The sequence below is a fragment of the Phascolarctos cinereus genome, unplaced genomic scaffold (assembly GCF_003287225.1).
Source record: "Phascolarctos cinereus isolate Bilbo 61053 unplaced genomic scaffold, phaCin_HiC Scaffold_4;HRSCAF=312, whole genome shotgun sequence".
Taxonomy (NCBI): Eukaryota; Metazoa; Chordata; class Mammalia; order Diprotodontia; family Phascolarctidae; genus Phascolarctos; species Phascolarctos cinereus.
Window position 1 is genome coordinate 298,019,244 of NW_027555847.1, and position 61,104 is coordinate 298,080,347.

The 61,104-nt window shown below is 38.4% G+C and overlaps 1 long non-coding RNA gene across 3 annotated transcripts; it reads left to right on the forward strand.

The window, feature by feature from the left end:
• The first annotated feature begins 4,344 nt into the window (after positions 1-4,344).
• On the forward strand, positions 4,345-23,005 carry LOC110223059 (uncharacterized). Of its 3 annotated transcripts, none has more exons than XR_002328572.2 (6): positions 13,078-13,196; positions 18,555-18,786; positions 20,642-20,764; positions 21,550-21,645; positions 22,196-22,256; positions 22,750-23,005. It is a non-coding gene; the product is annotated as an uncharacterized LOC110223059 (long non-coding RNA). The 3 variants fall into 3 exon arrangements; XR_013486106.1 differs by lacking the exon at positions 13,078-13,196 and adding an exon at positions 13,663-17,330; XR_013486107.1 differs by lacking the exons at positions 13,078-13,196; positions 18,555-18,786; positions 20,642-20,764; positions 21,550-21,645 and adding an exon at positions 4,345-4,500.
• The last annotated feature ends 38,099 nt before the right edge of the window (positions 23,006-61,104 follow it).

The window sequence follows — 61,104 nt, forward strand, 5'->3', positions numbered from 1 at the left end:
CTTCTAGAAACTGATAGGGACCAGAGGGATTCTACTTTGAGATGACAAAACAACCCCTTACTGGCCAATGAGCTGATGACTTAGTGGATTTTTTTTAATGTTAATTTACTAATTTTTAACATTCATTTTTAAAATTATTGAGTTCCAAATTCTCTCCCTCCAGTCCCTCTCACATCCATTAAAAAGACAAGTAATATGATACCCATTATACATATGAGGTCATGCAAAACATATTTCCATATTAGTTGCCCCCACACACACACACAAAGCAAGAAAAATAAAGTGAAAAAGTATGCTTCAATTTGCATTCAGAGTTCATCAGTTCTCTCTCTGGAGATAGATAGCATTTTTCATCATTAGTCCTTTGTAGTTATTGAGGATCATTGTATTCATCAGAGTAGTTAAGTCTTTCACAGTTGATGATCATTACAATATTGCCATTGCTATGTATAGTATTCTCTTGGTTCTGCACACTTCACTTTGCATTAGTTCATATGTCTTCCTAGATTTTTCTGAAACCATCCTTTTTTGTCATTTCTTACAGCACAATAGTATTCCATCACAATCATATATACTTAAATGAATATTTTTGAAAAAGGAAATGACTCTATTCCTCTCTGCAGATTGTGTCCAGTCTATTTGAATCTGTCCTATGAGGAGTGGGAGAAAGAGCAGCCCTTTCCCATTTTCCAACTCTAGTAGAAATATTTTACTGCTGCCCAAGGAACAGCTTAAGCAAAAACACAGCTGCCATATTCTGGTTGCCTTTTCCACTTTGTGTTTCCTTTCCTGAATATAGGTGATTAAACAGCGTTCTTTAGATAAATGTATCTACTCCTGGAGACAACCAAACTTCAAGTTCAAGAGGTTGGAGAACTTGGTTCTCTTACTGGTGGCAGGGGAAGTTGCTGCATTTGAGAGGACAAGAGAGTGTACTGAATTCTTAACCTGGCTTGCCAGAAGACATATACCTTGAGAGGAACAGTTCAGAATGAGGGGAAATTAAAATGTCTACTTAGCAGTCCCCCAGATTTGATTTTTTAAGCCTCAACCTCTCAGGAGAATATAATAGTACTTATTACTGTTGCTTGTTTTAAGGCTTTCTGACAATCCCTACTTATAGATCTTGTGTGTGGTATTTCTTTTGTGTGTAGGAAATAAATAGCTGTCCCATACTTGACTCATATTATACATTTAATACCTTTCTATTTCTCCCTTTGAAGGGACCTTAGATAAAAGCAAAACCTAAGATTTGCTTTAAGCAATTTTTACCGCTGGGAGTGATAAGGGTGTGTGTGTGTGTGTGTGTGTGTGTGTGTGTGTGTGTGTGTGAGAGAGAGAGAGAGAGAGAGAGAGAGAGAGACAGACAGACAGACAGACAGACAGACAGACAGAGAGAATGTTTTGTAAGATGATATAATGAATCATGCATAAAGGAACCTAATCCTTCTTATCCTTCTTATTAGAGATTCACTTCCCTAGGAAATGAACATAACAACTGATATGTACAGCCAGAGAACAGTGTAGAGGAAAACTGTATTTAGAATTGTTATACACACTTAAAATCATTTCACTCCCATCAAAAAATCTTCAGTAGCTACCTATTGCCTATGTAGTTCAGATTCCTTTGCTTACGATTTAAGGCCCTCCACAATTTGGTGCTAGCCTACATTTCCAGACATCTTTTATGTTGCTTTCCTGCACAAAGTCTATACTCCAGCCAAACTGAACACATACCCCCTGCTATGCCCTTTGCTTTCCTACCTTCGAGCCCTTTCTTATTTTGTTTTCAATGCCTGTAATGTCTTGCCTCTTCCCCCTTCACTTATTGCATTCCTACATGTCCTTTACTATCAAAAAGTCTAACTCAAATGCCATCTTACCTTCTGTCAGTAATGACACAGGCAGTTGGGTGGTAAAATGGATAGAATGTTGATCCTACTTCTCTAGTCAGGAAGTTGACTTTGAGTTCAAATTGTGCCTCAGACACTAGCTTTGTGACCCTGGACAAGTCACAACCCTCTATCTGCCTCAGTTTCTTCATCTGTTAAACTGGGGGTAAAATAACACCTAGCTATCAGGATTTGGGGAGGGTAAAATAGCATCATATTTGTAAAGCACTTTGTGAACCTTAAAGTGCTATATACATGCCAGCTATAGTTATCATTATGAGTTTTCTTGAGGCCTCAGAAATTGCAGTTTCATATTACATATGAATTTGTCATGTATTATTTTGTGTAGATATAATATTTTTACTAGATAATTAGCTAAATGAAATCAGGGACCTGATATCTCAACTTTGCATTTCTCTAAGGCTAAGAACAATGTTACACACAGTATTTGCTTAATATGGTATCATTAATTTGAATGAAATAGAATTTAATGGCTTCTTACAACTAACTCCCTCTTGTATTGGCATCTCAATATTTTTTGGACATATTAACCCCAGAATAATAGAATCTCAAAGTTGAAAGAAACAAGAAACCATCTCATTCCGAGTAAGAATTACCTCTACACAATATACAACAAGTGGTATCCAACTCTTACTGGGAACCACTATGTTCATAGGAAATACCAAATGGATGAAGTATGCCTATTGTCCAGACTATGGTATACAATTAGATTAATGGCCTATAGACCTTGTCCAACATTATATACATCTTGGACAGACACTGTTGGTGAGTAATGAGTTAAGGCTAGAATTGAATAGAACAGAAAAAGAGAAATGGGATAGATTGCATTTGGGAAATCAAAAATTTCTTTTAATGGCCTTAATTTTAATATAATATTTATTTGTTGTTATTACATAGTTGCAAATCATGGAACATTATAGTCTCTTAAGGATTAAGTTGAGTATCACCATCACATCAAAGTATGATCAAAAGGAGCATGGTGAATACAAGCAGTCTGTAAAACCTTGCTGATAAGGAGGTAGAAAGAAACAATAATGGATGACATCTTCAAAGAAATGTACGACACTGGAAAAAGCTGAGTTGATCACTTGCCAAGAACAAGGGATAACTGATTGCCCAAGGGTGTCACTGGTATCCTTGTAATATTGGGTAAAACAGAAAAAGAATCCCAGTAAGTTGAATGGACCCTGTGTGCTTAGCTTATGAGAAGACATGGATGAAAATCACGCAGGATGGAATGGTATGGAAAGGCTGTGATCTTCACTCGTAAAGGAAATACCCACATCACAGAACCATTTGAGTTTTTTATCAGGAGTACCTGCAATGTGTTCTAGCATTTAATGCCATTTGATTTAATATATTTAATATCATCCAAGTTAAGGTAAGAAGATCACCAAAGGATCCATTGTACATTTTACATTCAAATGAGGTGTGTGTGTGTGTGTGTGTGTGTGTGTGTATGAGAGAGAGAGAGAGAGAGAGAGAGAGAGAGAGAGAGAGAGAGAGAGAGAGAAACCCAAAATAAGTTTTTTCTGCTATGAGAAAATTTAGAGAAAGTGGCCAAATTATTAGCATCTGGGCTTTCTGTTCAGAAAAGGGAAAAGAAAAAGATAAAAAGTCCAGTGTGTCATAAAAGTACCAACAACATCATTTTGGGTGGCAATTTGTGGATTTTCTCTATCAGTACTTTGTTGGCTATATTTAGAAATTGTTGACAATTTTCTTATATTATTTTCTACATTATGGTATTTTATTTGTCATGTTCTTCTGAGTGCCAACATACTGAAATTCCTTTTATGCAGCCTGTCATCAAAATAGCTTGATGTGCATAGAATTCATGTATCCTTTTAGCATTGTTGCCTTTTGTTTCTCTTCTAGCAAATTTTCCTCCATTTCAGTATTCTTGTGTTCCAAATCTGTTCAAGTCTCTTTTATTTCTTTAGATTTTCCTTGAATTTGTTTTTTCCTTATTCAGTTTTTTCAAAAATCATTTCTCTATCTTTTGTATTGAGAGCTATAATTTCTGACCTAAATTTGTCCCTAGTTTATTATTTTTGAGTTTTATTTCTCTCTTAGGCTATTCTGATGTTTTTTTTGTTGCTGTTCCATGATTTTTAGGGGAGGTTGTCAACAGGATTCTGTATTGCATCAGGAATTATTGTTTCATTTTCCTTCATGTTGTAATATTTGGTGATTGTATTTCATTTTCTCTTTGGAAGTTTTGTTCATTTTTTCCTTCTGAATTTTATGATCCTCTTTATTGGTGTGTCTGGGATTTAACTGAGATTTTTTTCTTGGTGTCTTTGGTGTTTTAGTCTTCTCACCCAAACATCTTGCCCCTCCCCACCTCACATGCTCACTTTGTGCTCCTTCTGTCTTAAACAGTTCAGCTGATCTGCAAAGCCAGAATGGCTATTGTGCTATGTCAGCATCTATGGATGCAGAACTTAAGTTGCTCTGACCTGACACAAGACTGAGATATAGGAGTGGCTCCAAATGGTTTTCCAGGCCCATCTTAAAGACACTGAATTTTTCTTTCTGCTCTGTTTTTGACTGGGCAGAGTCAACATCTGCTGCTTCTTGAAAGGTAGGGAGAGGGAGAAGATTGTTTAGGCCTGGGGTGGGGAAGGCCACATGTAGCCCTTTGACTGAATCCAAACTTCACTGAACATTAAGGGGATTCCCTTAATAAAAAGATTTGCTCTGTAAAACTCTGACTCAGTCAAAAAGCCACACCCAAGGACCTAGAAGGCCACATGTGGCCTCCAGGCTGCAGGTTCTCCACCCCTGATTTAGGCAATGTCACTGAAGACAAGTCATAATAACCTCCAGGGTGGTGGACTAGTTCTTGCTGCTTCCAGTTGCCTTTCCCTCAGGCCCAGAGTAGCCACAAGTAATGGCATTTTTTATTTTTCTCCTAGGTCCCCTTCTTTCCTTCATGTGGGTTTGGGGAAGAGTGGGAATTTTGGGTCAGGGTCACTGCAAGAGGTGGAGGAATTCCTTCCCTAGAGCTAGGTACCACAAAATCCTGAGGGAAAGGGTGATTTGCTGAGAGAGTTCTCTAAGTATTTTACATTTCTCTGGAGGGCAATTAATAAGATTTCTACCTGTTTTCTTTTGTTATCTAAAGAAGTTAGCCTCAAATTTCCAATTGCATAATTCCTTTCTTTGGACTTTGGAAGGTTGAGGAATTTTGCAGTGTGACTAATTTAACATTTTGCAGGGCATATATCCTGGGAGCTTCAATTTCAAATGGACCAAAGCTACCAAAACTCCCTGACTTCATTTTATTTTCTTCAAACACCTCCTCCTGCTGCTGTTGCTGCTGCTGCTGCTACTGCTGCTGCTGCTGCTGCTGCTACTGCTGCTGCTGCTGCTACTACCACTACTACTACTACTACTACTACTACTACTACTACTACTACTACTACTACTACTACTACTATTACTACTACTACTACTGGTTGTTATCCTTCATTCTCAAAGAGAACCAAAATTACATCACTATGTTAGAGTCAGGTTACATACACTGTGGCTAATCAGACCAATATGAGCTCGGAATGCTCTACTACGGGTCGGGTACAAATAATCCATGTGAATATTTGTGCATCTAGGAAATTTACTACTACTGCTGCTGCTGCTGCTGCTGCTACTACTTCTAATAATAATAATCAGTGCTAAAACAACTCCAAAAGACTCGTGTTGTCCACATCCAGAGAAAGAACTATGGCGTCTAAATGCGATGGAAGCATGCTATTTTGATCTTTTTTTTCTTTTGTTGTTTTGTTTTGCTTCTTTTTTCTCATGGGTCCTCCCATTGGTTCTATTACTTCTTTACAACATGTGACTAATGTGAAAATAAAAAAAATAAATAATAACTGCTAGCATTTATTTAGTACTTATTATGTGTCAGATTCTATGCTAACCACTTTATAAATGTTGTTTCATTTGATCCTCACAGCTCTGCAAGGTAGGTGCTATTATTATTCCCATTTTACAGTCGATGAAACTGAGACTCGGAGTGGTTAAGTGACTTGCCCAGGGTTACATAGCAACTCAGCTGTTCCTGGCTGCAGGTTCAGCTTGCTATTCACTGTGCCACCTAACTGCCTAATGTACTTACTATGCCAGATATTTAGGACTACAATTTGTCACCTTAATATTTTTTTCAAGATGATCTCAGTGCTTAAAACATTCAACCCTAGTCAGGCTTAAAATAATACTGTCTTAGATTTATATGATGTTTTTATATTTTACCTAACACTTTTCTCAAGACAGTCCTGTGAGATCAATATTCAATTCAACTCAACAAATATATATTAAGTTCCTATTATATGGAAGGCACTGTGGGAGATATTATACAAAAACAAAAGACAAAAACTTGACTCCTTCCTATCCTTCTCTCCACCTACTCAGATATCTGATAACACTGGCCTCCTGGCTGTTCCTTCCACCTCCAGGCTACAGGCATTTTCAATAACTGTGAATTTCAGTGCCTGGAATGCCCTGCCTTCTCATCTCCACCTCCTGACATTCTGGCTGCCTTCTAGTTGCAGCTAAAAATCCTCTCTTATGCAAGAAGACTTTCTTAGTCCCCCTCAATGCTGATGTCATTCCTATAATATTTTCCCTTATTTATCCCATGTATATTTCATTCATACATAGTTGTTTTAATATTGTCTCCCTCATTAGATTGTAAGCAGGGCTTTGCACATTGCCCAGCACATAGTAGGTTCTTAACAAAAATGTTTGTTGACTTGACAAAAACAGTCCCTATCTTTAAAGAGCTTATATTTTATTGTATTCCATGGAATACAACCCACACATACATATGTGCATGTATATATGTGTATATACATATACACATACATACATGTACATATACGTACGTGTGTGTGTGTGTGTGTGTGTGTGTGTGAAACTTTCCCGGGGAGAACACAGGTTCAATTTGAAGGACAGTTTGTTAGCAACAGAACACAGATTCTAGCAGACAAGATGGAAGGGTAGTTCAGATATTATTTCTATTTTATAAATGAGGAAATTGAGGTTCAGAGAAGATAAGGGAATTGCCCAGGAATACACAATTAGTAAGTAGCATAGCTAGAACCTAAATTCAGTTTTCAGACGAAGTCCAAAGATCGGGAAGCTCATTTTCTCATTCCCATTCAATCAACTTTCCATCTGCCATATCTTAAACCATTAAGTAAAGCCTCTCATAATTTTGAACTTGAATGATTGTTCATGTGAATAAATTTATAATGTGTACAGGCCCTACAGTAAGAAGCGAGAGAGATCTCAGAATGACTTCCTGTATTATGATTTTTGATGCATTTACTTCCTCTTAAGAGAAAAAAAAGTTTGCAGTTTCTGTAAATAAGTAACACATCACAGTCTTTCTGGGAGACTGCGTCAAACAGTCAAAAGACGGAAGCTTGAGAAGGGCCTTCTTCCTTTGAAGGTTTAACTAAAGGGTTTTTCTTCTGGTAACAGAACTGCAAAAACATCACTCAACGAGGATGTAGTTTTGTGCACGTAAAATGTACAACATGCCAGGTTGCCCAACAAGGGGAGAGCAGGCCCAGACAGGAAATGTAGCAGGTCAAAGCTACCATGCTGATCAGTAGTCAGACCAGGCCACTGCTAATTGCTGGACTTCCAGTCTGGAAAAGATAAGGAGATCGAGTGTTTAAATTTTATATGTGTGTGTGTGTATTTGAACTATAAGATTTAGATTTAGAGCTACAAGAGACCTTCAAGATCAGCTAATTTAAAATTATATGCGTTCTACAGGTGAGGAAACTGAGGCCTAGAGTTTAAGGAGCTTATCAAAAGGCACACAAGTTGAGAATAAAAGAGCTGGGATTTAAACATAGGGATTCTGAACTTGGATCCAGAATGTTCTGATGCTATTTTATCATTTCTGTAACCAGTGGTGAGCTAGTCTCATATCTATCTATCTCTATGTATGTGTGTATGTATATATATATGTATATAAATCACCTTTAAATTTAATCTGAATTATTAACATATTTTCTCCACCATCTTCTTAAGTCTAGATTAAAAAAATACAATAAATCAAGCTTTGATTTGAAGAGATTGTCAGTTTCCTAGGTGTGAATGCTCACAATGAAATTTAACTATTGGTTCTGAGAGTTCTTCTAAGCAGGGCTCTGGCACACCCCTGCCTTTAACACTCTCCTGGTGAAGAGGAAAATCAGCAAATGGAAAAATATTTTCTCTAATGCTGAAGATTCCCAAAAAGCTGTTATAGAACTGACACCAAGTGCCCCAAGCGAATAATTAAAGGGGAAAGAAGAAAGAAAAACTAACCCTGGTAGAATATGGAAATGGATGTGACAGCCTTTTCATATACACAAACATGCACACACTCATACACTCACTCTAGTTTTGTTTTGGGTGCAGGAAAAGAGGAGATTAACAATCTGCTAGAAATGACCATGCTTTTTCAATTATACTTTCAGAATCCTCTTTCTCTTCCCCCCACCATCTTCCCCCAGAAAGAAAAGACTAAGAAGGAGGTGGGTATATCCCTGTGCAAAATTGTGAAATATATCAGATTAGTGTAGTGTGGGCTTAAAGGCTTTACTGGTACAAATTTAAGTGAAAGGCCAAGAACCCGACAGAGTAGAAGATAAATAAAGACCCTGCCCCTCCCCTGAGGACTTAGTTTTTGTTTTAGTTTAGATTCATTTACATGATGAAGTTTCAAGTCTCATAGAAACCATAAGAAGCACACTAAGCTCTAGAGGGTTTCTGTGGCAGAGCTTCTGAAATGATGTGGAAAGGACCTCAGAGGTCATGCAGTCCAACCCCCTCATTTTCTTTCTTTCTTTCTTTCTTTCTTTCTTTCTTTCTTTCTTTCTTTCTTTCTTTCTTTCTTTCTTTCTTTCTTTCTTTCTTTCTTTCTTTCTTTCTTTCTTTCTTTCTTTCTTTCTTTCTTTTTTTCCTTTTGGTGAGGCAATCAGGGTTAAAAGTGACTTGCCCAGGGTCACACAGCTAGTGCCAGAAGTTGGATTTGAACTCAAGTCCTCCTGACTCCAAGGCCAGAGCCCTATCTACTGCACCACCTAGCTGCCCCCAATACCCTCATTTTCTAGATGAGGAACCAGATCTAGAGAATTTGTGAGTTGCTCAAAGCTCGTACACACAGGTTGTTGTTGTTCAGTCATGACAGCTATGTCAGACTCTGACTCTATTTGGGGATTTTCTTTTTTACAGATGAGGACACTGAGGCAAACAGGGTTAAGTGACTTGCCCAGGTCACACAACTAGTAAGTGTCTGAGGCTGGATTTGAACTAAGATCTCCCTGATTCCAGGCCCGATAAGCACTATCCACTTCACTACTCCACTGCCCCACATACACACAGGTTTAAGTGTCAAAAGAGAGTTTGAATCCAGCTCCTCTGACTCCAGGGGCAATGTCCTTTCCACTGCACCACGCTGAATCTTGATTTAGGAGTTAAATAAATTTCCTCAAAGTCCCAAGGGCCAGGAAATAGAATCCAAAAATTAGAATGAAGACTAAGGGCTCTTTAGGAGATTGGACCCCTTTTTAGCCACTGTTTTGAAAGAAATCCCACCAGATCCCACTAGAAAAAAAAAAGAAAGTAAGGATTCCTCTTCTCTTCCTCCTCCCATAATCAATTTTCTGGAAGTGTTAGGATTTTTGCCATTTTCTAAAAGAATTGTAGTTTGAAAATGTGTGAACTTTAAGCTAGGAGAATGAGGTGGGGATGGGGGGGGAGGGGTAAAATCTATTAGGAAAAGTCAGTAGTTCAACTGAGGACTCCAGATAAATCTGGAAGCTAGGAGTAAGTCAACAGAGCCACACCTGGTAATGACCAGGCAGACTATGGGAACAGTGGAGTCCTACTGAGATGCGACGGTGCCTGAGATCATCATTCTCAGCTGCAGATGGCTAGTGAGGCAACTGCCAGGGAAGACTTTGCTCCTGGAGTATACTACAAAATTATATTACAGGAACTTGAATAAAACCATGGCTTTACACGGGCTTGTACAGGAAGGAGGTGAAAAGGCAGCACCCAATGAGCAAAGTTCATGTACCTAAGAGACTATATATCTGAGAAAAAGACCTAGTAATGGTATTGCTGGGTCAAAAGGTATAGGCAATTTAATACGTCTTTGGACGTAGGAAAGATCGTATATGCTCTAAAATTTTTATAGCAGCTCTCTTTCTGGTGGCAAAGAACTGGAAATTTCAGGAACGTCCATCAGTCGGGGAATGGCTGAACAAGCTGTGGTCTATGATTGTGATGGAATGGTATTGTGCTATAAGAAATGATGGGCTTGATGATCTTAGAAAAACATAGAAATCTTGCATGAAAATGAAGAGCGAAATGAACAGAACCAAGAGAACGTTGTATACGGTAACAGCAATATTGTTTTAAAAATGACTGAGTGAATAAGTCATTTTGACTGTTGTGTAAATACCCAAATTAACTATAAAGGGCATATGAAGAAAGACACTATCTGCATCCAGAGAAAGAACTGATAAATAGAAGTATGTATAAAATAATTTTACATACATATACATATTTGTGTCTAATGGTGGCCGTCTCTAGCGTGGAGGAGGGGGAGGGAAGAAAAAAAGGGTAAAAAAAGAAATTTGTATGATAACTTTGTTGTATATTTAAAAGGAATAGCAAGTTATACACAGTAGACTTGCAGTTTCATGTATAATCTTCTTTTTTATTATACCATATTATGGGGGAAAAAACTATATATCTGAGAAAAGAGTATTAAAAGTGTTAACTTTTGTTGGACAGAAGCAATGGAGTGATGGTGGGAGGCATGTCCAAGAGGAAGATCATTAAACTGATCGTTTCTTATAGTACAGCAGTATTCCATCACAATCATAGACCACAGCTTGTTCAGCCATTCCCCGACTGATGGACGTTCCTGAAATTTCCAGTTCTTTGCCACCACAAAGAGAGCATGAGGGGGAAGAGCTTGGTCCGTATATGAATCTTATGATTGATGAATGTGTAGAGATAACCAGGTGGGTGGGCAACAGAACAAGGTTGGAACAGTGGTAGTAATTAAAAAAAAGTACCATTTGCATATTACAGGGCTTACAACAAATCTAAGAGAAGAAGCAGTGAGTTGAGGTGGCCCATGTGTCTCCATTTGCACTTTCCATTCCCAAGAGCTTATTTTTTTAAAAAATTGATAATAAAATCAGATTGTATACATTACTATGTTTAAATTACTACAAATAAGCCTGTTGTAAGAGGTCTGGTTTTGTTTGTTTTCTTTTAAAGATTACATCAGAAGCCCAACCAGGGGGACCGCTCAATGACAAGCGAAATGGAAACAAATTTTCTTTCCACTTAGGGAGTTGAATATCCCACCTACTGGTAGGGCCCATCTTGGATAAAAAGGTGATAAAGGGGAAGGAATAGTGCATACTCAGAACTAATTGAGTTGTTTCATTGCAGCTTATGGCAATGGATGCTCCAACTTTTTATGGAGAATGTCTACAGATGAATATATAGCTGTCACTTGGCGTCTAACAGACTGATCTGGCCAAAGCCAAGATAGTTCCAGTCTGTGTGGCAATAGTAAATTTAGGGCGTAGTTGAAAATATATACAGTGTTACAGGTCTGACAGTGTTAAGAGCCTGCATGCAGATGTTTTCAATAATAAAGACATGGACATCAAGTCCAAAGCAGACTTGTTCTTTTTTATAGTGAGTATCTTTATAGGGAGAAGCATGTGTATATGTGTACGTGCTTCATATATGTGTGTATATTTGTATGTATGTGTGTATATATATATATACGTATATGTATATATACGTATATATATATATGTATGTATGTATACATGTTGTTGTTCAGTCATTTTTCAGTCATTTCTGACTCTGTGACCCCGTTTGACATTTTCTTGGCAAAAGTACTGGAGTGGTTTGCCATTTCCTTCTCTAGCTCATTTACAGATGAGGAAACTGAGGCAAACAGGGTGAAGGGACTTGCTCAAGATCATATAGCTAATAAGTGTCTGAGTCCAGATTTGAACTCAGGAAGAAGAGTCTTTCTGCTCAAGCCTAGTACTCTATCCACTGCATCACCTAACTTCCCATATACATATGTGTATATTTGTGTGTGCATGTATGTATATACATATATATATGTATATATGATATCTAGATCCCATCGTCTCCTCTGATGTGTGTGACATACATATCAAAGAGAAGTGATGGCAGCAAGATGCAGACTGAGACATACATTTTTGGACATGGATAATGTGGGAATTGGGGGCTGGGTTTTTGTGTGTGTGTATGTATGTATATATATATATATATATATACATATATATATATATATATATATATACACACACACGTATATGTACAAATATGTGCAAATATATACGTATATGTTATGTGTATATTGTTCTCCACCCCTTAGTCCCTTATCTATTGTGCAGAGGTTGTTTTTTTTCTTTATTTAGTATTTTATCTTTCCCCAATTACATGTAAAAACAATTTTTAACATTTTTTTAAACTTCTCTCCTTCCTTCCTTGCCACCTTTATTGAGAAGGCAATTTAATATAGCTTATGCTTTCATAATCTTCAGAGAACATGTTATTTGATGGAAAATACTACCCACCTCCTGACACAGAGGTGATGGAGGAAAGATACACAATAAAACACAGATTTCTGGACACGGCTAATGTGGGAATTTGTTTTGTTTGACAATACATATCTGTCATAAGGGTTTTATTTTTCTTTCTCAATGGAAAAGGGTAGATAAGAGAGAGAGAAAATACATGCTTTTTAATTGAGAAAGATTTCCCCAAACCAAAGAACCTTTAAAATATTCTTTTTTGTGTTTATGTGATTAAATTTGTTGAAGATTTTTCTCTGGTACATATATATGTAATATGTGTATGTGTATATATATATATATATATGCATATATATATGTATATATATATGCATATATATATACATATATATGCACACACGCACACACACACACACATATGTATGTGAATACCACAGTTAGTAAACTGATGAAAATTAACTTCCTCTTTGGTGTTTCTCACTCTTATGTGGGTGGAACCACTTCCTTCTCCCTACAGAGGGCCTTAGGTTCTCTTCAGTACCTGACTGACAGAATGAGGATGGGTAGGGGGGGCAGAGGTTGCATACGTAGGCAGGCAGATGGCAAAATATCCTGAGTAAATGCCTAGATAAACTGGGAAGGTGGTGCATGGTCTGGAGCCAGCTATCAGGTATTTTAAGCTAAGTGGTCCAGTTTGCTGCTAATGATCTTAGTTTCTTTGATTCTCTCGGGTTTTGTAAGAACACTGTATATCATCTGCAAATAAGGATAATTTTCCTCTACTTTTTGACAAAATTTATGCCTTTAATTTTGTTATCTTATTACTGTAATATGCTTATTTATTTATTATATTTATTATATATTATTATATCATTATTAATTTATTAATATATATAATTGCAAATTTATATAATTATAATTAACTAATATTACTATGATGTGATATTATTATTATACTACACTAGTACTATACCATACTATACTTATATACTATATTATACTATACTATACTATACTATACTATACTATACTATACTATACTATACTATACTATACTAGCCATAGCTAGTATTTCCAGAACTATTTCAAATAATGGGTATTCTTGCTTTACCATCATTCATACTGGATAAATTAGTTTTTCCCCATTACAAACATTGTTAGCTTTTGGTTTTTGATCATGTTAAAGAAAAGTCTTTTCCATACCATGATTTTTAGATTTTAAAAATAAGTGGGTGCTATATTTTATTAAAGATTGTTCTACATCCATTAGAAAAGAAAAGTAAAATAAAATTCTTGTAATAAATACATGTAGTCCAAAACAAAAACAACCCAACCTCAAAGCCCCACATTGCCCATGTCCAAAAATATATGTCTCATTCTTATCTTGATTCTACCACTTTCTCTCAGGAAGTGGCTGGCATTCTTCATCATCAGTCCTTTGGAATTATGGTTGGTTCATTTCATTGAACAGAGTCTTTAAGTCTTTCAAGGTTGTCCATCATTACAATGTTGATGGTATTATACAAATTGTTCTCTTGGTTCTATTCACTCCACTTTCCATCAATTCTTACAAGTCTTCCCAGGTTTCTTTTGCATTTCATCATTTCTCGCTGAAAAATTGTATTCCATCACAACCACAAACCATAATTTGTTTAGTATTGGGACACTCCCTTATTTTCTAGTTCTTTCTCCCTACAAAAAGAGCTACATAGTAGCACTCATTGGAAGTAGCAAAGAACTGGAAATAAAGTGGGTGTCCATCAAATGGAGACTGGCTATTTTGGGGGGGGGGACAGTATATGTATGTAATGCAATATTGTGTGATAAGAAATGATGAATGTCAATAATATTTTGCTATAAGAAAGGACGAGCAGGCAGACTTCAAAATAACCTGGAAAGATTTACATGAACTGATGCAGAACCAGGAGAACATTGTACACAGTAACAGCCACATTATGGCATGATGACTTTGATAGACTTGGCTTTTCACAGCAATGCAAGAGTCTAAGACAACTCCAAAAGACTCACGATGGAGATTGCTATCCACACCCAGAGAAAGAAATATGGAGTTTGAATGCAGATGGAAGCATACTATTTGCTTTCCCTTCCCTTTGGTGATTTGTTTTATTGCTTCATTCTCACAGTTCCTCCCCTTAGTTGTAATTGTTCTTTACATCATGATTAATGGGAAAATATGCTTAACATGAAAGTATATGTAGAGTTCATATCAGATTGCACACCGTCTTCCAGGGGAAGATAAGTGAAGGGGAGAAATTTAAAACTCAAAATCTTATGGAAGTGAATGTTTAAAACTAAAAATAAATGAATTATCAAAAAAAGAGAACTAAATCCCCTGTATAGACTAATGCCATAGTATGCCCTGCAGCTTCTTGCTGTTGGTAACAAGATCTAAACAGAGGGGTCTCCTGTAAGTATAACCCCATAATAAAGCTTGGACTGATAAAAAAAAAAAGAAATGATGAATGTGAGGAATTCAGAGAAACGTGGAATGATTTGTATGAATTCAAATGGATTTGAAATAGTGGGAGTACAAGAATATATACAGTGATTATGTGAATGGAAAGAGGTAAAAGAAGACTCAAATTCTAATTAACTAGGAAAAAACTGATGGTCCAGGGAACATACAAGGAATCATATTTCTACATTCATGGAAGAGGGTCTGGGGATGGCTATGACCAAATGTATGCATTGTCAGATAGAGCTACTATATTGGGTCTTTTTGCTTAATTGAACTTCGTTGTGGTTACCTGAGAGAAGATTGAATCATGAGGCTGATAAAGGACTTCCCCACCCCTGGAAACGGTTTTAATATGAAGCTAAAATGAAACAGTAACACATAAAAAACCAAACAAACCACAAAACCTAACACTTTCATGAAAACAGTCTATACATATATCAAGAATATCCTTGATGAAAATATAAGAAGGGAACAGTCATCCTTTTATGGATGATTTTCTCTAGTACACTATATCTTCACAGTAGAAAAAAGTCCTAATGCATTTTATTTTCTATTGATATTTGACTCAGTAGGACAAAATGTATCCTTTTTAATGGCTCTTTTTCAACAAGGCACCTTCCATATATATGTTAAGATCACATAATATATCTTTAAAGAGAAAAATATAGAAATAATTTTTTCCCACAATTTTCTGAATATAAACATAGGATGAATTATATGAATTCACTATGGTTATGAAGGATTCTCTGAGTACAGTCAAAATGAAAGTTAGATTTCTCATAGATTGAGAATGCCAGATACTCTTGTTTATAGATGATCTGCAGCTTTCTTGGCTTCCTTCAGGTCCAGGCATTTACTTTGGCTGTCCCCCAAGCCTAGAACCCTTTGCCTCCTTATCTCCATCTCCTGGCTTCAAATCTCAGCTAATATCCCACCTTCTTCAAGAAGACCTTCCTTCTTACTACTACTACTACTACTACCTTCCTTTTATGATTATCTCCAGTTTATCTTGTATATATCTGGTGCTTTCTTCTTGTCTCCTGATTAGACTGTGAGCTTCTGGAGAGAAAGTCTTGTCTTTCTGCCTTTCTCTGTGTCCCTAAAGTTTAGTACAGTGCCTGGCACATGTTGTTAGTCTTATCCAAGTCTCTGTGACTCCAGTTGGGGTTTTCTTGGTAAAGATACTGGAATGGTTTACCATTTCCTTCTTCAGTTCATTTTACAGATGAGAAAACTGAAACAGTGACTTGCCCAGGGTCAACAGCTATTACGTGTCTGAGGCTAGATTTGAACTTGTGGAGATGAGTCTTCCTGACTTCAAGCCCAACAATCTACCTACTTCGCCACCTAGCTGCCCCTGGCACGTAGTTGGTGCTTAATAAATGCTTCCTGAATTGATGTAATAAAGATAACCTTGAGTCTATGAGCTCTATAGGGCCTCTTTAATAAGTTTTGTGGTCACACAAATGGCTTTATAAATCCACTCAGGAAAGAATAAGTGAATCAAGGAAGTATATTTTCCACATTATGACATGCATTTGCATAGGGAGCTCACTGAGTTAGTCAATCAGTATCTTGGCTAGATAATTTAAATAAGGGATTTGTCATCTTTTTGTGTATCATGGACCCCTTTGGCAGTCTGGTAAAAGCCCACATTATCTGTCTCTCATACTACATGATAACCCTTCCTCTTTTTATGATCATACCTTTCTACGCTGACTTATTTCACAGCATCTTGCACACAAGTCATTGTTGGCAATATACTATGGCCTTCTCAGAATAACGTTTTTAAATGCATAAAATAAAATACATAAGATTACAAAGGAAACCAATCATAATGAAAGACATTTATCAAAATATTTTTTTTAAAGTTCATAGACCTCAGGTTAAGAACCCTTGCAAAAGTTTCAAGGGACAATGAGCTAGCTTCAGGTTTGAACAAGAGAGCTAGAAGAGATCTATAAGGCTACCTAACCCAAAACCTACAATTTTCGATGTGAAAACTAAGTTTCCTGGGTGTCAAGTGACTTGCCCAAGGTCACAAGGGTAAGGGTCAGAAGGGGGCCACGAATGAAGATCCATTAACTAAAAAGTCATTGCTCCTTTCTCAGGAAGAAGTGAGTAGGCTGGGTTGCACTTGAGAAATGGCGTAGATCCTTCAATGATTCAAAAAATCATTAAAGTCACTGAACTATCATTGATCACTGAATAGCTGAATTAAAATCAACATATTTAGCACTCAGAATGCTACATAAATGCAACTCATGAAACTTTGGTCTTTACAGAATCCAAAAAGTGGCTAATCCAAAGAACCACATGGTGGGGGTAAGTAAGCTAGAGTGTATTACCAAAAATGATTTGTGTGTAAGATGTGTTGGAAACCAAGTCAGAAAAGAAATGTGTGTTCATAAAAGCAGGTTGTTTCATCATGCAGTGTAAGGGAGAGATAACATGGACAGCTTCAGTGCTATATGGAAATGTTGTAAGATTTGGAGAAAGACACCTTGGCTTGTTGGGGACATCATTTATGCAAGAAAGATGAGAGATCATAGACAAGATGTATTTGATGAGAAGACACAAGTAGGTTCCAACCATCACTGGTGGAGGTAGTACCCGTTTTGATAAGATCTCAAATGCACCAAATAATTGCTATATAAAGCTTTTCTAGGCCTTAGTTCTATCATAAAAGTGATATCAAAAATAAAAGCAAAAGTCAAATAGAGAGGTCAGTGCTGACCAAATTTATTTCTCATATGGTAATCAGTCTTTGTGAGTTTAGATTTGAATGTAATTAGTTCAGCCTCTGAGGTTCAGTGAGGATAACTGTAGAATATGAAATCTGATCCCAGGGTCTCTAGAAGTCAGCACAAGTGGCTATTGAATGTGGTCTGTGTTCTGAAGAAGAGATGGAATTTCATAAATTTCTCAATTCATCGTCAATGCTAATTACAAGCTGCAAATGCAATTTCCCCACTGCCAACAATAATTTGTGGCTTTCTTAATTACTTTGCAGACTAGACATTCCAAACCTTATTTTAAGAAATCATAGTAACACTTCACCCTTTTCCGCTCCCTGTAGAAACATTGAGGCTTTTCATACAGAATCTGACTGTAAGTTTTGCAACTAACCTTGGAAAGATGTAGCAAAATAAAATCTGAAGTAGTAGTCATTTAGATATTCTGTAACTTGTTTGCAACATATATTAACCTGGCTGTACCTCAACAAATTCACATACTAGATACCAAGAAAATATACAAGTGAAGTGGGGTGCCCCCAAATGTAAAATAACCACTGAATAAGCCATGAAATGCTATGACCAGATGTGCTTGAAACAGCCAAACTCCCCAAGAGGCTGAGTCACGTCTACATGAAGTGCTTTCTGTTTCATATTTTCTGAGTCATCTGAATACAGTACTCACATTCCCCCACAGTGCCAAGAGTGTAGAACAGCTGTTTCTAGTGATCATTTTGATAGCCCACAAGACTAGGTTTCTCACAGTTTCTGAATAGCAATGCTCCTTTTAACTATCATTTTATCAACCTTCTAGGTAATGTTCTCCACATATCTCACTTACTCAAGCATTTTTTTTAAACATGTGAAAATAAGATGCATGGAGATGTGATTACAGTAGTGCACAGAACACAATGTATTCTTCAGAACCTGGATCTTTTGATCTTTACCAAGCAAATACCTACAAGAGTGATTCTGACTCAAAGAACAGATAAGCATCATTTTGCTAAAGGAAAAAAGTACTGTGGCTGCTGGCTGGTATGCGCTGGGTAGGCGACTTCAGAAATATTAAATATAAATATCTGTATATGTATGATGTGTGTGTATATAAATAGTGTCATTGTTGAGCCCTTTCAGTTGTGTCTGATTCTTCATGACCCCATTTGGAGTTTTCTTGGCAAAGATACAAGAGGGATTTGCCGTTTCCTTCTCCAGCTCATTTTACAGATGAGAAAACTGAGGCAAACAGGGTTAAGTGTCTCGTCCAGGGTCATACAGCTAGTAAGTGTCTGAGGCCAGATTTAAACTCATGGAGACAAGTCTCCCTGATTCCTGGCCCAGCTCTCTCTGCAAATATATACATAAACACATATGGAAGGAACTCTTCTAATATGGTAAGAAGCAAGGGAATCTTACAAAGGTGAAAGAGGGATCAGAACGCCCAAACTAAAGAAGAGAACACTAACAAGAAGGGATATTTTTGAGTAAGCTTATATTTTAGAAAAGATTTTGTACCTTTTATGGGGAAACTTTTTATCAACCTTTTATTGACTCAGAATGCGCCTGTTTTCTATGGAAAAAGAGGGAGTTATTACATTTATATAAATATACTTAAAATAGCTCACACTTATATAATTCTTTAGGTTCTATAAAGTAAACCTTATTTATTTGATCCTCATACCAAATTTGTGATGTAAGCACTATTATTGTAATATCCATTTTACAGAAGAGGAAACTGAAGCTGACAGAGCATAAGTGACTTACATCTAGTAAGGCCAAAATACATCTAATAAGTGTCCAGAGCATGACTTGCACCCAGACTTTCTTGGCTCCAGGTCCTGTGCTCTATTGGGTCACCCTAACTTGATTTTCTTTCCTGCCCATGTGAATGAGATATTTTCTTTTTATTAAGATAATTTACTACTGAGAGTTCAGATACCTTACTTTGTACCAAGTGAGTATTTTAAACATTTTTAAAAAGTAAACATGTTTCAACTGACTGAGGGGGTGAGATTTATTACAGTAGAGAGGAAGGCTGTGGAGCTGACTCTTTAAAATGGAGACCTGGGCAGCGTTGTTGTGATTCACTTGAGTAGTAGTTATTCTACAGACATTTGTTACAGGTGTGAGTTTTTCAGGCTTTGGTAATATCCCATTAAAGTGGGAATTTCCACTGGCAGTGCCTACTAGTGGGGTTGCTGGATTCAATTCCCTTTCTAAACAAGAGTCATTAGATTCTTCAAGCAAGTGACATGTTATTTTCACACTTTTCACACCCCAATTAGCAAGCCTTTCCTTTTTTGTAGACTCTTTAGAGATTTTCACTTTTAAAAGAAATGAGACAACACAGCTAGGAAGTACTACAGATGAGGTGGGAACCCAGGTTTTCTGACTCTAGAGGTAATATTATTTCTACTGTGTCATGTGGTCTTTTCAGTGGTGTGATGCATATGTGCCTGGACACTTACAACAGACTCCTTTCAGCTTGTGCACACGCACACGCACACACACACACACACACACACACACACACACTCTTTAGTTGTTGTTCAGTCTTTCTGTCTCATCAACTCTTTGTGACTTCATTTGGGGTTTTCTTGGCAAAGATACTGGAGTGGCCTACCATTTCTTTCTCTAAATCATTTTACAGATGAGGAAACTGAGGCATTCAGGGTTAAGTGACTTGCCCAGGGTCACACAGCTACCACATGTCTGAGGCTGGATTTGAACTCAGGTGTTCCTGACTCCAGGACTGGTACTCTATTCACTGGGCCACATAGCAGCTTCACCCTACACACACACACACACACACACACACACACACATATATGTGATTTTTAAAACTTTTCCTTTAAATTAATGATTTTTTTTTCTTTTTCCCATCTGACCTCCAAATTAAAAAAGAGAAAAAAAGGAAAACCAAATACTTATAACAAATGTGCATAGTTAAAGCAAGATCTGCCCACTGGCTATGTCAAAAAAGTATGTGTCATTCTTCATCTTGAGTCAATCAACTCTATTTAAAAGGTGAGTAGCATAATTCCTTATAGGTACTCAAGAATAGTGGTCAGTCACTTTATTGATCATAGTTCTTAAGACTTTCAAAGTTCTTAAGACTTTCAAAGTTGTTGTAATAGTCTTCTGGCATGTTTCCCCACCTTCATTTTTTTTTCCCTCCTCTTCAGTTCATCCTTCACATCATCTCTAGAATATTTTTTCTGGCCTAGATTTGGTTATATTACGTTTCAGCTCAGTTACTCCAAACTGCCTACCAAATAAAGTTAAACCCCTTTTGTCTTTCATTCAAGGCTCTTCAGTCTGATTCCACCAATTCTCTTTGTAGCTTTATCTTATATTATTCTCCTCTATATACTCTGCACTTCAGACAAACTAGACTATTTTTTTTCTCCCTCATCTCCCACTTCACCATACACATCATACATTTTCTATCTCCTTGCCTTTGCTCTGGTGGTCTCCATGTTGCTGTCTCCTACTAACTACTCTTCATTTGTTGCATTCCTAATTATCTTTTTTTTTTTTTGGTGAGTTAATAGGGGTTAAGTGACTTGCCCAGAGTCACACAGCTATTAAGTGTTATGTGTCTGAGCCTGGATTTGAACTCAGGTCCTCCTGATTCCAGGGCTAATGCTCTATCTACTGTACCACCTAGCTGCCCTGTTAATTATCTTTTAAAGTCCACTTCCTGCCCTATGTCAGGAGGTAGGGGGATGGGGAGAATATCACATCAAAAAAAAAGGGAAGAAAAAGGACCACAAAACACTGAAAGATAAAAAAAAAATCTTTTTCTGAAGCAGAGAGATCTGGATATTCTGCTGAGGAAGCAGCTACTTGTTCTCCAGTGAATAATCAAGTAGACTCTCAGATGCTGTCATGTAGAAGAACATTCAGTAAGTGTGAGAAGGAGAAGAGGAGAGGGGTGGTGGTTGGTGAGGCCTTATTGAGAGCTAATGAACCAGCAACTTGTCAGTCCAATAACAATAATAAGCTTCTTGTCTTATTGGGGGCACATTTCCAAGACATGACAAAGAACTTCCCAGGACTTGTAAAAAATGTATGACTAATACACAGCGATGGTAATTCGTGTAAGTATAAACCATACTATCAGAAGGAATCTAGATAGCATCATTAAAGTTTAGGAGGTCTTGTGCAGAAAACTGAAGATTTTAAAGGCTTGGATGGTATTAATGTGAATGCTTCACCAAAGCAAATTTGGAAAATGAACAGCTGGTTAAAAATATGGCACCTGATGGAGCCATGAACTAGTCCAGTCATCCTGGAGAATAATTAGGAACTATGCCCAAAGAGTTATTAGACTATGTATACCCTTTGACACAGTAATACCTCCACTAGATCTACACACCAAGGAGATGCAAGAAAAAGGAAAAGGACTCATATATACAAAAATATTTATAGTAGCTCTGTTTGCTCTGTTTGTAGTGGCAAAGAGTTGGAAACTGAGGAAATGTTCATCAGTTGGGGAATGGCTGAAAAAGTCATGGTATGTAGTAGATGAATGTGATGAAATACTGTTGTCTTATAAGAAATAATGTAGGGGATGGTGAATGAAGGGGATAATAAATGCTTTCAGAAAAACCTGGGAAGACATATGAACTGATGCAAAGGGAAGTGAGCAGAACCAGAAGAACAATCTATGTAGCACCAACAATATTGTAAAGACAATCAGCTATGAAAAACTTAGTCACTCTGATCAGTATAATTATCCACACACAACTCCAAAGGGCTCATGATGTAAAATGCTCTCTACCTCCAGACAGAGAAATGATAGAATCAGAGTACAGTTTAAAACATATTTTTCCTTTCTTTATTTTTCTGTCATTTAAAAAAATAACTAATGTAGAAATATGTTTTGCATGACTTAATGTGTATAATGGACATAGTATTTCTTGCTTTCTCAATGAGCAGGGGGAGGGGCTGGAAGAAGGTAGAGAATTTGGAATTGAAAATAAAAATTTTTTAATTGGAAAAAACAGGAGAAGGAGGAGGAGGAGGAGGCAATAGAGGAGGCAGAGAAAAAGGAAAAGATGGAGGAGAAGAAGAAAAAGAAGAACAAGACGGAGGAGAAGAAGGAGGACGAGAAGGAGGAGGAGGAAGAAGAAGAAGAAGAAGAAGAAGAAGAAGAAGAAGAAGAAGAAGAAGAAGAAGAAGAAGAAGAAGAAAGAACAATTGGAACTTGAGAATGGGATTTCTGGACCGTCGTGTAAAATAAAGAAATGACAGACTCTTGGACTTGGAGTCTTGCAAATCTAATCAAAAGGCCTTTAAATTGTGTAGGAGGTGGTGGAGACACTGACTTAAGTACATCCACCAAATCATATGCCATAAAGTATAGCTACAATGGAAGAAGAATAGATGTCCAAGTAGGATAAAAGTTTACAAGAGACAAATTCCAAGAAAGCAAACAAGCTTATGGCCCCATTGTTTCAAATGTCTACTTATGAATCTACAAATATGAATTAGAGATCCTAACAATGAGGAGGTGAATTTGACTGCACAATATGAGTGCTCTCCAGGTATCTGGACTTAGCCCTGCATTGTTGGTCATTTTTTATCAATGACTTGGATAAAGGAATGGATTTTATCCTTATCAAATGTATAGATGACACAAAGTTGGGAGGGCTAGTTAACATTCTGGATGGCAGAGTCAAGATTCAGAAAGATCTTGACAGGCTTGACAGAACACTGGGCCAAATCTCATAACAAGAAATATAATAGGGACACATTTAAAGCCTTAAACATGCATTCATGAACACAAGATGAAGGAAGTGTGAGCCAGGCAGCATTTCATCTGAAAAAGAGCTGGGTGTTTTAATAGAATACAAGTTCAATGTGAGACCACAGTAATGTGACAGCCAAAAAAAGCTAATGTATTCTTGGACTGAACTAATTTAAGCATAAGCTCCAAGAATAAGGAGCTGATAGTACCATTGTACCCTGTCCTGATCAGATAATACCAACCACCAATCCATCAGTCAATCAAGTATTTGTTAATTACCTACTTTATGCCAGGCTGTTCTAAGCACTTGGGGATACAGATACAAAGAATGAAATGACCCCTGCTCTCAAAACTAGCATTGTAGTGGGAGAGAGATGTACATGTAGAAATGCAGGTTGCCTCCGAAATAATAGTGTAGCTTTAAGCCACAACTTTTGAGACACTCTGCATACATAACAGAAATATAAATTAAATAAATGCAAAATAGCTAAATACAAGTTAATTTTAGAGGGAGGGCACTAGCATTTGGGTGTGGGGGTTTGGAGAGGGAGTGTGTGGATTAGGCAAAAGATACGGCTTGAGTTTCCTTTTTAAGGAAAAGTAAGACTATGAAGGCTAGATATGGAAGAACTGCATTTCAGGCAAGTGGAAGAGTCAGAGCAAAGACAAAGAGATGGGCAGGAAGGCTGGAAAGATAGGTTGTGGCCAGATTGTGCAGGGCTACAGAAACAAAAAGCAAAAAAGTTGACATTTTGTCCTAGAGTCCAGAGGTAGCCACAAGAGTTGACTGAGCAGGCGAGTCACGTGGTAAGATTTACTCTGAAGGATAAATATTTCAGCAGCAATGTGTAGTGTGGACCATGCAGAGTTGGAAGAGACTGGAGTCAGACCAATTAGGAAGTTGTTGCAATAATCTTTGCCAGAGGTGATGAAGGCTTGAAGTAAGATGGTATCTTCATGTATGTAGAGAAGGGATCAGGTTTGAGAAATGTCATGAATGGCAAGATTTTTCACTACTAATTAGAGAAATTTAAATTAAAGCAACTCTGACGGTCCATCTCACACTGATCAGATTGACAAAGCTGACCCTTCTAGAAAGGAAATTGACAGATGTTGGAATGGGGTGTGGGAAATAGGAAATGATTTGGCCCGCTTGGACGATGCTGTTCCCTGTCTTTCTGTCAGATGCCTGGCTGCCTCATCTAGGCTGACTTGTAGGTAGCACCTGGTGGGGATTGCAGGCCTCTTCTCTGCAAGCGCTGCTTTTTTGATGATGGCTAGAAACAGGGCCAGTGGCCAGGAGTGGGACAATTAGGGAGGGTGCTGTTATTCCTGGGCCTCTTCACAAAAGAAAAACTGCTTTCAAGGAACTTGTAACCTCGCCCTTTATATGGGCAAAACACATACAAAAGAAATACAAGATAATTTGGAGGAGAGGTTAAGGCACAAGCAGCTGGCGACTCAGGGAAGGCAAGATGTAGAAAGAGGTCCTTTGGCTAATCCTTAAAGGAAGCAATAGATTCTAACAGACACCAGCTGGTAAGGGAAGAGTCCCTACCAGGCTTAAGGGAGAGCCAGTGCAGTCACGGAGGTGAAATACTGTCTATGAGCAGCAGTAAGGAGGACATTTTTGTTGCGCCATTGTTTGTCTCAATGAGAATAACATGTACTAATACTAGAAAGGTAGTTCGGGGCCAGGTTGTGAAAGGCTTTAAATGCCAGAGGAATTTAAATTTGATCCCTATTCAGTAAAGGAGCCAATAGAGTTTATTGAGTAGAGGCCTGTACTTTAAGGGGGGAAATCACTTTGGCAACTTTATGGAAAATGAATTGGATTAGGGTGAGTCTAGAGGTAGAAACTGTGTGGGACAGTGACCACTGAAATCAAGAGTTTGGAGTCTGAATCAGAGATCAGAAAAGGTCTTTATTCTTTCTCATGAGAAAGGGCACAGCTCTTGTTGCCCAAGCAGTGGGAGCCAGGGAGTGTGCCCGCTGGCTTTGAGAAGCAAAGTTTTATAGCCCTAACGCATGCCCCCTCCCACTCTCTTACCTCTTTCCCCCATTGGCTGGGTACTAAGGCTTACAATCTAAACTCGGCAACTAATACCCAATAGAAGCAAACATACCCATATTTGGGAACTAGATGTATGCATGTACCAGGAAGCAGGAGCGACCAGGAACTGCTTGCACTGACACGGATTTTTGAGAAAGGTGAAACTCAACTCAGGGTTTAAGCCTGAGGGAACTGCACTTTAGGCCATCTCTCACAAGACCAATTAGGAGGTTATTGCACCAGCTCAGGCAAGAGGTGATGAATGAATGAATGGATAAATATTTATTAAGCACTTACTATGGCAAAGCACTGTAAGTACTGGGGACACAAATTGAAAAGTTAGGACAGTCCGTCTTCTCATGGAAAATTCCCATGATCCTTAAGGTGCAGCAGCAAGGTGGATGGCAAGGCCTATTCTATAATGTCCCTTCCACCAACAAAATCGTATCAGTTTTTGATGTTGAAGCCTTTGACAGGGCCAAAGACTTTGCTGGCAAAAACCTTCTTTTATATAGCTGTAGCATCTGTAGGAGCAGTTCCTGGGCTGCAATTCCCCAGGAGTATGGGCAGCATGCTAGAAACATTTCTATTCCCAAGGCTTTTGGGCTTATCTCCATTAGGGTCTGAGGAAAGATGGTGGCCAAGGAGGTGGTGTGGTGGTTTGAATTATCTGGCACATGCTGCCCTCCTGGCTCCCTCTTGGGCTGATTCAGCTGGTCTGGCTTGCCTGCCCTGTGAAGGCTGCTTGGCCTAAACTAGGATGTCAGCTCTGTGAGTGGCTGAAAGGGGACAGATGTGAAAGACATGGAGGTAAAAATAACAAGGTTTGGCAGCAAATTAGGTGTGTAGGGGCAGTGAGGTTAAGTGGTCAAGAGTGACAACAAGGAAACAAACCTGAGTGACCAGAGGGATGGCGGACTCTCCGCAGAAACAGGGAAAGACTGAAGAAAGGTGGGTTTGGGAGGAAAGTTCTGCTTTGAATATGTCAAGTTTGAGATGCCTATGGAACATCTGATTTGAAATATCTGATAGTTGGTGCTGTGAGAGGCTCTCAGAAGACTAGGGCTGAGAATAAATCTAGGAGTCATCTTCATATAGGTCAATTCTGCTCAGTCGTGTGGATGAGTGGGAAGGGGCAAAATTTGAGGGAGGGGCAGAAAGACAAAGCTAAGCCTAAGGAACTAGGTCATCCATTGTCTCTGCTACAGGCTTAACCTCTAGCCTGGCCTTTCATATGCAGATATGGCCAGCCAAGCCTGAAAAAGCCTCCAGCTTACCCCTACTGAAGAGAGATCATTGACCTGTCTAGAAAGGTCAGAAACAGGTGATATCCCACTTGGGATCTATTAATAACATTCTGTGCCAAAGATGAATTGTTTTAGGAGGCCGGGTTTAGAAGCTCAGGTCCTTTCTTTTGAAGTAGGAACCTTAACCATCAGGGAGTGACTTAGGATACCGGATATTAGGCGGCCCCAGGGGCTTGTCAGTGTCCTCCAGACAGCTTGCAGACACTCTTCAGAATGTCACTTCTTGCCTCGGAAAGAAAGCAGCAACCTTGAAGCGTCTGGTCATCCTAGCTGCTGACTCATCCTGTTCTGCCAGCTTATTTAAGCACAAACCCCGTGAGGCCGAGTACCAGTCACAATTTGGTATGGTCCATGCTGTGTTCCCACCTTGCCTTTCTTTATCCTGGGCTGCAGCTGCTTTTTCCAGTTCTCTCTTCAGCGGCAGAGGACTTCCTAGGTAGATGGCCTGGTATTAGACATGTATTTTTGTCTGAGGCCTCTCCTTCTTTACTAAGAAAAACTAACTTTCCTAAAATTTGGGCAGCTCTCCTCTTATTTTCAATGCCTTTTAAATGATAGAAGGTGGGGGTGGGGTGGTGTTGATTGATGATGGGGCTAGGGTGAGGGGGTCATTCTGCTTACTGTATGTCAGTTTGGAAGGAGACAGGGATAGCGTCCTAGACGTAGCGTCAGGAAATTTGAGTTTGAACCCAGCCGTTGCGACCCTGTAAGTCACAACCTCTCTCTGCCTCAATTTCCTCATGTATAAAATAGGGATAATAATAGCATCTTCCTCAGAGGGTTGTCATGAGAATCAGATGAAATAATCTGTAATTCTCTCCCTCCTCATTGCTGCTTCTTGACTCTCTTCAATTCCCAGCTAAGATCTCACCTTTTATGAGAAACTGTTCCTAATCTCCCTCTATAATTATGTCCAATTTGTTCTGTGTATCTTGTTTGTACACAGTTGTTTGCATGTTGTCTACTCCATTAGACTGACTACGTGCTCCCTGAGAGCAGAGATTATCTTTGCCTTTCTTCGACTCCCCACCCCCTACTTAGCACAGTGCCTGATACACAGTAGGCACTTAATAAATAGTTTTTGACTTAACACACTTTGTCAGCATTAAAGAGCTATAGAAATGCTAGTGACTATTAGCTGTTATTATCAGACAACAGAACAGGTCTTCTTTGTTTAAGCACCTTTTAAACAAACACCTTTGCCCAAATGGAGATGAGATGTTCTCCCCACCCCCACCCCCAGTAGTCCCTGCCATCCCTGACTGCCACCTTGTAGTCAGAGTTTCTTGACGCTCTCCTCTTGGCTGTCGCCCCTTAGCATGTCAGATGAGGACTCTGGCTGTTTGGCAGACATCCTTTTTCTACACAACCTGCCCAGAAGAGCTGGCTGCTGGATTTGTTGCTGGTCACCTGGCTCTGCTCCTAGACTTTCTTAACGATGAGACAGGCTTGCCATTTGATACTGGTGATGTTGATGAAATTGCTGCCGGAGCTGGACGTGATGACTCTGAGAAGTCCAAGATTTAGTGGGAACTCCTACGTACTGGAACAAAGGTCCCATTTGACCTTCGGTCACTCACTTCCTCAGATACTGCACAACACCTGAGTTCAAGTCCCCTAGCTGTATGACTCCAGGCAAATCACTTAACTCCTCTTAGTCTCAGCCTCCTAATCTATAAAATGGAGGTAAGGGATTGGGCACAATGACCTCTAAGATCCTTTGCCACTCTCAATCAATGATCATAGTGCAAGATCTTCTTCTCTCTTTATTGCTATAGTCATGACATGTTCAGCTGGCCTTATGATTTAATTCTGAACTTTGCCTGATTCCAGTCTAATCCATTAGCCTCTTCAAATGACATGAAACTAGGTTTTCCCTCCCGAGCCCATGAATCTTTATTAATAGTTTATTCAACTGAAACATGCTGCCAATTTATTAAGTTAATTGAATCACAATCAAATGAATTAGAGGGAAGTATTAAGTATATACCATGCTCCAGCTGTTCAGATTAGAACATGGCTCGCTATATTTAAATTGCCAGGATAGAAAATATTAAAAATAAAAAAGTGGTACTGGAAAAAAATACCAGGGGAAAATATGCATGTTTTTTATGACTTGTTGATATCTATGGGGTTTTTCTTAAGCCTCAAAACAATTTACAGAATTGCCAGCTGCATTCAGTACATTCAGAACAGTATCATTTCACCCACAGCTGAAACACTGCCACGGCTGGAGCAGCACATAGAAGCCATTCCAACAGACATGCCAATGAATGTTCCGGGTCAGTAAGTGACGAAGAGGATCTGGGCCATTTAAAGCAACAGGGTTTATGTGTGCGCAAATGCCAGCATATCCAGTGGAAATGGGTCAGCTTCTATGCTTAGGAAGAGAGAGAGGCACAGGAAACTGAACGGCCACGGTGACATATGACCTCAGCTTCCCTTCAAAAATCTGCAGTCTGCTATCAAAGAAATGCTGGGAAAGGGAGAGGGTGCCTTTGGAACACATGGTCCCCCACCCACCCAAGCTGAATAGTGATCACAAGGTTCATAGTCAATTTCTTAATTGTTGCAATGCGTTCTGGGAGTCCCATTAAAGAGCAAGTTTTGTTTTGTATGGTTGGCTGCGATGAATATTCTTTTGGAAGCTGGGAAAAGGCACGGCCTTTTTTCATTCCTAATGTCTATGATTCAATTCTGACTCAAAAGGAAGTGTGCCACCGACTGAATCACCAAAACCACTTCCTGTGGCTGTTTTGTTTATTCTGGGAGGGCATCAGGCCAAGGGCTGGCCTGCCCTGACCCTGGTGGGTTTGTCAGAGCCAAAAAAGATCCCAGCCTAAGGTGGTTTGGCCACAGATTCCCAAGAAGAGAATATATTCAATTTTAAGTGTTTAGTTTCTTAGGAAAGGGTCAAGCAACACGGAAATGAACATGTGTTTGAAAACCAGACAGGCCCATTATTCAACCTGGACACTCTTAATTTTTCTAATGATAAGTAAGATCTGTTTCTGATGGCTACTTCAAAGTGCTGACTGTAAAAATGTTGTGTTTTTCCCTTGGAGGTATATTTTATAAAGACAAAGGAATAATAATAACTGACATTCACATATCAATTTAGATTTTGCAAAGCCCATTTTCTCATTGATGCTTATGACAACTTCTATTATGTGTACTATTTTCCCCATTTTACAGATGTAGAAACTGAGACTCAGAAAGATTAAGTGAATAGCCCACTTAACAATAATAATAATAGCTAACACTTATATAGTACTTACTATGTGTCATTACACAGCTAGTATGTGTCAGAGGTGGGATTTGAACCTAAGTCAACAAGTTATTCAAGCATTTAAGTGCCAGTATTCATGTGAAGCAGCTAGGTGGCTCAGTGGATAGATAGAGCTCTGGGCCTGGAGTCAGGAAGACCTGAGTTCAAAGCTGTCCTCAGACACTCACTAGCTTTGTGACCCTGGGCAAGTCACTTAACCTCTGCCTTAATCTACTAGGGAAGAAAATGGCAAACCACTCCAGTATCTTTGCTGAGAAAACCCCAGATGAGGTCACAGAGTCAGACATGACTGAATGACAAAACAACAATGTTCCAGATACCATTCTCTACCCTGGAGATGTAAGAAAGGAAAGGAATAAAACAAATGTTTATTAAGGGCCTACTATGTGCCAGGCTGTGTTAAGTACTTTGCAAATATTAACTCATTTAATCCTTACCACAATTCTGGGAGGTAGGTGTTATTATTATCCCCCACTTTACAATTGAAGAAACTGAGGTAGCCAGAGGTTAAATGACTTGCCCAGGGTCATACAGCTAGTACACATCTGAAGCTAGATTTGAACTCAGGTCTTCCTGACTCCAAGGCCAGTGCTCTATCCACTGTGGCACCTACTGTGAAACAGTCGTTTCCCTGGAGAAATTAATAATCTGGTCAAGGGAGACAATATATACTTATATAGGTGTATACCAAATTTAAACCCAAGGGTAGAGGGTAGAGGTGGGAGGTCCTAGCAGTTGAGGGGACCAGGAAAGGCTTCATAGAAAAGGTGGTACTGGAGCTCATCCATGAAGGAAATGATGGATTCTAAGAAGTGGAAGTGAGGAAATGTACATTCTAGGCATATGGGACAGCCAGTATAAAGGTGTGGAGATAGTAGATTTATGTAAGTGCTATGCATGAGGAACAGTAAGAAGTCTAGTTGACTGAACCACAGCCAGCTAGACTTCTGTAAAAAAGCAAAAAATGTAGGCTTGGGTGAAGTTGTGAAAGGCTTTAAAAGCCAAGCCACTGGAGTTTATTAAGTGGGGAGTATCATGGTTGGAGCTGAGCTTTGGGGGTTGGGGGGGGGAAATCACCTTGGTAGCTGTGTAGAGAATGGATTGAAGTGGAGAGGAACTTGAGGAAAAGGGACCAATTAGGAGGCTGTAGCAGTGGCTATGTGAATAGAGAAAAAGGATGGATCCAAAAAATTGGATGGAGGTAGAATGGACAAGGTTTGGCAACTGATTAAATGTGAGATGAGATACAAGGTTACAAACTAGGTTGGTCTCCTCAACAGAAATAGGAAAGTTTGAAAGAGTTGGGCCGGGGAAGAAAGAGAATGAGTTCTGTTTTAGACATATTGAGTTTGTGAAGCATGCATATCCACAGAGCTGTCCAGCAGCTCGACTGGAACTCAGAACAACGAACTGAGGCTTGGCTATATAAATCTGGTAACCACAGAGATGATAATTTAGCCCATGTGAGCAGATGAGATTACTAAGACAGAAAGAGCATAGAGAGGAAAGAGAAGAGCCCAAAGCAGACCCTTGGGAACCTTCACATTAGGGAGCATGATATGAAAGATGTTTTAGCAAAGGAGACTGAAAAGAGGCAGACAGAGAAATAGGCAGAGAACCAAGAGAAAGCAGCAGTTTCATGAAACTTGTATGAGTAGAGAGCATCCAGGAGGAGAGGGTCATTAATGGAGGCAAATGCTGCCAAGACCTCAAGAAGTATGAGAATTATAGTTAGCATTTATGCAGTACTTAGAGGTTGTCAAATCACCTTACATATAGCTCATCATATCATCACAAAAATCCTGGGAGGAGCTATTTATTATCCCCACTTTACAGATCAGAAAATGGAAGACAAGAGATTTCAATGACTTTCTCAGGGTCACACAACTAAGAAGTATTTGAGGCCAGATTTGAATTCAAGTCTCTCTGACTCCAGGTCCAGCACTTCTATCCGCTGTGCTTTTTGTTGTTGTTTGGTCGTTTCAGTCATGTCTGACTCTTCTTGATCCCATTTGGGATTTTCTTGGTAGAGATACTAGAGTGGGTTGACATTTCTTTCTCTAGTTCATTTTAAAGATGAAGAAACTGAGACAAATAAGTGATTTGCCCAAGATCACACAGCTAATAAGTGTCTGAGGAAAGATTTGAACTCAGGAAGATGAGTTTTCCTGACTGCAGGCCTGGTACCCTATCCATTGTGCTGCCTAGATGCCTATTGAGAAGGGGTTATTAGATTTAGCAATGAAAAGATCGTTGGTAACTTTGGAGAAAGCCATTGAGCGATGAGGTTGGAATCAAATTGCAAAGGGTTAATAAGTGAGTAAAGGGAGGTAAATTGGAGGTATCTAGATAACTCCTTACAGGAGTTTGGCTGAAAAAAAGACAGGAATAATATAGGACAATAGTTTGAGGAGGTGTATGTCTACTGATGTCATGCTATATCAAATCATAATGTGCTCCCTATAAAATCACTTCCAAATAGCTCAAGTAGGCTTCAGGGACACTAGAACCCACACTTTTCAATCTTGTATTGGTCCTGGAGTCTTTGAGGGTATTGATCTGGTTAAGAAAGGATTTCAGGGCTCCAAAGCTACTTAGTAGGTCCACTTCAGGAACTGGTTGCTGGAACACTAGATGTTCAGAGATATTTAGAGTCAGAGAATCAGAGATGCAAAAGATTACAAATTTTAGAGCTAAAAGGAATATTAGAGACTGTTATTTTGTGCATTGAGAAATCTGAAGATTAATTTGGAATATCTCTAGAGGTCTTGGAACTCACAACATGACTTTCCATCTTCCATGACTTTATATGAACTCTCATACCTAGAATGCTCTCCATTCTTATTTTTATCTCTTAGAAACCCTAAAGAGTCATGGAATACTACCTTCTTTGAAGGATTAAAGTTGTAGGTCACCCCAAGGGCCATGGAGAGGCTGTGACACAGAGATAACAAGGAATTGCATGGAAATGTTGGAAAGACTATCATCAGATAAGTCTATGTCCAACTGTGAGAAAAAGATGGTGACAAGAGAGCCAGAGCTAACTGACGAGCACCATATTCTCCACTGATCTCCATGTAATGTCAAGAAATCTAGAGGAAATTCCTCAGCATGGTGGACTCCTTCTAGTGGATTTGTGGGAGGAGATGACAAGAGCAGCAGGATGGCCAGACAAAGATAGGTTGTAACCTGTATTGTCGGAGGCAGTAGCCACAATTATGAGGTCATAGATTCATCAAAGAATAAAATGATCAATATTTCCTTGCTAACAATGATGATTAATAAATCACATTTCTATTCTCTTTAAGGTTTGCAAAGTACTTCCCTCACAATGACTTAGATGTTGTAAATATTTTTAAGTATTATTTGTAAATGTAACATTAAATATGTAATATTTATGCAATGGTTGAATATAATGATTCATGTAATAATTAACTATGCAATATGTAAATATTATTCTTGTTTTACAGTAACAGAGATTAGCCATGATCACATAGCTAGCAAGTTTTTGAAGCAAGATTTAAACACGGGGCACATAACTCCAGGTACAAGAATCATCCTGCTATGCTATGGTGCCCCTCTTTTACTCAAGTCATAATCACCAAATAACACATTTGATTTGGGGTCTTTTTATTTTTTTGGAGGGGAAGAGAATGGGGGGAATTTGGAGAGAGACAGATTGGTATAATAGTTCAAAGCCAGTAGGACCTGGTATAAATCCTGTCTCTTACAACAACAGGGGTTGTTGTAAATCCGGGGTCTGGATCAAAATCTAAATATTCAGATTTAGAATTGGAAGAGATCTTACAAATCATGACCTAGTCCATTTTACAGATGAGAGAACTGAGGCACAGAGCTATTATAACAGAGCTGGACCTTAATCCCACAATTCAGCGCTCTCTTCAGTATGCCACGCTGTGATTTTTTGTTATTTTCTTAATAAAAGTAAAGAACTTTAGCTATATTGTAAATAGTTAGCTATGACTAGGGGTTATCAGTAGCAATGAAAGCAAATGATTTCTTTCAAATGGAATCCTTGTTTCAGAAGCCCAACAATAGCTGCAAAAAAATGCATCCCTGGACACATTTTTCTCAGACCTGAGTCCCATGTACAGGAACAACTCTTCCTATCTACCCCTCTCCCCATTTCTTTAGCTATGTGTTCCACACATGTTGGAAAGGATAACATTTAAACTCATTTTAACTTTTCGCAATATCACTTCAAGTCAAATGTCACAGAAAATTGCATTGAACTCTTGACCAATCTGTCTGGTTTTTTCCCCGCATTGGAATATTGGCTAAAGTAGAAATAGCAACAAGGAAAATTTATTCCTTTGGCAGAAAAATGTCCTCTCTAAATTCTTGTGTGTTTTGTTTTGATTTTCCTTGGTGACTGGAGGTCAACTTCAGCCCACTAAAGCAAAGGCTCCAAATTTTAAATCTTCTTTTTCTGAGTGCTGACTCCATGCCAAAACTGAGGCAATGACACAAGAAAACATATTCTGTGTGTGTGTGTGTGTGTCTTTTCTCTGTCTCCTTCTAGCCCTCCCTAGTTCTTCTTTCTCTTCTCTCTCCTCGATTCATTTTCTTTCTCTCCTTTACTCTCTTTTCTCTTTCCCCACCCTAGTTACACACACACACACACACACACACACACACACACACACACACACACACACACACACACACACACTCTCTCACACTCAGCAGACGTTTTAGGAACTGAAAAGTTTTATTTTGTTTCTGAAACTGTACTTTATTTCCTTTAAACGTCAATTTCTTGCTATCTCTACATATTCTTAGTGAACTATTGGGTTGAAATGAAAATAAACGATTGCCCATGGACCCAGGATGCAAAAGATATCATGCTAGGCCTAACAGGATCAAGGAGTAACCTAAAGGCAATATATCATCTCCTGCTTCTCGTTTTAAAATTTCAATTGGCTTTTTTTAGGGCTAGACAAGAGGGAGACAACTATGAAAGTACAGTAACTGATGCAGGAAGAGGATTATGTTTTCTTAGCCTTATGGAGTAGAGAACAGTCCAGAAGGGGAGAAAGAAAGCAACAGGTAAATGTAATTGGTAAAAACGCAAAGTATGTGGGCTTAATCGTTTTAGAAATATTTGGCAAGCTGTATCACAACTCATAACTATCTTAGCTTTTTCTGTTCTCAGTAATGGTGAGATCTGATTCTCTCACAATCAAAAAATAAACATTTATGAAGTATAATTATGTGTCAGACACAGTCCTAGGCACTGGGGACACAAATACAACAGGGGAATAATTTCTACTCATAAGGCGTATGAGGGGATTTTGGATATTCCAGAACAAATTCTCCCAAATGTAATAGGATTCTCCAAAGTATTTCACATATTTATTGGTGTCAATCAACAAATATTGATTAAGAACCTACTATATGCCAGGCACTATGCTAAGGAAGTAAACAAGCATTAATTAAGTGCCTACTCTATTCCAGGTGCTTTATAAATATTATCTCATTTGATCTTCACCACAACCTTGGGAAATAGATAATATTATCCTCATTTTAGAGTTGAGGAAACTGAGGCAGATAAAGATCAGGTGACTTGCTCAGGGTCACACAGCTAGTCAGTGTCTGAGGCCAGATTTGCACTTAGGTCTTCCTGATGCCAGGACTGTTACTCCATCCATTGTGCCACCTATCTGCCTCTAACACTGTGTATTTCTGCTAAATGGTGCAACCCCAACTGCTTACGATATCAAGATTCAAGTATAGATCTATAATGTTACTAGAGACAGCTAGGAGGTACAGTGGATAGATTGCTAGTCTTGGAGGCAGGGAGACCTAAATTCCAGTCTGGCCTCAGATACTTGTTGTATGACCCTGGGCAAGTCACTTGACCTCTGTTTGCCTCAGTTTTGCCATCTGTAAAATGGGATAATAATAGCATCTACCTCCCAGAGTTGTAGTGAGGATAAGATACTATTTGAAAATCACTTAGCCTAGTACATGTTGTTCAGTCATTTTCAGTTGTGTATGACACTTTGCGGCCCCATTTGGAGTTTTCTTGGCAAAGACACTACAGTGATTCACCATTTCCTTCTGCAGCTCATTTTTTACATATGAGGAACTGAGGCAAATAGGGTTAAGTGACTTATCCATGGTCCCACAGCTAATAACTATCTCAGGCCAGATTTGAACTCAGGAAGATGAATCTTCCTGACTCCAGGCCCAGCACTCTATGCATTATAGAGCCACCTATCTGTCTACCTGTTTGTTACCTAGTAGGTGCTGTGTAAATGCTGATTCCCTTCCCCTCATCCAAGGCCTTATGTTTCCCTTTAGGAAGAAAGAGATCATTCCCTACTGCATGAAGCCATGTAGTAGAGATCATGTAGTCCTGGGCCCACTACAAAAATGGTGGTCCAGGCTATAAGGATTGCAGGGCCTCAGGAATGGGAATTAGGTGAGGGGCAAAGTGTAGTAATACCTGACATTTATATATCATTTCAATATTTGAAAGATATATATATTTCTATAGTGATCCTGACAATAACCCTGCGAAGTAGGTGTTATTATCCTAATTGTAGGTGTTATTTTTATCCTAATTTTAAAGATGAAGACAAAGGCTGATTTGACTCCACCTCATTGTGCCCCCATCCTGGGTCCCCTCTTTCTCACAGTCCCCTTTTCGTTCTCCTTTTTTGGATGCTATCTTCCCCTCTTAGATCACAAACTCTCTGAGGGCAGGGAATAGCTTTTTTTTTTTTCTTACTTGTAAGTATCCTCATCTCTTAGTTCAGTTCCTGGCACGTAGTAGACACTCAACAAATGTTTATGGTATTAGATTGCATTGCACCCAGAGCATTCTCTCTAGACTTGCATGACCTCAAGCAAATCGTTGGACCTCCATGGGCTTGAATGTCTTTGTCTGTAACAGAGAAGTTGGACTTCTGAGATGGCTTCTGAGGTCCCCTCCAGCTCTAGCTCAGTGATCCTGTTTTGATTTCCCCATCTGGCCTTTCTTCCTTGAGGGCCCTTGATCCAGGCCATCACCTTTCTTAAAGCTAGACATTGGGCTCAAGTGGCCAGGTCACCAACTGTTATGAAGTTCAGTAAACTCCCGAAACAATATCATGGGCCCTTCATAGCTTTCTCATTATTCAATGAGTCATTGAATGGCCCACAAACGTGCTGTCTGTGCCCTTCTAGGTTCAAGGTCAGAATCAGTGGCATTTCCTCTAGTGCGTGCTCTGCTTTAGATGGGTCGATTTTGTACATTATGAGCATTGCACTTCCTGGACAAGGCCGATTTTGACTGATCTGTCAACAAAGGAAATTTCCTATTGAGACTAAAAAGATGAATTATTTTTCCTGTTTGATGACTCCATCCAGGAAAAGAATAATCTCACATTAGGATGCCATAGGACACATTGATCACACATACCAATTCAAAGCCATTGAAAGACAATGTTTGATTTTGTTTTTAAAAAGTCAAGTCAATAGGCATTCATTTATTACCTCCTCTGTGTCTGAATATGTACAGTAGCATAGTAGTAGCTGCAACATATTTATTTACTAAGAAAACTTGGGTTCTAGCCCTAGAATTTTTTTGGAGGCAATTGGGGTTAAGTGACTTGTGCAGGGTCACATACCTCTGAGGCCAGATCTGAACTCAAGTTCAAAGTGACTTCAGGGCCAGTGCTCTATCCATTGTGCCATCTAGCTGCCCCCTAGTCCTAGCTTTGCCACAAATTAGCTGTGCCTTCGGGCCAGTCATTTCACTCCTCTAAGCCTCAGTATAAAATGGCAGGGCATTGGATTAGAAGACACCCCCACCAAGACCCTTCTAGCTTTAAATTTAAATTACTCCCAAGTAATTTTTAGCTCTAAAATCCTGTGATTCTAATATTTAGATTAGAAACCTACATATAACTTCATAAATTGCTTCAGATACTTCATGACAGTTTTTATGTACATTCTTAAACTAGCATAAGGTTTCAACAACAAAGGATATCATTTTCTTTTGTTCCTTGCAACTTTTACTTATCTATTTTCCATTTATTTAATCATTAATTTATTTATTTGTTCATTCATTCATGTAGACAATGTCAACAACTATTTATTGTATACTAAAATCAATGTGTTGTGTGAAGTGCTGGCAGTGATACTTAGGTAAAGAATACATAGCACCTGAGTTTGTGGAATTTCCACTCTAGTTTGGTGATTAGTGTAAGATACACATACTTGAGAGAAGAGCAATCCAAATGCCTTGAGTTCAAATGAAAGAGGTATAAAAATAAAACAAGTTAAAATAAGCATGATAACTCCCATTCATCCAGCGTCGGGGAGTGGTTATCATTTGATCTTGGCCTTAAAGGTCAGCAATCTGAAAAATGGTGAAAATGCTAAGGACTTCAATGAAGTGCTGCTCAAATACCAAACAGGAAATTCCTGTATGTAAAATGAAAAGCAAAGTAACAAATTAAAATGCAAAGGGATAAAGTAACTGCAAAGAAAACTTCATAGCATGGAAAAGGCTTTGTTTGTCTATACTCAGTTCTCTCTCCCAGGGCCTAGCACAGAAGGTGTGTGTTGTATTAGAAGTTGATTGGTTTTTTTTAAATTTGGAGGGCCTCTGCGCGAGCGTGCACGCACGCACACACATACACACACACACACACACACACACACCCACCCACACACACACACACACACCCAATTCAGATGAATGGTTTGAGTCAGAATCAAATCTAAAGCTAAATATTAAAGAAACCTGTCATTATGACAACAAATTCTTTAAGTTTATTTATTACTAATCTAGTATTTTCATTGTCTTGTAAAACAACAGCAACAAAACTTTGGAGCACGAACCTGAAGCAAGCAAAATAAAATTAATTGAAAGAAAGAACATTTTGCTGTAGAACAGGCCTGCACAACCTGAAGCCCATGGGCACGCCAAGGGATTTTAGGAGGCGCTCGAAAAATGTAGAGGATGTTTTCCTCTACATTTTTTGAGGACCGCCTCAAATCCTTTGGTGGGCCACGGGTTGTGCAGGCCTGTGCGTAGAACAACCAAAATGCTACCTTCCCACTGAGGATTACAAAGTCCTCTCAAACATTTCGTGCTGGACAGGTGAACATTGTTGTTCTTGTTTTCCAGATTTGGGCGGGGAAAGGCAAAGGAAGGACAAATGCCTTGCTCTTTATCATACCTTTTGGTAAATAAATGTGGTCTCCCGGTCTCCTAGGAAGTCAAACGTTCAGGAGCTCAATTAGCAAACAACAAGCTTTGGTTGGGTGAGTATTGTGTCATGGTTTCAAGTATCATGTCACACTTGAATAACATCTTCAATTGTGTTTTGGAGCCAAGTAAAAATAAATACACCTAAAGATGAATTTCTAATTTAGTTGAATTTGTAAGTGATGGAAACAGTACAAAACTGAAGTTTTAATACGAAAAGAGAAAACTATGTTAGACAAATAAATAAGCTGTAACTAGTTGAGGACAGTTATTTCTATAGTATAAGTACGAAATAGAAGTGTTTACACAGTGCTATCGACGAAGATAGCAATATAGTCAAGATAGCAAACATAGCAAATAAAATGTTAGATTTGGATTTAGGAAGAGCTGAGTTCAGATTCCAACTCTGACATGAGCTTCGTGACCTTCGGGAAAGCCATTACTCGACTGCCCTGGAGCATAATCCTCCTGTGATCTTAATGGGATTGCAGGCTGAGTTGGTAGAAGCCAGGTGTTCTCCACACTGGACAAATTACAGTAAGGGATTTCAAAATAACAAAGGGGAAGCTGCCAGCTTCTGATGGCTTTCGGGAAGAAAGAAACTGGTCCTAACTGGAAGAAACAGGAGCAGGAAATCCCTTCCCAGGAGTACAAAATACTCAGAAAGATCACACTTCTTGGTCAGTATCCGTTTCCTTCCCAAAAATCGACAGCTCTTTCCAAAATAGGTGATTTTTAAAATTTGATAAAGGAAGAGATTAAGGGGCAAGCCAGCGAGCCTTCATCTTGTGGTGCAGCAGAAAGAGTGCTGAAAGTGTGTGTGTGTGTGTGTGTGTGTGTGTGTGTGTGTGTGCGCGCGCACGCGCATTGTGAGAGACCAGACTTGAGTTTGAATCCTGTCTTTACCACAACCTGTGTTCCCTTCAACAAATGATTTCACCTCTTTGGGCCTTGAGGGTATGACTTCTAGATGACCTCTAAGATCTCATCCAGCTTTAGACATATTTGATTTTATGAAATACTGAAATTTATTACACTCTGTACTCTGGATATTATTTTGTGATTAATCATGTCTTTTTGGTCAGTTTTCCCAATGTTGCCATTTTGGCACAAGGTTGTTAACATCACTTACACTATTCTTCCTCCTTGGTTCCACAAGTACTTAAATATTACATATACATATATGTGTATATACACGCACGCACACACACACACACATATATATATATAAAATACACACATATACATCACTTACTACTTATACTATTCTTCTTCCTTGGTTCCACAGGAACTTAAATAAACATATATAAGTGTGTGTTCATATATATGAGTTCAGCTTATATATATAAATATATAATGTATACACATTTACATATATACATGCATATATGAGAGCACACATTATATATGTATATATAAACATATGCACACACACATGTCCCTTGAATAAAACTTCAGGATTTAAATTTCACCCATTAGTAAGGTACCTAGTTTGTCTTTAAAAAAAAAACTAGCATAGAAAAACTGAATCTTTGGGTTGGTACCTTAAAAAATGCAGTTAATGTAATTTGCTTTCAGTCCATCATTCTTTTTTTTTCTTGATGAGGCAATTGGGGTTAAGAGACTTGCTGAGGGTCACACAGCTAGGAAGTTTTAAGAGTCTGAGGCCAGATTTGAACTCAGGTCCTCTTGACTCCAAGGCTGGAGCTCTATCTGCTGCACCACCTAGCTGCCCCTCTTTTGGGTTATCATTGACTGTGCTAAGGAAAAAGCTAATGCTTGAGTTTGCCTAGTGTGATAAGACTAATAATATCTGCCATCATTTACCATCCATTCTCCACAACACGGGATTGACCTATTCCTTCCTTTTTCCTGCCACAGAGATTAGTTTCCCCTAAAGGGAGACAAAGTCTCCTGTGACCTGATTGACTTCTAGGTTTCCTGATCACATATGGGTACAAAAGTCTTACCTATAGGCAGTAGGGGCTCTGACTTGATGGATTTCCAAAGAATCACCATGTCCTTCACCATATCCTACCTCTGATGAAAAGATGTGTTTCCATATGAAGACAAGGGCAGGGGGGCGCCGCATTGAATGCTTGTTGCATATCCTCTCTGTGTTAGACCACAGTAACCTCCTCTTGGTTAGTGCCTTTCCAATTCCCTATTTGGTCCCCCAACATTGCATTAAACTGTCAACTAAAAAGTACAGGTGCTGGAGTCACTTCCCATTCCTGTCTAGTTCTTGGTTCTTCCAATAAGTTAGGACCAACTTTTTCCTTTCCCATATGACACTAAAATAGCAAAAAATATAATGCATTTTTGTCTCCCCCATAGCTTTAATGCCCCTTGAGCCAACAGTTTTGGCTTTTATTCTTTTCTTTGCACTTTGCACACAAATTTGCACAAGTGTATAAAAATCAAAGGGAATGTCACCTTATCATGAGACATTTTACTAATAGTACTGCTCTGGACTAATGTGGATGGGGCCTAGTGTTAGAAGCAGATTTTTCTGTAGGCATCCCAGATAAAGTCATTCAACACACTTTGTTGAAAGGGTTAATGCTTTGAACTCTTTTTGAATGTCAACTTACTCACACTGGCAATGTCTTCAGATATTAGGAAATCTCTTGAGACAGAAAGGAAAAAAAATACAGTGAGGCAATCTTTCTTTGGGGTGAAGTGTGATTTCACAATTTGTTTTTCAATGTTAGGATTGTTTAAAAGGGAGCTTGCATGTCAACATACATATAAATGAAAATCAAGTACTGAGAACAAACCCTAAATATTTTAAATATTTATGTCTATATCTTCTCTGATAGGATGGAGAAGAAGTTTACTGTTTTGCTGTCATTCATCCCCTGTTGCCTTCTGACAGTTGTAAATTTTTCTTTGGCAGACTTTCTAGATTGCTTTATCTTAACACATAAACAGTAAACAATAAGAATACTTCCTGTGTTTCCAAATAGTTATAGGAAAGTCAGTGCCCCTTAATGCACTCAACTTATTTCTTATGAAGAAGAAGGAGGAGGAGGAGGAGGAGGAGGGAGAGGGAGAGGGAGAAGGAGGAGAAGGAGGAGGAGGAAGAGGAGAGGAGGAGAAGGAAAGAAGGAAAGAAAAAATGAAGGAAGGGAGGGGGGGAAGAAGTGCTTCAATCTATCCTCAGTACATCAGTTCTTTATTTAGAGGTTGATAGTATGTTTTCATCATGAGTCTTTTGGAATTGTGGTAAGTCATTGTGTTGCTAAGAGTTCCTCAGTCTTTTATCTTTTCAACATTGTTGTCATTATATAAGTTGTTCTCCTGGTTCTACTCACTTCACTTCACATCAGCTTATGTGTCCTCCTGGACATATAATGAAACCATTCCTCTCATCATTTATTTATTTTTTTCATTTCCACAAATCATCTTCTATTTATTTTTACTCATGGATATATGTGTTCATCTTGTCTTTTCCAGTGATATTATAATCTCCTTTTAAAAAATTAATTTATTTTGATTTATCAATAATCTCTTCCACAAGCTTTTGAGTTTTAAATTTTTCTTCCCCTCCCTCCCCTCCTCCCTCCCCAAGATGGTGCGCAATCTGATATAGGCTATACATATACATTCTTATTAAACATATTTTCAAATTAGTGATGCTGTAAGTAGGAATTAGAACCAATAGGAGGAATCACCAGAAAGAGGAAACAAAACACAATAGGAGAAAAAATAGCAAATAGTATGCTTCAATCGGCATTCAGACTCCATAGTTCTTTCTTTGGGTATGGATAGCATTTTCCATCACCTCTCATCATTTCTTATAGCATAATAGTATTCTACCACGATCATATACCACAACTTGTTCAGTCATTCCCCGCTTGATGGACATCCCCTTGGTTTCCAGTTAGTTGCCACCACAGGAAGAGCTGCTAAAAATATTTTTGTATACATGAGTCCCTTTCCTCTTTTTTTTTAAAAATCTCTTCGGGATATAGAACTAGTAGTAGTATTTCTGGGTCAAATGGTATGCACAGTTTATTAGCTTTGTGGGCATAGTTCCAAACAGCTTTCCTGCATACCCTTTTCAAGGAGAGAGGTGATTCCCAACTTCTATTATATATTGCTAGTGAAGTGTATGTATCTAAGCCACTAACAACTGATGGGCGAGAAAGAAAGAAATTAAAGAAAAAATTACATTAACAATAGCACTGATCAGCATAACTAGCTGTCAGAAAGAGGCGGCATGGATAGAGTGGATAGAGGCCCTGCTACTTCAGAAGCCAGAAAGACCTGGGTTTAAGTTCAACCTGGGACACTAACTGGCTCCGTGACCTGAGGCAAGCTATCTAACTTCTCAGAGTCCCAGGAAACTCTCTAGACTTTAATTTGCTTAGCAGTTGGTGGTTTGCTTTGGTACAGCAAACTTTCCTGACCAGGAATTCCTTGCATCTAAGAAATTCACTGTCAGTCAAAATGGGCCATAGAGGTAACATGGTTCAATTGCAAGAGTCTGAAGACAGGATAATATTGTCCTAGTCATCCCTAATTTATTATGGAACTTAATATTTCTATGCCTAAATTTCCGTATCTGTAAGAGGAGCTAATATATATGAATTTACTTTGAAAAGTTAAGAAGTCCAATTTAAAGGAAAGATAGCACATGGAAATCATATGAAAATCAAATGCAAACATCTGCATTGCCTTTTTAAATCATCCTAACCACTTGATGGGAGGGAAAATCTTAATTCCAATCTTTCCATTGCCAGCTTCTGTAAGGGTGGTATCTGCAACCTTAACCTACTTTCAAGGCAATGTTGCTAATTTTTGCTTCTGTGCTTTTTGTCTCACATCTTACTAATGGTTACCACTGAATATGTATTGACATACTCAGGGCTTTGTAGATGCATTAGAAATGGTTCATGCATTTGTGGCCTCATTCTAGGATTTTAGAATGTAAACATCTGACTCCTCATTTGCTTCCTGACTGTAACTCTGTGAAGGTTCATGCAAATAATTTATCACAGGTCAGAAAGAAGACAGGAGGGAAAGAGGGGGGAAGGGAGAGAGAGTAGGAAAGACTCAGTACTGGGTGAGAGAAAAAAAGTGAGAGAGAAAGCTCACACACATAGGGACTGTAGAATTGAAATACTTCTGTAATTGATGGTGAATGATGTGTTAATATTTGCCCTGTAGTTTGAATAAATATTTTTCTACTAAATACTTAATGTTTAGTTGTGTGCCTGTTACAGCAGGTAACATACTAACATATTAAACTAAATATAAAATGCCACACCCCCCAAACCTTTGCCAGGCCCTACTTCAGCATACTTTAAGTGAATGCTATGCTGACTTTAGTCAATTTGTTCTGATAGCCTGAAACTGACACTATACTTTCCAAGCTGGCTACATAAATCATTACCACGTAGTAACTTCCTTTGGCAAAATAAGAAATCTAGTTGACTTGTCTGAAGATGATGTATCAGCAACATCAGTTTTCTCAGTGGCTTCTTAGATCAGAAGGTAGGAGGTGGGTGAATGGTCCAGGGAGCTAGGAATTAGCCAGCAGTACCTGAATTCTGGCTGTTGCCTAAGGGTAGGTTGCTTCTTTGGCTTTTACCCCTGAACCAAAAGTCCAAAGTGAAACCTGGGCTATGGCCTTTCCACATGCTGGAACTGAGATGCCCCTAATTCAGCCAGAAATGTGGTGGGAGGGTGGGGTAGCCCAGCATTCCAGGATTGGCAAGAGTCAACACCATGGCATCCAAATAATAGCATCATAGTTTGAAGCAGAGTCGGCTATTGCCTTCATCTCAGGGTTCATTTTGAGGGAGAGGAGAGGACAGGGACAGAAGGATGTGATCCCCCCAGACTGAATGTATCCTTTGGGCTCCTAGAAGCACTGCTTGGATGATATTCAGACTGTGGGCAGGTTACAGAACTCTCTACCTTGTGCTATTTCTAAGTGTCTTGACTCCAATATTTAGGCAAAGAGAATTATTTTGTTTTTCTTTCACATTTTGTTACTCTAGAACTTGGCCTTTTCTGATTCTCCTTTTGTTTCTGCCAAAGCTTACCTACCAGTATTTCCTCTGACAGATCTTTCCTTTTGTAAATTTAGAGCGGAAAGGGAACAGATCAACCCACTCATCATCAACTCATCAACTCCTACTCCCAGGGGGGAGCTAAATCACAGAAAAGTGAAGGGACTTGCTTAGGGTCACCTAGGTAGGCAGGAACAGAGCTAGGACCTGAATTCCATATTCTTTGACTCCAAATCCAACACTCTTTCCCCTTCATTGCTTCTGGCTTTTTATAATACACTAGTGATCTATAGGATAGCTAGCTGGTGCAGTGGATAGGGCATGGAGCCTGGAATCAGGAAGTCTCATCTCCCTGAGTTCAAATCTGGTCTCAGACACTTATTACCTGTGAGACTCTAGGTAAGGCATTTAATTTTGTTTGCCTCAGTTTCCTCATCTGTAAAATGGTCTGGAGAAGGAAATGGCAAACCACTCCAGTACATCTGCCAAGAAAACTCCAAATGTGGTTACAAAGAATCAGACCCAACCAAAAAATGACTAAACAACAACAAAAAAAGTAATCTACCAGTATGCATTATGAACCACCACCATCCCTCCTACTTTGTTGTCAAGGCAAATGTTCCTTTTAATTATGATTTCTCCTGTATTGAGATTTTGGAGGGGGAGATCCACTATCCCCACTTCCTCCCAGGTTCCTTAGCGATGGCCTCAGTTCCTCCTCCTGCAGACAGCTAGGTTTATACACATACATATATACATACAACAACAACAACAACATACTCTATTTGTGTGTGTGTGTGTGTGTGTGTGTGTGTGTGTGTGTGTATATATATATATATATATATATATATATATATATATATATATATACACTTGTATATACATGGTCTATATATACACCCACCATGTACACGCAAATATATACATATATATATGAGTGTGTGTTAATATGTAAATAGATAGATATATGAGTGCATGTATGGTATTTGAAGTTGTCACCAGGCTACCAGATAAACCACTTTTGGCTCTCACTCAAGGAATGAGGTCTCTTGTTACACATTTGGGACCTGGACCATGCAGCATAAACCTGGCTACTTTTATGCAGAACATATAGTGTTTTTTCCCCCAATATCAGTCATTTGGCATAGATTTAGATACATGTGCTCAGGTCTCACTAAACACATGACAACATTAGATTTATTTTAATCAATCAAATAGATGTTTACATATTAATTTGTAATGGCGTGAGACAGCTGAACTTAACTTTGGAAGATTTTAAAATAATTAAATATAGTGAAAAAACAAAGCTCAAATCTTTATGGTTCACATTTACACTATTAGCATAAGAGCAATTAAAATCTGTATGTGAAAAAAGGGTAAGCTGATTTGTGTTGAGTGCTATAGGGTGCTGAGACTTGAACATGTATACTTGGGTCTGAGCCACATTAGCTAACTTTTGAAAGCCTCTTAGGAGTTGTACTCTCTTATTCTTGAAATTCAACCAGAGAGCTTGCACCTGAGTATATATTTGTCACATATTCTAACTGTTCTTGTCCTAACAGAAGTTTGAGCATAGAAGAGAAAGGCACAATGGCTTTATGTTTATTTTTTTCTTCTTGGTATAGCCTACAATTGCATATGTTTTGTAAGTGCTGTGTTGATTTGCATTGAACTTTCAATACACTAAAACACCTAGATTTTTCAGATGAATTGTTATTTACTTAAGTCCTCCTCCCATCTTTTACTTATGACATTGATTTTTTGATCCAAAGTGAAAAACTTTACATTTTTAATGATTAAATATTCTCTTCTTAGATTCAGTCAGTCAACAGACATTTATTGAGTGCCTGCTGTGTGCCAGGCACTGCACCGAGTGCTGAAGAGATGAAGAAGGTCAAAATAGTCTTTGCCCTCAGGAACGCATATTCTAATGGGGAAGATAACATGTAAATAACTAGGTACATATAAGATACAAAAAGACCAGATAGAAGGTCATATGGGAGGAGAAGACACTGGTTAGAGGGAAGATAAGGAAGAAGACTAGGAAAGGGCTCCTGCCAAAGGTAGTATTTGAACTGAGCCTAGAAAGAAACCAGGGAATCTGAGATGTGGGAGGGAAGTTACAGCATTCCAGGCATGGGGGAAAGAGCATCATGGAGATGACTGTCTCCTAGCCTCCAGACTTGCATATTCAACTGCCTATAGGATATCTTGAACTGTATGTCCCACAGACATCTTAACCTGAATATATTCAACACGGAACTCATTTCTCCTCCACTCCCAGCCAAATCTCACTCCCTGTCAAACTTCCCTAAGATGGTTTGAGGCATGACACCACCCTCCCATTCACACAGACTAATCATCTGGATGTCATCTTCAAATCCTCACTCTCTCACCCTCCATATCTAAACCACTGCCAGATCCTGTTAATTTGACTATCATAACATCTTTTATACATGCCACCCCCTTTTTTTCCTCTGACACTGCCACCACTTTGATAATTAGCCTGTTGGTTGATCTCCCTGTCTCAGTCTCTCTCCACTCTAGCCCTTCTCAAGTCTTTTTTCCTGGTTCTCCTCATGCCTATCTGACTGCTCCTTCTCAGTCTCTTGCTGGACCTTCCTCCAGGTCATACCTACTAACTACAGTTGTCCCACAGGCCTCAGTCTTGGGCCCTGTTCTCTTCTCTCTATATACTTTTTCACTTGATAATCTTATCAGCTGCTATGGATTCAATTGTCATCTCTATGCTGAAGATTCTCAAATTTACTTATCCAGCTCAAACCTCTTTGCTGACCCTTCAGTCTTGCATCTCCAAATGCCTATTGTACATCTCAAAGTGAATTTCCCGTTGATATCTTAAACTCAACATGTCTAAAACTGAACTCATTATCTTTCCCTCCAAACCCTACCCTCCTCTTAGTTTCCCTATTACTGTTGAAGATAAACCGTCCTCCAAGTCACCAGGCTCACAGCCTAGTTATTATCATCAGCGCCTTGCTCTGTCTCAATCCCCATGTCTAATTTGTGATCAAGGACTGTTGATTTTACATTCCTGTAACCCCTCTCTCAAGGTCCACTGGCATGGGCCTCTCTCCGTATGGGTGGGTCTTGCCCTGCATGATGTCCAATAGGGAGTTGGATACGCAAGTCTGGAGGTTAGGAAAGAATCTCCCATCTCCATGCTTTTTCGTGGTCTTTCCCCAGTGTCTGGAATGCACTGTGTCTTCTTCCCTTCCGCATCTTGGATTCCTTGGCTTCCTTCCAGAATGAAGAGCTCCCATCTTCTTCAGGAGTCTTCAAGCTCTCAGTTACTTTGGGAACTTCTGGATATCAGCTTTGAGAGAGAAAATGGAAGAGGCCAACCCCACTTTAGATTGCTCAAGGAAAAAACTCGGGGAAGACATGAGAGGAGTGAGCAGACTTCATCCTTGTCCCTATCTCAGCCAGCTACACTAGAGACTTAGGGGATTTTCCCCTTAGGATGAGATCAAAGGCTCTCTCTTAGTTGAGCAGAGTTGTCTCATTCCCAATGAGAGAACTCCTGCATTCTGTATTGTTGGGTATATATTATCCTATGTATGCTTTCTCCGGTTTCTGTTTTGCTACAGATTTGGATAAATATGTTTTCTTTGCTATTTGCTATGTGTATTCATTGTGGAACTGATATTCAGTGGGAAAGAGGTTAAGCCTTAGATGTAAAATTTGGGGTCATTCTTCCCCCAATAATAATGATAAAACAATCTGAAGTCAGATTGAACCTGATAATATCCTCTGGAATAATAATATTTAAGGGAGCAGATAGATATAGTTCTAGTCTGGTACTCCTTCTCTCTGAGCAGAACAGCTCCAACTTCTTGCATCCCCAACTGGCAGAAATTACAGTCTCCCTTAGAGGAGAGTAGGAGAAGAAGAGGCTAGAGATGTCTATTCTCCCTCCCTTAGAGCCATACAATTATCATGCCTACTTTCTGGTCCTTACATTGTAACTGCTTTCAATATGTCCCTTTCTCTATTTTGACACTGCCATCACCCAGGTTCAGTCCCTGATCATCTCATGCCTGGATTATTGCAGTAGCCTGCTGGTTGGCATCCCTACCACAAGTCTCTCCCCACTTCAGCCCACCTTCTACTCTGCTATCAAAGTGATCTTCCTAAAGCATAGGTGTGACCACCACACCCTTCCCTTCCCATTACACCCACAAATATAAAATCCACAGTTTGGCATTTATAGCCCTTCCCCTTGCCACTTTCAGCCTCCTCAAACCTTATACACCTTCATATACACTGCCATCCTTCCTCTTGCTGTTTCCTTTCTTCTTTTTAATTTTAAATTTATTTTCAATGGAATAAAACAAGCATTTCCACAATATAGTATAATACAAAAGATGACTGCACATGAAACTGCAGATCTACTACCCACAACCTGCTATTCCTTTTATATGTACAGCAAAGGCATCATGTACATTTCTTTTTTTCCCTCCTTTTTTTTTCTTTCCTCCCCCTCCCCTGTCCTAGATCTGGCTACCATTAGACACAGATTGGTGTGTGTGTATACACATACATATGTAAAATTATTCTATACATATTTCTATTTATCAATTCTTTCTCTAGATGCAGATAGCATCTTTCTTCATATGTCCTTTATAGTTAATTTGGGTATTTATAATAGTCAAAATGACTTATTCACCCAAAGTCATTCTTAAAAAAGATATTGCTGTTACTGTATACAATATTCTTTTGGTTCTGCTCATTTCACTTTCCATTATTTCATGCAAGTCTTTCCATGTTTTTCTAAGATCATTGAGCTCATCTTTTCTTATAGCACAGTAGTATTCCATCACAATCACATACCACAACTTGTTTAGTTATTCCCCAATTGATGGATATCCCTGCAATTTCTAGTTCTTTGCCACCACAAAGAGAGCTACTATAAACATTTTAGAATGTATAGGTTCTTTTCCTTTTTCCCTAATCATTTTTGGAAATAGACCTAATGATGGCTTTGCTGAGTCAAAGGGTATATCCTCCTTGCTGTTTCTTGTACAAGTCCTCTGACTAGACCTTTTCACTGGCTGTCTCCCATGCTGGAATGTTGTCCCTCATCATCTCTGTCTCCTGGCTTCCCTGATTTCCTTCTAGTCCCAGCTAAAATCCACCTATTACATGGAGGTACAGCCTGATCTCTCTTAATTCTATTGCCTTCCCTCTATTGATTATTTCCAATTTATCCTGTATATAGCTTGTTTTTACCCAGCTGAAAATAGGGACCACCTTTTGCCTTTCTTTCTATGCCATGCACTTACCGCAGTGTCTGAATACAGTGGGTACCTAATATATGCTTATTTTCTAATTGACTGTACCAGCAGGCCAGTGTATTTGGATCATAGAACGCATGGAGAGGAGTCAAAGACATAACTAGAAAGGACAAGGTTATGAAGAGTTTCAAATGCTAAACAAAGGACTTTATATCCAGTCCTCGAAGGCAATCAGTAGTCTCTGGAGTCCATTAAGCAAGCAGATGGCTGACATAGTTAGACTTATCCTTTAGAAAAATAACTTTGACATATGTGTGGAGGATGGATTGGAATGAGGAGGGGCTTTGAAACAATGAAACCAGTTAGAAGGCTATTGTAGTACTCAAGGTAGGAGGTGATGAAAGCCTGAACTGGGGCTGTGATCATATGAGTGGGAAGAAGGGGAGGTATGTACATGAGAGAGGTTGTGAAGGTACAAGGAGCAATGGACTGGATATATGGGGCAAATAAGAGTGAGGAATTAAGTGATATTCAAGTTACAAGCCTGAGAGATTGGAAGGATAGTAGTTTCCTCAATAATATTAAGGAATTTTAGAAGGGAGTGGGGTCAAGAGTGAAAATTGAGTTCTATTTTGGATATGTTGATTTTGGGATGCCTATGGAATATCCAGTTCAAGATATCCAAAAGACAGTTCAGATTACTAAAAGCTCAAGAGATGTATGCAAGACAAATGTTTAACATATGGCTCTCCAAAATTGTACCTTTCAATTTGCTTTCAAGTTTAATCTAAGTTATTAACATTTTCTGTATCGCTCTCAAGTTTAGATGATCAACCAAACAACAAATCAGGTCCTGATTTGTAGAGTTTGAGAGTTCTGAGGTATAAATGCTCACACTGAAAATTTAACAATTGATTCTCAGGAGCCAGTTCAAGCTGGCTCTAGCACACCACAGGATAGTTATATAGCTCCATGAATCATCTTTATTGAGATAATGGAACCCGTGGGAGTTGATGAGATCACGAAGTGAGAAAGGATATGGAGAAAAGAGAAGAGGGCCCAGGACAGAGCCTTGTTAGAACTCCCTCCATTTGGGTGTGTGATGTGGATGAAAAACTTGTGGAACAGATGAGACAGAAATCATATAGATAAAATGGAGCCATTTGTCATGAGAACCTAGAAAAAAAGAGGAGAAGGTGATTAACAATATCAGAAACTTCAGACGCATCTAGAAGGATGAGGTCTGAGAAAAGGCCATTAAATTTGTTAATTAAGAAATCATTGGTAACTTTGGAATTTAGTTGAATGAGTTGGAAACCAATCTTCAGAGGGCTTAGAAAATGAAAGGAGAAGTGGGGGCACCTAGTATAGAAGACTTTCTCAAGGAATTTGGACACAAGGGGAGGAGAGATATAGGATAACAACTAGTAGGTTATAATGAGAATAAGTTTCAATACCTTAATAAGATGATGGGAATAAGTTTATCAATTTAGAATATAATAAACAATGTGATAGGAATAAGTTCCATTGCCTTAAGAAGATGGTTTGTCAAGTTATTATAACCGATAATGCAATGCAGGATAAGTTCTATTACCTTAATAAGACTGTTTGCCAATTTAGCATAACAGACTCCATTTTGTTTTAAGCCTCTATTTTGTTTTGAGCTGTATTGAGTAATAGAAATTTTTTTATAAATTGCTTTTCAATAATAAGATAATCATCTACGTGGTATGATATAGCAAGTAACGTGTGTTTTTTTTTACAAACACTGATAAACGTATGTTAACCCTCTAATAAAACAAACCACCCATGAAAAAATATTAACAATTTTATCGGTAATTTTAAAGTAAACTATCAATCAAATTACATGGTAAACTTTAACTAAAAGTATAAAAAAATCTATCTGAGATCCCAACCATCAACTTGTTCCTAAATTGAAAATAGAGCTGGCTCCTGTTCCCACATTTGAAATTTGAGCAAGTCTGCATAGCTGAAGGTCAGGGTTCATTGGTTGAAGGAAATGTTAGAGACTTACCAGGCTACCACCCCCAAGGGTGACACATGGTCTTTTGCTGGGTAGAGAGGGAACCTTGTCAAGACAGGTAAGAAAGAAGACTATCAGAAACTCTATAGCATCAGATCGGTGGTGGTCAGTTTTTAAAGGGTATTATTTACGCACTTTGATTAGTAAAGTTTAATGGCATGTATAGAGAAATGTAAGTTTGATTAGTATTTCCTATAGCATTAGTTAGCATAGGTAATAGTAAATCATATACTTACACACTACATGGGGTTGAGAAGATCAAGTGAGGGGTTTTTAAGGATGGAGGAGAATGAGTATCTCTGTAGATTTCAGGGAACGAATCAAAAGAGAAGAAAAGAATAAAAATTAGAGAATGTGTGAAAGGATAGTGACAGCATTTTGCTGGAGAAGTTAGAAAGGGATAGGACCAAGGGTGAATGTAGAGGTGTTGGCTTTGTCAAGGAGAAAGACCACCTTGTTATCAGAAGCACAAGTGAAGGAGGAGATAATAAGGCAAAGATGTCTGAAAGATGTGAAACATAGCAGTAGATCTCTGGAAATCTGAGAAAAACTGCTTTATTGAATCAAGGGAAAAATACCTTAATTTGAATGTTTTAAGGAGAAACTATTATTTGGAAGGCCTGAAGGCACCTTGCTGCTCCATCCTATTCCTAGCTAACTACGTGCATATAGAAGGTGAATGGGAAGGCATCTAGGTTTGTCTCCATAGTATGAGCAACGCAGAGTAGATGGTAGTACACTCAAACTTCTCAAGTTTAGGACAAAAAAAAACACAACAAAATAATTTAGTGGATTTTAACACTTGTAATTAAGGAGTGTAACCCTAGAGACAATATTACAACAAAGCCCTAGGCCCTCATCCTGGCTTGGGAAAGTTAATGATGTATGCTTGCATCCAAGTTGTTATTTGTAGGGCAATCCTAACTCTTCCATGTGTACGAATACTCTCTCTCTCTCTCTCTCTCCCCCTCCCTTCCCTTCCCCACTCCCCAAGGTAAAAAAGCCTGCAGAGACACTTGTCCCCAGGTAATAAAAACAACTCAGCAGTGTCCTTTAGTGGTCTGTGTATCATGCTTAGCCTAGGAGCCAGAAAGTCTAGGTTATAATTGCTATGTGGCCTCAATCAGTCACCTAATTTCTACTTGACTCAGTTACCTCATCTATAAAAAGAGAAAAAATAATTCAGGGCTAGCTTACCTCACAGAGCTATTATGTAAAATCTAAAGACTACATTTTGAAAATGTGTAGAACTAACCATGCAATTGTTATTAATCTTGCTTTTCTCATTCATGGAAGTAAAGTGCTGTTTGTTTGAAAAAAATATTTTTTGCTAAGTATTATAAAATATTAATAGGGCAGGGATTAATTCCTTTAAAAACTATGGGATCAGTTTTTGAGATGGGTTTCTGATTTAATCTAGCCTCTAATTTATTAATCCTTAACCAGTCAGTCAATAAGCATTTATTAAATGGCTACTATATGCCAGGCACTGTGCTAAGCAAATAACTTTTTTCTCTCTTTCTTTCTTTCTTTCTTTCTTTCTTTCTTTCTTTCTTTCTTTCTTTCTTTCTTTCTTTCTTTCTTTCTTTCCTACCTACCTTCCTTCCTTCCTCCCCTGCTCTCTTTCCTTCTTTCTTTCTTCCTCTTAAATTTTTTTCCAAAGGTCTATCTTCTCAGTATCATCTCTTCTCCCTGACCACCCCTATTGAGAAAATGAGAATATAAGAAAAACAAAATCCCTGTTATAAACATATAGAGCCAAATAAAACAAATTCCTAAATTAAGCATGTTCAGAAAATGTTTCAACTTGCACTCTAAGTTAATCACCTCTTTATCAGGAAATGGACAGCCTGTTTCATCATGAGTTCTCTGGCATCATGGTTGGACACTGCAGTGATCAGATGTTCTAAGTTTTTCAAAGTTGATTATCTAAAATATTGTTTTTACTATATAAATTGTTCTCCTTGTTCTACTCACTCCCCTCTGCAACAGTTTATATGAATCTTCCCAGGTTTTTTTTCAGAAACCATCCTCTTCATCTTTTTTTTTTAACAACACACGAATATTCAACACACCTGTATAATATATTTGTTCAGCTATTCTCCAGCTAATGGGAATCTATTCAGTTTCCAGCTTTTTGCCATTACAAACAAAGCTGTTATAAGTTTTTGTACATATGGATCCTTTCTTGCTTTGGTCTTTTTGGAGTATAATCCTAGTAGTGGTATCATTGGATTAAAGGGTATGCATAATTTAATAGCTTTTGGGGCATAGTTCCAAATTGTTTTTCAGAATGGCTGGACCAGTTCACAGCTCCACCAACAGTGCATTAATGTACCTGTTTTCCAACAGCCCTCCAGCATTTGTAATTTTACTTTTTTTTTGCCGACTTTTCCAATCTTATGAGTAAGAGGTGGCAGCTCAGATTTATTTTGATTCACATTTTAATGGATGGCTTAGATTTCTGCCTCCGAAAACTACCTAATAATATTCTTTATTTTTCATTTGAAGAATGGTTCTTATTCTTATAACTTTGAATCAGTCCATATATGTCTTAGAAATGAAACCTTTATCAGAAAAACATGCTACCTTGTTTTCATATCCTTACCCCACTGATCTGCTTGCCTTCTAATTTTAACTGCATTGGTTTTGTTTGTGCAAAAAAATTAATTTTGTGTAATTAAAATTGTTCATTCTACCTTCTGGCACCCTCTTCATCTCTTGTTTGGTAATGAACTCTTCCTATATCCACACATCTGAGAGGTGCTTTCTTCCTTGAACCTCCAATTTCTTTATGATGTCAATTATGTCTAAGTCATTTACTCATTTGGAATTTAACTTGGTATGCTATGAAATGTTGGTCTATACCCAGTTTCTGAGACTGTTTTAGGCTTTTCCCAATAGGTTTGATGTTCTTTGCCCAGTAGCTGGGATCTTTGGATTTTTCAATATTTGGCTATGGCTGTTGTTTGCTTCTGCTTATTGTGAACCTAATCTATTCTGCTGATCAGCATCTCTATTTCTTAATCAGTACCAAATTGTTTTGATTGTTACTGCTTTGTGTCATATTTTGAGATCTGGTACTCCTAGGCTCCCTCCTTTCCACTCTTTTCCCATTAATTTCCTCAAGATTCTTGATGTTTTGTTCCTCCAGATGAATTTTATTATGTTTTCTAGCCCTGTAATCTTTTGATAATTTTATTAATATAGCCCTGACTAAATTAATTTAGGCAATATTATAATTTTTATCATATTGGATTGGCTTATCCATGAGCAATTAATACTTTCCCTATTATTTAGATCTGTCTTTATTTGGTTAAAGAACGCTATGTAGTTTGTATTCATTATAGTTCCTGTGTACATCTTGGCAAGTAGATTCCCAAGTATTTTAAGTTTTCTGAAGTTGTTTTAAGTGAAATTTCTCTTTCTATTTGTTTCTGCTAGATTTTGTTGGTAATATGCAGAAATGCTGATGATTTGTATGTTTATTTTATATTCTACAACTTTGTTAAAGTTGTTAATTGTTTCAGTTAGTTTTTTTAGTTAACTCTCCAGTGTTCTTTAAGTGAATCATCATCTCATCTGCAAAAAGTGATACTTTTGTTTCCTTTTTGACTTACTTATTCCTCAATTTCCTTTTCTTGTTTTATTGCTATAGCTAACATTTCTAGCAGCATGCTGAATAATTGTGGTGATAATAGACATCTTTACTCTATCTCTGATCTTATTGGAGTGGCCTCTAGTTTATCTCCACTACAGATTATTGCTGGCTCTTGGTTTTAGATAGATACTACTCATTATATTAAGGAAACATTTATTAAATCTTATGTTTTCTAATGTTTTTTCTTTTAACAGGAATGGAGTTATATTTTGTTGAAAGCTTTTTCTGCATCTATTGATATGGTAATATGTTTTTTGTTCTTGTTATTAATAAGGTCAATTATAGTTTTCCTAATATTGAGCCAGTCCTGCTTTCCTGATACAAATTCAACCTAGTAATAGTGTAATTTTCATTATATGTTGTTGTAGTCTTTTTGCTAACATTTTATTAAAAAATTTTGAGTCAGTATTCAGTAGATATATTGATCTATAGTCTTCTTTCTCTGTTTTTACTCTACCTGGTGTAGGTAGCAAGACCATATTAGGAATTTGTAGGACTCCTTTACCTGCTTTTCAAAAAGTTTATATAACATTAGAATCAATTATTCTTTATATGTTTGATAAAATTTGCTTGTAAATACATGTAATCCTGAGGCTTTTTCTTTAAGCGTTCATTTATGGCTTAGTCAATTTCTTTTTCTAGGACTAAGTTGTTTTTTCACAGTTCTGGTCTTTTCATCAGGGATGATTGGAAGTTTTCTATGTCATTAAAGTCCATTTTTCCTCCCTGTAATACTCAGTTTTGCTGAGTAAATTATTCTTGGTTGTAAGCCTATCTTCATTATTTTTTAGAATACCATATCTCAAGCTTTCCACTCCTTTATAGTGAGGATTGCTAAATCTTATGTGATCTTGATTTTAACTCCTCAGAACTAGAATTCTTTTTTTCTGGCTGCCTGCAATATTTTTTCCTTTGACCTGGAAGCTCTGGATTTTAGCTATAATATTACAAGGAGCTTTCATTTGGAGGTTTCTTTCAGGAGGAGACTGATGGATTTTTTTTCATTTCCAATTTCTGGTTCTAAGAGATCTGTGTAGTTTTCTTTTGTGATTACTTGAAATATGATGTCTAGGTGCTGCTTCTTCTTCTTCTTCTTCTTCTTCTTCTTCTTCTTCTTCTTCTTCTTCTTCTTCTTCTTCTTCTTCTTCTTCTTCTTTTTGTCTTGGCCTTCAGGTCTTTATCAAGAGCTTTAGATGCCAAACAGAGGAGTTTATATTTAATCCTATAGGTAACAGGCAATAGTATCTCAAAGTAGCAGCATGTTCAAACCTACTATGCTTTAGAAAACCACCTTAGCAGCTGAGTGGAGAGTGGATTGGAGCTGAAAAGACTTATGCAGGGAGACTAGAGAGTTTTCTCACTGAGAATTCTCTCTACTAATGAAATCACAGATACAGATTTTTTTTTTTAAATGTGAGGGGGAAAGATCCTGGACAGGAAGATCAGCCAAATTAGCTTTGGATCATAAAGGAAAGATACATGATTCAGTCAAATAACCCTAACAACTTTGTCTCTAGATCATTCCACAAGCATTTATGGAACATTCATTAGGTACTATGGACTGGTCACTGGCAAATGGCTTAGTGATAAATTGCAGTAGTTTTATGTGACACGGTCAAGCAGCCCCAAATTGCCAAAATTTCCCTATGCCCTCCAGAAATCAACTATGAATATTTATATATTCACTCTTTGTAGGAATTCGATTTGTATAAGAGTGACTCATTCACTGGCCAAATTTATGACAGTAGTCAAGTAAGTATCTTGAATTAACCCAAATAAAGGAAAGTATTTATTAAGCACTACATTTATGTGCCAAGCACTATGCTAAGCACTTTACAAATATTGTCTCATTTGATCTTTACAATAACCCTGCAAGGTAGATGCTATTACCATCTCCATTTGACAACTGAGGAAACTGAGATAGACAGAGGTTAAGTAATTTTCCCAGGGTCACACAGTGTCTAAGGCCAGATTGGAACTCAGGTCTTCCTGACTCCAGGCCTAGCACTTTATCCATTTTACCCAGCTGCCCTAGCTACTCTTTGGTACTTCACGTTTTACCATATCAACTAAATTAGGTTATCAGCTCCTGAGGGCCGGGTCATAGCCACTCCTTTATTTGTTCCATAGGGATTTAATACAGTGCCACACACCCCACAGCTGGGCTCAGCTATTGGCTGCCTGGGCTGGCTGACTTCCCTCTTAGGTCTTGGATCTGTTTCAACAGATACCCTCAAAAAAGCTTCTTCCCCCAGGGAATAGTGAAAATTGAGTTTTCCTCCTATTTTCTTTCAGCATTTCAGATGAAGCTTTGACTTTATCTGAAGGAAGGAAGCTATGCTTATTATAAGTTGGATTTAGACAATAATGTATCCTGTGTTTATTATCCTTTTTTTGACCTGATTAAGAGGGAAGACAATTTACTAATTTTACTTTTAGCAAACAGTCTGTAAGGGTACTTCACTATAATCATATAGCAAGCCAAATTCCTTCCCAAGCTCTCTGCAGCTTTTCCATGTTAATGTGGGTGAAATTCCAGCCCATTCTTTCCATTGACATCTCCTCTGAATTGGTGAGGCATAGAAGTCTTTTATAAAAGCCCACTTTCTGAGCTGGAAGATTGAATTTAATTCCATTAATATTTATTGAATGCCTACTGGGAAGTATGCTGTATTATAAAAAAAAAAAATCTACCAGAGGACATAGATTCAAAAGCCAGATCTTCCTTTTCTTGCTTATATGACTTTTGTGAGGCCCAAACTCTGTCTTTCACCTATAAAATGAGGGGGTTGGACGAGATGACCTCTAAAATCTTATCCAGCTCAAAATCTATGTTACTCTGATCCTATGACCACAATTGATGTACCTTGATATATCTAGAATTTGTTTTATATAGTTCATGCTCACATTTATGGGTATAGCCTTAGCTAAATGTTATTTTTTATTCACTCCCAAATTAAAAACTTCTTATTTTGAGCAAGTCATTACAGTCCTATGAGCCATGGTTTCCTCATTTCTTGTCTCTAAGATCTTTTCCTGCTCCCATACTCTTTGCTTGTGTTAGTATTTCTTGAGTTTCCTTCATGTGCCTAGTGTTCTGTTAGATATTATGAAGGAAACAAGAAAAATACAAGATAAGTTTTCCTGTGCCACTGAAGGACAAAATCATAGAGTTCAGAACCTTAGATTGGAAGGGCATCAAGCAGGATGGAGAACAGAACAAGGTTTGATCTACCTGAAATGTGCTTGGTTGTCCCATCTTTGCTGGAAGATCTTTAATGAGGGGGAAAGCACTATCTCCCAAGGCTGCCACTCAATTTTCAGTGAGGGAACTCCCTGCTGCAAGGTTTTCTTTCGCCAATCCACCCTCTACTCAGTTGCCGAGGTGATTTTCCTTAAGCATGGTAGGTAGCCTTTATTGCTAGGAGTTTTTCCTTGCATCAAACTGAATCTGGCTCATTGCAACTCCCACCAATGGTTTCTAGTTCTTTTTTCTGTAATCAAGGGAAATAGGTGTAATCTCTCTTTACCATGACTGCCCTTCAAAGACTCATCTTCCTGAGTTCCAGTGTGGGTTCAAGCACTTACCAGCTGTGTGACCCTGGGCAAGTCAACCCTGTTTGCCTCAGTTTCTTCATCTGTAAAATGAACTGGAGAAGGAAATGGCAAATCACTCCACTATCTTTACCCAAAATAACCCCAAATGGAGTCACAAAGAGTCAGACACAACTGAAACAACTGAATAAAAACAACATATATGTACTTAAATTTTCTTATCAATAAAAGAAATTGTGTATGCATCCTTAATTGATAGAAACATGTGCATTATGCTAAATTTTTTAAAAAAAATCTAATTTCAAGTTATATAATTCTTCTAAGTCCTTATGCCTTCAAGCTTCTATGACTCCCCATTTTTTTCCTATTATATAATAATGAGGTTTTGGTTGGCAAGACTTAGGGTTGCTTTTGTCTCTGTACATTCCACCAAAATCCGATTCTGATGCATCATTATGTCATTGTAGCCTGGAAGTGATGCCCAACTTATGGTAGAATTTACCAAGTTGATAAAGGCTTTGATTTCAGGACCAGACACACACTGTTAGCCTAAGCCTAGAAAGTTTGATTGACACAGAGCTGGCCACAGCAAGTCAAGAAACCTGTTAACTGGAGTTTTGAAAGTGGTCAAGGTATGTTTTTGTGGACCACATCATGGAAGATCACTGCAGTGTGTGCATACACTAGGTTTTTGAGTTCAGCATTGTTATTTTTGTTTCATAGCTTGCTTCCCCCTCTTTCCCCTCCCCCCTCCAAAGTGTAGGGTGGTGGTGGGGAACTGTGAAGTGGTTTTTAAGATCCCAAGCTTCTCCCTGAAACAAAGGGCCACCTTTTAAGATCAGTAGTGTCCTGGGGATGCTGTATGGCTACGAATCAAGGAATACTAGTCTCCCAAGAATCAAGGTTGTGAGTCATCCAAAAGGCAACGGAAAGCTGAATAATGGGAGTGAGTAGACAGGGGAAAAGCTGCACAAAAGATGTCATCACAGAGATGTATGACTAGGAAAGGAGGTGGATTAGTCACATATTGAGGTGGGTGGATAATTGATAGATGTCCCAAGGGCTTCACTGGCATCCATTCAGTGGCCGAAGATCTAGGGGAAGTCCCCTTGGTATGTGGGGACTGAGAGGACAATACAGACAAGAGTCACACAGGATAAAAAAAATGCTGTAGGTTGTCATCCATACTTGTGAGT